Genomic DNA, 72,089 nt, shown 5'->3' with positions numbered 1-72,089 from the left:
AAGAGTGGAAGCTGTTACGGCCGCAAAAGGGGACCAACTCCATATTAATGCCTATGGATTTAGAATGGGATGTTGTAAAAGCTCCTGTGGGTGTGATGTGTAGTTGTCCCAATACTTTTGTCCATATACTGTATAAGTTATATATCTGACAATTTGCATAGCTTTAAACTGACCAATATACATTCACATATAGATGAACGAACACACGCAGGTTTGGAAATTTCAGCTTTAATATTTCCTACATACACACCATGAGTAAGGAACATGCAAAACATCTCTGCCATCACCAGAGAGACCCCTCCCCCGCTCCAGGCTGCAGCCGTTCGCTGTTCTTATTTGGATGTAGTTTGTTTGTTGCTAAGTTGTTGACATGCATCTGTCTTGCATAGTAAAAGTCCTTGATTTTTTGGAGGGGGGTGGGAAAGGAAGCCCTTTGAAGCTTTCATTTATGAAAAGAGACGGAAACTCCTACAACTCTACAACCAAGAAAGTGTATCAACTCCTGCATTTAAAATACATGCTTCAAAATTGTGTGCATGCAGCACACATACAGAACAACAAAAAAAACGAATCGACAAACAAACAAACAAAAACACTGTTTTCCAGGTAGTTTCTAATATCTGTAGGCGTCTACATCGACCCTGTTCTCAAAACTCATCCATAAACTCTTATGAGGGGATGTTAACAGTGATGTAAACCACAAATCTGTTTACAGCTTCCTATAATCCGAACATCTGTGTCCATCTTTTCCAACATACATTTATCTGTCCATAGTATATTGGATTTTATGTATTATCCCCCGTTCTCTAGTCCATTCTCCAAATATAGTAGAATGCTTATATTATCACCATTTACATGATCACACAATGCTTGTTCATATGGAAGACTAGAATGCATAATTCTCTATTATACAGTATATCTATATACAAAACCAAAGGAAACATAGAAATTCTTACGTCATAACCCTTAAGGATCTATACTACAACAGATCCGATCACCATATTGACACATTTGGTAAATAGATAAATAAACACTGAGTTAAAAGAGCAAATGCTCTACGACGCATGCATAGGGTGGACTACGACTCCTTCCGGAGTCCTCGTTACTTAGACACATGGCACATAGTGAGGTCCCCGAAATACTGCATACGACTATATGTGAAATGATTATAACCTCGGTTTAGGAAATGTCAGCAACTCTATTCTCTGGAAGCAAACGTATAAATGAAATTCAGGAAAATGTGCTCATTTGGGTCATTTGAGTTTGCTTAATACCAAGTACATAAGCTGTGTAGCCAGTTTTAGCTACAGCTACCTTTAGTGAAGATTCATTGCAAATGATTCTCACTACTGGAATCTTTTTAGGGGCGATTTTGCTCAATTTACTCCTTAATTTAGTCATCACCAAGTCCACGCACTAGCTAGGTGTTCCACTATCACACAATGCTACCAAGCCCTGTAAAGCGCCACCTCATCTTTCCAAACCCACTTTAACAAAGCGTCATCTAACGTCATTGGACAGCTCAGCATGCTTGGAGGAGAATGCTTATTGCTATTTCTGTTATGTCAGCTAACAAACATTTGCACAGCAAGGCCAATTATGCTCTGTTAGACTCCCACCTCAGACAGCTGTGGCATCACTGGGGACTGAACTCCCTGTCATGGATGATATTTTAATTACATTTTTTATGTGTTATTATGAAACGAAAAATAGTATGTTAACTATCAATTTTTCACTTTGTCTAAAATTATTAGGTTATTGTGTATGTATTGTGTATAGTGTAGTCCTCTTTGTCTATATTTACCTTGATTATACAATGATGTCTTCTGTTAGATAATATGAAATATTGGTATGTTTAATTATATAGCATATAATCCATAATCACTTCATCTGGTGTAAAGTGGGGGGATGTGGTAAGATTAAAAATAGGTTGAAAGTGCAATATTCTGTAGGTTCTTGTGTAGGTCTTATATAGTCGTATGCAAAAGTTTGAACACCCCCCTGGTCAAATCATGTTTTGTTGTTATCACATTCTCTACAGGGAATCACATTTAAATATGGCATTTTTCTGCAAATTTTTGTGCACAATGTCTGTTTATTTACAGAGTTTAACATGTCAGAAATAAATAAAACCTACAAAAAATAAAATGTGACATAATCCAATATGTTAAATTCAGCAAACTGTAATTGTACATAAAAATATACAGAAATGTGTTCTCTGTAGCAGACATCTAACTTTTTTCCACCTAGACAATTTAGTAATTTGACCAGTAATTTAACCAGGGGTGCCCAAACTTTTGCATACGACTGTATGTTTATATGTTTACAATAGCTAGAGCAAGTATTTTGACAATGACACTTGACTCTGTCCTCCATCACTGTGGATTTGTAATGACAAGTTTTTTACACTTTCAGCACATTTTGTACGATTTCATCCTGTTAAAGGGCACCAAAAGTGTAGATACATGCCTGTAGAATGTAGTGACATCCAAAATTATGCAGGGGATCAACAGGTGATTGTTTAGTTGTGTGAAATGCATTGGAATGAATTTCTTGCTGCTTTCCTCGGTAGTTATATAACTAGTGAAGGTAAGAAAGCCAGTGGTTAACACTACCACCGCCATGCTTCAAAGGTGTAGTGGTTTATATAATTTAGTTTGTATCATACAGTTTGCATGTTTTAACAGCAAACAAGCACTTTTATGTATGTTATGTATTTGAGACTAAGGTCCTGAAAGTGTACTCTTCTGTATTTTATAGCATTCACACATCTCAGCTTGGACTTTTTTGATCTGCTTGACATTTGGTTGTTAATTCTCATTATTTCTTTCGTGTCCAGTACTATAGTCTGGTGGAGAAGCATTCCACTGATAATTTCTAACTTAACCTGGTAACCTGCGGACCTACAATTCAGCTATTATGAAAGTGAAAAGCGTAGACCCACATTTGACCCTTGCAGTTTAAGGATGCATGTATACTTGTAGCTGGGTTGTCTTGGTCCGGACCAAAGCAGAAAATGATACATCGGTACATTTTGGTTCTGGTTTTCCTGACATATTCAACATCAAACCAAAAGATGTAAACAAAAGTCTTAAGAGTAAAAGGTCACAACCGATTGGGCTGATTTTACCATGTACAATAATTGTTATAATGTCCACCAAACTTTCTGAATCTGGTATCTGTTCTCTATCTGGGCTTGTTGGTTTTATTTATGTCTTGTTTTATCTGTCTTGTGATATTAGAGCAATAAGCCACAAGACTCCCTGCATTACTGTGGTTTTGCATGACACAAAGCAGGGTTATATCCCTCTGAGTGGCTCTACAAAACGGAGACCTGCCGGCAGGCCCAAAGTTTTATCACACACTTCTGTAACCTAAGAAAAGCTCCATTATTTTGCAAGTCCCTGTCGTTAATGAATAAAAAGCCTTAGTATGTAATAAGCCTGGAATATTAAGGGGTTAATACATAACATAGTAAATATAATTTATGTGTGCAGTCAAATGTGTATATGGAGTATTTTATGATGACGTCATTTTAAAACCGAAACCATCCATACTATATATAACGATTCCAAGCTTATGGAAACTTGTCTTTTCCAAAAACCAGTGGCTTTGGCATTGGATCTATGTTGTCTACATAAAATACAAACTAAAAGCAAGTTCATGCCTTCTGTTACTGCCAACTTCCTAACATAAAACAGCAGGAGAGCCAAATGTCTAGATACGTTTGGTGCTTTCTGTGGGGTAAAATACAAAATATGCGTGAATTTCTAAAAAGATAATTGGATATAAGTTAAAACCAGGGTCGTTTCCGAAAATTTGCAGGCCCTAAGTGACATCCTACTTTGACCCCCCCCCCACTACCACCCAGTTGTATGCAAGAACAGTAAAATAAATCATTTTGATCAGGAAAATATATGAAAAATTCTAGACTTTCTCCATCTTTTTATATAAACAATACTGAATCAATTTGACAACATACAAAATAAAGGGCCCCCTAGAGGCTCTGGGGCTCCAAGTGACTGCTTGTAGCAAGAAACAGACCCCCGTTAAAATCCTTTAAAAAGCTACGTTAACCTCCACAGTCAATATATCATTTTAAATGCAAAGTGATTAAGCCGAAGTGACATTGTCAAAATATTTACGCGTATATTATATGCATGTTCTAAAAACATTTTTTTTTGCCTGAATATGACATTTTCTAAAGACATGCTCGTTCAAAGTCCTAAGTGGCAAAAATATGGCACTTATTAAGGAAAGAAACAAAAACGAATGTTGAGGAAAATAAATATACTTGCACATACCGATACTGTGTCCTGGTATGAATGGCAAAAATTGTGCTTTAATCAACAAGTATAATATTTGAAATGCTTAAAGATGCTTAAAGACTGCACCACCAGAGACAGCATGATGATATTTTAACCATTTTTTAAATGATCCAGCTGATGTATTATGACGTATTCCATTATGTTATTATACTATGCACATCCAAATATGACCACAGATGATTTGCTCTCTACTGCTGTGAAAATCTGCTTCAAATTTGTCACTCATTTTTTCATATTTCTGTTTATTTAACCACAGAAAGCACAAACTAAGCCTGCTTCCTAGTCAGTTTTGCCAACACAATGCTTATTTACCTTTTCACATATTTAAACTTCAACTAAAAGGTGATGATATGTATTATGTATCATTATGTATTCAGTCTTGTAGTAATAGCAAAGGAATAGCTGCGTGCTATTTCTAAGACTGTACAGCTCATTGGCATTTGATATGCTAACATTAGCTTAATTCTCAAATGAGCCCTAGAGCTGAGGGATAACTAAAACATCAGTAGAACATTAGCCTCTAGTATTGCTAATGGTATTAGCCCAATGACACACATCTTAACAGCTTGAGTATTGCAGTCGTTTCTTTTTTTAAGTGAAAAGTAAAGTTTTCTTTTTGAAACAAAATTCTTCTTCTTATTGTTCTGATTAGCTTTGAGCCTAACGTTGATCGTGTGGAACTCAAGTCATGAAAACAATACAAACATCACATACACACTAAAAAGAAATGGTTCTTCAAGGATTCTTTAGTAAAGGTAATGGCTCTGTTTAAAACCAAAAATAGAAAAAATCTATTTTTACAATCTTGGCATGTAACAATAGAAGAACCCTTTTTTGGTGCTATATATGACCATTTTCTAAAAGGTTCTATATAGAACCATATACAACACATTCTCTGAAGAACGATTGCTTTTTTTGGGGATTTTTCCCCAATTTTACCCCCAATTTAGTTGTATCAATTCCACTTGTTAGGACTCCCCCAATACGACCAGCGCTAGGAAGGCAAAGGCTAGCACAGGCTTCTCCCAAGACTTGTCAAGGCCATCTTTTCAAACTGCCATTCATGCTACATCATTGGACACCCGGATGCGCTCAGCGGAAAGCGCCAAGCACCAGTTCTGTTACATCAGCTAAAAGACACCTGTGCTAACTAGTATCACTTTGAGTGATAAAGGGAGGTGAGGGTGGCATTCCCAGTAGCGAGGCCACGAATAGCTGTAGCATCACCAGGGATCAAACTTGCGATCTCCTGACGATGGGGCCAATGCTTAGATGACCACTCAGGAGCCCCCTGAAGAACCATTTCACCATGTAAAAAACCATTTAAGCATGAAATTGTTCTATATAGAACTCAAGGTTCTAAACAGAGCTGTTATCCTTACTAAAGAACTCTTGAAGAACCATCTTTTTAAGTGTGTAGCTATATTAGCTTACTAGAAGATGCAGGGAGTGGCGAAAACAGAAAGAGGTAGGATAATTCTCATGGAGATGACAAGACAACACGTTCTCATGGAGACTATGAACACAGTTATTTAGCACTGTTCTCTCCCTTCCGTCCAATCCAGTGTTTCTGAGATTCTGGTTGAGACTGGTTGGGCCTTGAGGACAATCAAAATGCACAATATCGGAAACAAAACGCAGACTTTCTCCTCCTCTCACATCTGTAGGATGGGCCTTAATGCTGCAGTAAAGGGGAAAACCACTCAGAGACTGGGCCTAAACCTGAATGACAAACTCTGGATTAGTGTAGGAGAAGCCTTGGAACTCATTTTGGTCCAAATTCATAATGAAGAGTTTATCCGTTGGAGTCAGCTCGACCGCCATCTTGGTAAACTCCTTGTCGAAGTTCCCTGTGTCGCGCCGATTTTTCTACAAAACAGAATTTCAGGAAAAAGAGAGATAATTATGTCATGCATAAATGTGTATGTCATCACTCTCTGAACAAAACCTTGTATCTCCAAAAGTTACCATTACAGGAGAAGGAAAAAAGTTTCTTAACTTTTAATAGAAGTTAGTGGAGAAATGATTCATCCCAAGTCATTTTGGTCCGTTTATTATAAAATTTTAACACAATGTAAAGGGCAGCAGTCAATTTCTAGTTATGTCCAAAAAAGGACAAAAATTGAGATATGAGGTTTTGTCCTGACAGCCACAGTACGTGATAATAAGGTGACAAGTAACGTTTTGCATTTTATTAAGTAGGTTTACACTATTAGCATCAAACTATTATTCAGAACCTCAGTTCCAAAAAAGTTGGAAGTCAAATGCAATTAAACCTAGAAAGAGGTAATTTGTAAATCCACTTTAGATATTAGATATTTTATGCTTTAAAATTTGTGCTTTTTATCAACTTCATTGTTTTATAAATATGAAATTGATGCCTGTAACACGTTCCAAAAAGCTGGGACAAGGGCAATGTAAGACCAGGAACATTATGAAATATTCAAAAAATGTGACGCTTTCATGCCTTGGTATAAAAGGAGCCTTCAGGTGACGTTTAAGGATGGGTAAAGGCTCACCATTTAATATTCATTAGCAAAAAATCCAACAGTTTAAGAACAATGTTGCTCAAGGATTTAAGACAGTATAAAATATCAGAAAAGATTTAGGGAATCTCAGTCGTTAAAAGGCAAGGCCAAAAGCCACAACTGAATGCTTGTGACCTATGATCCCTCAGGCAGCACTGCATTGTAAATCGGCACTCTTCGGTGATGGATATCAATGCACTTAATAGACCGTTGTCAATAAACACAGTTTGTCGCTGTATCCACTAATGCAATTTAAGACTGTACTATGCACAGTGGAAGCCATAAGTCAACAATGTCCAAAAACACCGCCGACTTCTCTGGGCTTAAGCTCTGAAAGGGATTGATGCACTGTGTAAATATAATATGGTCTGACTAGTCAACATGTCAGATTGTTTATGGAAATAATGAACACTATGGAGCACCATCCAGATTGTTACCAGTGTCTGTCTTGAAATGGGGATGTAATAGTGTGAATGGCATGGGTAACTTGCATTTGTGAAGGCAGTATTAATGCTGAAAAATATATACAACATATGTCACCTTCTAGATGACATCCATGCTTTTCAGGGATCCATGCTTATTTCCACTTGACAATGCCATGCCACATTCTGTACAGCATGGCTGTGTGGGTGCTATACTGACTTGCCTGTACTCCAGACATCCTGCTGAAAACTTGTGGCATAATATGAAAGCAGCTGAAAACTTGTATAACAATGACTGCTTCCTGTTTTTATTAACATTTCACATACTGCCCTAACCTTTTTTGGAATTGAGGTTTGTATATATGCACTCATTGCTAAATTTGAGAATTGGGTTATTCCACATTAACCTAGGACATCATGTTAAATCATGGATTTTCAAAACTTCTCTTTAATTCATGAAACCATTGCAAAACTATTCAAGTTTTTACAGATGATTTTGCCAAATTGCGTTTTAATTATGGAGTGTACTTGCTTTCAGAATAACTTTACTCAGCTAAAAATGACATGGATATAAATACAGCATAATATTTCATTTTAAATCAACTAGTTTCCTGTTAATAACTAACAATTGTAACTAGCCACAATTAGCTTATTTATTATCTTTCTTTGATTTTTCTAAATTATACTTGTAAAACGTAGATTTAGTATTTTTACATTTCTATCAAATCTATAAATGACTCGTTTACATGTAATTTATTAAGCTACAACACATTTACAATGAATTGACAAGCTTAGACTCATTAGAACATGAAGTATGTTACCAAAATAGGGAGGAAATTATTTTGCACTTTGTAGTTCTACAATTACAGACTGTAGTCCATCTGTTTCTCTGCATACTTTGTTAGCCCCCTTTTACCCTGTTCTTCAGTGGTCAGGACCCCCATGGACCCTCACAGAGCAGGTTCTATTTGGGTGGTGGATCATTCTCAGCACTGCAGTAACACTGATGGGGTGGTGGTGTGTTAGTGTGTGTTGTGCCTGTACGAGTGGATCAGCGGTGCTGCTGGAGTTTTTAAACACCTCAGTGTCACTGCTGGACTGAGAATAGTCCACCAACCAAAAATATCCAGCCAACAGAGTCCTGTGGGCAGCGTCCTGTGACCACTGATGAAGGACTAGAGGATGACCAACACAAACTGTGCAGCAGCAGATGAGCTATCGTCTCTGACTTTACATCTACAAGGTGGACTGACAAGGTAGGAGTGTCTATTAGAGTGGACAGTGAGTGGACACAGTGCTTAAAAACTCCAGCAGCACTGCTGTGTCTGATCCACTCGTACCAGCGCAACACACACTACACACTAAGTATGCAGAGAAACAGATGGACTACAGTCTAATTGTAGAACTACGAAGTGCTCCTATATAGTAAGTAGAGCTGATAAAATGGACAATGAGCATAGAAACAAGGAGGTGGTCATAATGTTATGCCTGATCGGTGTATGTTTTGACAAGTTCAGTTGTAGCATCGTCAGTGATGGCTTTCAGGCTTGTGAATAAAGGGGACATCAATACATGCACTCACTCACAGATTACATGCACACCAACAGATTTCATCACAGCAGCTACACCACAGTCAGAATCAGCTTCAAGGCAAAAACACTGTACCGGGATTGCAAAAGACGTTTCTGACGTACAAAAAGCAGAAGATCAAACAGGAATAATAGTAATGGGCTACGTGGTAGAATAGGATGAAAAGACCAATAGATTGAGGATAAGAGACTATGTGCCTGTATCTGAATGACAAACGACACAACAATGAAGCTGGAAAACGGAATGTTGACAAACTAGAAGTTGACGGTCCAGAAGCAGAAGTCACAAACAACACAAGCTGTAACAAATAACTGGTCTGACCCTTTCCTCCTCATGAGGTCAGCACAAGAGTTCGGACATTACACAAGACAGATCATGTTCTAGGCAGCACAGAACACCAGGAACAGCACGACAGAAATGCTTATAGATCGCTCGTTCATTCCTACCTTCTTCTAGAGGCCCAGAGGGGTTCCCTCACCCTCTCCCCACAGTGGGAATGAGGGCACTTGGGAGGAGTGTCACTTGAGTGCCTGGTCCCTGTGAGCCTACACAACCACTGTATCATGATGTTCCCATAAGCTCAGCACTGAAATGGCATTTCTCATATGGGTTTGCTCTCAGATGTATACAGTTGTGTGTGAAAGTGAAAGGAAGTCAACTCCACTGCATAGAAAAAAATTATATCTGACATATTTCTGCAAAATTTATTGCACAATTTTTTGAATATTGGGAAAAAAAAAACAGTCTGGGCTCTGTAAGACTCCCCTTGGCTCCTTTCTTCCCTCTAGCCCACAGGCTCCGACAAAACCCCAAAGCATAATACATCCACCCCCATGCCCAAGGGTGCCCAAAACTTTCACACACAACTGTACTTCGTTTTCTAATTGGTCCGTTCTCAGAAGGATATTTCACAAAGCAGGATTTCTCAGACAACTTAAGAAGTCCAAAGTGAAGCCTGTTTGACCGGGGATGAGCTGTTCTTTTTAAGCAATCTTTGCATTAGGTTTAAGTTATCAGGTGTTTTGAGAGGTTCATTGAGAAATAACCCCCCAGAAGATGGTCTTGTTTTGTGAGCCTGCCTTAGGGGCATTCTTCTCCGATTAAAGCAGCACTATGGACCATTTGTGGATTTGGAGACCTCTCTGCTGGAAATGTGTAATTGCACGCAACATGTGGAGGAACATTTTGTATCATTAGTTGTGCTTCGGACCCCTTCCCCAAGTGGATGAATCTGATTGTGAACCAGGTAAAAGAGAATTCAAAGAGAGCTCAGTCAAAACTTGGTGAAGGGTGTGTCTTCTAAAGGTGTGAGTGAATTATCTACTCTGGTCATCATATTTCATCAGTGTAAGGTTGATTTTACACTTGAGACCTAAACACTGAGTCAGACCTTATTTTTGAGGCTGTGCGTGTGACGTTAATGCGTAAAGATGTATGACAGGGGTGCACAACTCTGGTCCTGGAGGGCCGGTGTCCAGCAAAGTTTGATGATTTACCTGCTCAAACACACCTGATTACACTCATCTGTTAATCTGTTAATTGGTGTGTTTGAGTAGGGAAACTACCAAACTCTGCTGGACACCGGCCCTCCAGGACCAGAGTTGTGCACCCCTGATGTACGATGTGATTTGAAAAACTCCCTTAAAATCCGTCCCCACACCTGACTTTTTAAATTATTTAAGGCTTTACAGGTCAACTTGAAGGTAAACTCGTAGCAGCACACAAGTTTTAACAAAATAAAATTGCTGCTTCAACAGTGAGTAACAGTGTGTGTATATGTTGGCACGTCTACATGTGCATACATTTGCTACTTTGGGGAAAATATAGGATCTGAGTCCGATTTTGAGTTTGTAGTGAAGCAGTTTTGAGCTCATAGTGTAACTTCATATATTGGTAACAGACATGAATGTCATTGTTTGGTAGAAATGTAGCAACACTGAATAAAAACAAAAATCATTAATCGAAACAGAGTGAAACATTACATTTCCAATTTGAAAGATGTCTATTTTGACAAAAGTGCACCTCTAATAAATTAACCTATTGTGAGAACATTTGGTTAATTTGGTTTGAAGTGACATATTAATATTTTATCACAGTCATTCTGAAAAGAGTTAAACTCAGTATTTAAGATGCAATTTAGAAGCTACTGGGACAAACTTCAAAAATTCATCACTAAATAATTTGGAGCACAGCTTCAAAATTTTGTGATGCATGATGGAAGGTTTTGTTTGATTTTTTCTTTCCATGAAAATCCATGATGTGACTTGTCAGGCCCAACGTGACTTAGAGTGGAATTAATTTAAAATAAAGTTTAAAGTTTTAGATGACTTGAAGTTGGCCTGCAAACGCAACAAGTAAAGTATCATCCACAGGTTTGTTATGTGATATGATATATAATACAGTGATATATAATACATTGATGGGAAACAAGTATTCAGAAACTGAATTATTTAATATACGTCTGGTGCCTATATCCACTTCAAATTTACAAAATCCAGTTTAATGTACTGCTCACTGGAAAGCAGTATAGCCATGCATGCAATACATTGTAAAGTGGATTGAATTCAATTCTATGAATTCAGCATTTTGTTTTAATGCAAATCCTCATGAATTTCTTTTTACTAAAGTGGCCAAGAGATGTGAAAACAATGTAATAGAGGGCTTATTTTTCAATTTGACACAAATTCCTCTCCATAGGACACACTAAATCCTCAAACATTTTATATTGTACTTAACATTGAAGGCCTTCATGTAATTTTTGTCATCTGCTTTCAGCTTCTTTCTTGACAGTGAAAATTTTTGCTGTACTGTAAATTTTTAATATTAGCAGTCTTTGAGTCTAAAGGATTGTGAGCATACAGGAGAACCTTTTCAAAACCAAAAATGTACTTTGTGTAGCCTGGCCCATTTAGAAAGGACTATGAAAGCTCAATAAAAAATATGTATTCATAATATAGTCATCACAGCTGTATGAATATGCGCTAGATGACCAAATATTTTCCCCATTTTTCCCCACTGTGCATTTGTGTGTATGTGAAAAAAGAAGACACTAAAATGTTATTAATATATTTCAAATATATATATTGAAATTTCCTTGTGTAGAAACAGTCTGTCCACAGTTAATCGCATTAAATCTCTTCCAAATACTGGAGGGCACTGAAATCGGTTTAAACAAAGTCATACACCACAGATTTGGCGGGATAATCACGAAAGGATATGTTCTCTTCTTTATAATATCAGTAATAATACCACTTTTGGAATGGATATAAAGTTTCAAAGTCTCTGGTACGGATGTATTTCCAGTTAAATAACTGACTGTTCTCAGATGCAGTGTGGATGCGAGTTCATGCATGATGTTTAATATTCACACCACATTGCATGACAACATGACTCCATCAAATACGACCAAACCCTAAAACGTTCAGCTCTGAGCTTTGATTTGGCACAGTTATGTGTAGCAGTAGCATAGTTTTGCACCCACACCAATAGTGTCCATCTAAAGAAGGAGAGGGAACTGGCTGACCCAGTGAACAACCTGGTCAATAACATTAAATGCTTCATGAATGCCGCATGGTATGTGTGGCAGCGCTACTGTTCAAAAGTTTGGAATCATTTTCCGTGTTATTTTATATAACAACTTATTCAATGTGGATTTACATACTACAAGCCATTCGCCAAAAAATATTCTATTAAATGATTAACATCAAATGTTTTGTCAAGTTATCAGCTTTAAGATTTGATCTCCAGTTGAAATATGATGAATTGTGCATATTCCATTGGGGAAATCATAACATTTTTGCTTTTTAGTGAAGCCCTTGGTGTAGCTTAGCATACCGCAAGCAGATATTATTGATGGGTTTGCTAGAAATTGTTGAAATAATACAACCCCCCCCCCACCAAAATTTAGCAAAAATAATTGACTGAAACAGACTGAAAAATTACACATTCATTCATACAACGTGCTTCCTCCAATAGATGAACCTGCTGTGAGAATGTACTAACATGACATGTATTTCAGTTAATATTTTGGCTATATATATATATATATATATATATATATATATATATATATATATATAAACTTTATTATAATGTTATGTTAACTAATGCTATTGGTGTAGCTTCACATACTGTAAGCAGAAGTTACTCATTCATAGGATTGCTAGAAATGTCAAAATACTACATAAAACCAAAATGTAGCAAAAAGAATTGACAAACAGCCAGAAACAAAAGATTTCACATTCATAGATAAAACATGCACCCACCGATAGATTAACCTGCTGTGAGAATGTACTATCATGAAACTACAAACATTTGTATTTCAGCTCAGTTCAGTCATTACAAACTATTCGGCAAAATGTATTGAATTACTAAATATCGATTTATTATCCAGTATTACAGGAATTTCAAGAAGTTACTAAATGATAAATTTACTTGGAAAAAAGTCTGGTTCCACTGACTTACATTAAAAGTAAAGTAGGTTTTTTTCCTTCTCCCGTAAAGTTACCATTTTGGAGATAGATGGGTAGATATAAGGTAGATATAAGTTATCTGCCATTGAGATTTGATCTCCAATTCTACAATATGATGAATTGTGGATATTGTATAAAATATGGATATTTAAAGGTTGATTCCAAACCTTTGAACAGCGATGCATCTCAAGTAAGTTTGAGAAACAACTGAGACTATTGGTTTGACCTGTGAAGTTTTTTGTGGTTACTTGTGACATTTTGTCCCCAGAAAATTCCAGACAATGTTTACATTACAGTACTGATTAATGGAATAAAAATGATTAAAAATAATGTACATTTCTTATGTAGTCAAGGCATCATAATGTCGTGATGGTGTTGAGAAATTCTCAATTTTAGAACTTTAATGTTGTGAAAGTGTTTGAGTCTGAATAATGAAAAGCCATATAATCTTAAACTCATTTGTTGTCATCTTCATTCCACTGATTTCCACTCAAAACCGGATGGCCAATTTATGTGTGTGCGTGTTTAAAACGTTTATTTTTAATGATTAATCAACATGAATGGTATGAAACAAATGCAAAGGTACACACTAGGTCCACTGATAAAAATCTGATTTAGTACCACTCTGTACTTTCTCTTGTGCTTGGCTCATTCTGCCTCAGTCATTTCAAACTCTCCAATCTGATTGGTCCCCATGTTAAGTGCCGCTATCGGCTACTTGGATTCCTGAGCTGTGAATTCTGGGTTAACGTAAGAGAAACCCTGGAACTCTTCCTGGTCCAAGTTAACAAGCACTTCCTGGTCGGGAGGGGTCAGGACTGGAGGATGACGGGTGAAAAAACGGTCAAAGTTCTCTGCATCCCGACCGCACTGTGGAGAGGACGAGAGAAGAGAGGAGTGGGATGATGGGAGGATGGAGGTTAAAATAATAAGCAGTTAAAAAAATTACAACAAAAGTGTGATAAAACATGACAAAAACAACAGAGCAATCATGAGAAAAACCAACTGAAAGAGGGATTAAAACATTACAATATTCTCGGAAAATTCCTCACATACAGTGAAACCTAATGTTTTCTAGACAGGAATAACAGTCGTGGGTTGGATTATCAAAAAGAGTCAACATGCGTGTAATCTTCTAATGTTTTAATCCCATAAAATCCTCCAGAAATCACATATTCTTCAACTGAAAACATGTGAATCAACAAATGTTGAGGAAAACATTTGTTTCATAAGATGTGGAAGGCATCCAAATTCATAAGCGAGCTGGGCTGAGAGTTTGTGAGTGAGCTGCAGTGTTGGGGAGGCTGTTCCAAAACTGGATTAACTATAACATTCCTCACTGGAAGTGCCTAAGTAGCAATGAGGGAGAAGAAAGATGTACTTTTATTACTTTTAGACAGGGACTATAGAATCTGTAAGCTGAAAATAACCAATAATTAGCACTTTGCTGTGGCCACTGCCGACACCAATAATCAATGATTTTACTAGGGCTGCAATGACAAAACTACAGTATCAATAACGTTGATAATGAAAAATTGTTGGCAATGAATCATGTTATTGATTAGATGGCTTGATGACGTTTACATCCGAAAATATGTTCATATGCCCTTAATAAAAGCATCTTTTGGAGAATATGAATAAGAAGATTCATGGGCTACGTTTTTAATTATTAAGAATAATCCTTGTATTTTTTAAATAGTTAAATGAAACATTATTGCCAGATGAATATCTGCTGGTTTGCATTCCCCAACTATCAATCAATTAAAGTCATAATAGACTAACTTATTATAAAAATAGATACTTGTTGCAGCCCTAAATTTTACTTGATGTGTGAATGTGAAGAATCTTTACAAGTCAAGAACCTTTACAGGTCTAGGAAGAAACCTTAAATTGGTATCGAACCTTAACATTATGCGGAGGTCCTTTTAAAACTGTTAGGGTTTTCAGATTTAGACATCTCATTTATAAAAAGTGGTTCTTCTTTGGCATCATTCAAAGAACGCTTTTTTAAAATAATGGATTTGGGATGCAAGACGATACCAGAGTCATACAGGAGTTGGTGGTGATTACATCTAACTGATAATCTGTTATATGATGAAGGATTTGTTGTATTCCAGAAGAGCAGAACGTTTGGATGACGCTGGGATACTACTACAGCTAGAGGAATGTAGTGTTAAGAGTTTTGCCCAAGGACTCACTGGTAAAGCAGTGGCTTAAATATCTGATCTTGTCTGTTTGAGGGGCTGTGGTGTTATCCACTACACTACCCACCTCAGTAGGAATACGGAAATGCCTGCCACCGGTGACCATATGTGCATCAGTGCACGTGTGAGCAAAAAATAGGGTGGCAAGTTTCAGTTTTAATCTTCACCAGCTGTAATTCCAATATTGATAATAATTGTTCAATTTACTGACAAATAATATTATCATATAACCATAACCACAGATATATCATGTGCCCCTGACTACTTTACCTTCTTTACTTTCAAGGCTAACTACAGAGAAGCTTCCTCATCTATCAAGGTGATAATAGTCAGCCATGTGCCTGTTCATGCTGTGCAGGAGTAGCTGACCCATATAAAAATGGCAAGTTTGTCCTCTTAAATCTAACAGTCTACACTAATAATAGAAATTCAGCTGCTCCCCAACACTGGAGAGATGTTTTGTAGGTCAAACATGATCAAAACAACTTACCTCTGTGTCTTTGATTTCGGGAAATAATATGAGTATGAAGGCATAGTTTAATGGTATCATACATTTAAGAAGGAAGTGCCTTACTTGTACGGAACACTAGGTACATACCTCGAGTACAAGGTAAAGAACATAGAATACACAGATGAACCAAAACATTATGACCACTCACAAATAAATCAAATGACACTGATTATATCCTAACAATGACACATTAAGGTCTGGGATATATTATACACTAAGTGAACAGCCGGTTCTCGTAGTCAGTATGTTTGAACATGGGAGGAACGGGCAGGTGTGAAGATCTGCGCAACTCTGACAAGGGCCAAATTGTAAAGGTCAGACAACTACATGACAGCATCTCCGAAACGGCAAGACTTGTGGGGTGCTCCCAGTCAGCAGTTGCGAGTACCTACTGACGGAGAAGGGACAAACCACGAACTGGCAACAGCTCATTGGGTGCCCACACACTGCATTGCAGCCTGTCGCATATGGGGCTGTGTAGCCAAAGACTGGTCAGAGTGGCCATGCTAACCCATGTGCAGTGCTGAAAGCCGTCACACTGTGGGAAGAAGATAAGTCAATGGAGAGAGTGTGATGCTCTGGGCAATGTTTTGCTGGGAAGCCCTGGGTCTGCGGGTTCACGATGTAAATTTGACAGGTGCCACCTACCTAAACATCATTGTATACCAAGTACACCCCTCGTTGCAAGGCTATTCCCTGATGGTAGTGGCGTGTTTCAGCAGGATAATGCGTTCTACCACACTGCACACATTGTTTGGGAATGGTTTGAAGAACATGGCGAACAGCTGTAGGTGTTGCCCTGGCCACCAAATTCCCCAGATCTCAATCTGATCAAGCATCTGTGGGATGTACTGGAACAAGTCCGATCTGCAGCAGGTTCAACTCGCAACTTACAGGACTTAAAGGATCTGCTGCTAACATCTTGGTGCCAAATACCATCCGACACTTTAAGAGTCCATGCCTCAGTGGGTCGGAGCCGCAGCACACGGAGGACCTACAGCTTTTTAGTTTTGGCTCATTGGTATATATTGAGCGTTAGTGCCTTTGAGATGACATCAAGCCTTACCGAAATAACACTGTGTTGTACCCAGACTAGCATTATTAGACTTATACATCTGACCAAATTACAACTAGAAGTAGTAAATTCACACAGAATTAATCATTTGATATGTTGTCACAATAAAAACATATTAACCACATAGGTGGGTGACCAATGAAAAGAAAAGCCTAAATAAGTAAGTGGAGAAACATACTCTTTACTTTTAAAGACATACAATGTCAACTTGATGCCTTTTCTATGTTGCTAATATAGGATATGAATAGTTCTCGAGGAAAGGACAGTAAGCCTGTCAGTATCTGAACAAACTAACCAAATTGCAGGGATTGTGGTTGTAACTGTTTGGCTTGCAAACTGCCTATGCAAAGCAGAGGATTACTTACGGCCCTCACATAACACTCTGCCTGCCACATTATATCTGCCGCTAGTCTTCTTTGTATAAGTCAAACTGAGTTTGTGCTATGACGGTGTACTATGGGGCATTTATACCCTTATCTTTAATTATGTGACAGCTCTTTTCAGGCCATATTCTCCATTTTTTATTTATCTTATTTTATTCCCTGAAGTTTAAGTATAATGTTTCTTTGGATTTATGAAACATAAACACTCATAATTCTTACATGATTCATTCTACCAAGTCATTCTTACGTTATCCCTTAGAATGAAACAGGATGTTTTTGTTACAGCACCTTTAAAGTTCTCATATCCAACATTTGTGTGGTTGTATGTTTTTTTTTTTTTGTATGTTGTATTTTTACAGGCATTGTTACTGTGTTGCTTTAAGATTGGACATGGAACAAACTGTTAATCCTCAGGGACATCATCGAAAAAGTAAACTTGAACCCTTTTACTTGTGGGTGTGTGGATCCTGCAAGGATACGTTTGCTTCCCGACAGCCAGGAACAACTCAACGTTTATTTTCTCTGCAACTGCCCATCCAATAACTCTTATATGGACTGTCTGCAGTGGCACCTCATCAGTTCACCTTGAATGGGCGGTCATACAGCTGTAAGCAAAGGTTTGAACACACCCGCTCAAATAAGGTTTTGTTGATTTTCTAAGTGAAAACAAGACACATCATCTACACAGAATAAACTTAAATATGGCATTTTTACTGCAAATTTTAGTGCACAGTTTTATTTGCTTCAAACATACTTGTGAAAATGGTTTTCTCCAATATATTAAATTGAACAAATAAACAGTAACTGTGCATTAAAATGTGCAGTAATGTGTTCTCTGTAGAGGATGTGTTAACTTATTTTCAGCAAAACATGTTTGACCAGGGGGTTCCAACATATTGCACAGAGCTGTATGTAAACATGTTAATGGTTGTGACTATCATTTTCCATAAATGGGCTGTATGGAGTGTGGAGCTTTTGTTAATTTTTTTTTTTCTCAAAACGCTTGGAGGAGAATGCTAACTGCAAATCATGTTAGCACCGCACTGAAGGATACTGAGGGAGGCCAGTTACGCCCACCCAGAGAAAACAAGGCCAGTTATGGTCTCGGAAGGCCTCGGATAACTGTGGCATCGCCGGGAATTGAACTCATGATCTCCCGTTGATAGGGCTAACAATTTGACATTGTACCCACAGGGCTTGGTATAATAGAGTTGTGCCCAACTCCTATGGCTGTGCTTACGCTACCAAATTTTAGCCAGATTTGCTCCTTTTTTCACAGTCTGAAGTGATTTTCCAGGTCAGGAGCTCGATCGGAAGTGATGGCGCGAATGATCTGGTAGTGTGAGAGAAGAAATGAGTCAATCTTCAGCCTTCCGATCGGATACCCTCCAATATAATCAAACGTTCGATTGTAATGACTCAACGTTCCTGAGTCGTGTAATGTGAGATCCAAGATTATCTACTCTTCTGTGTTGTTGAGCACCTTGTTCCTGCTTATATCACAGGATTTTCACAGACCTCTTTCTGAAGTGAGTGAGTTTGATTTATGGGAGCATGGCGTGCAGACCTAAAATCGACCCGCAGTTAGTGCTTCCATGACGTGATCTGATAGAAGTATCATATAAGCACCTGTAGAGGTGAACCTGCTCAGCAGATCTCCTTTCAAATTCAGTTGTTTGAATGAAGCAGTATGCGTAGGGTGAGTGCCAAGCTACAAAAACTGGGACATCACGACCCTGTGCCGCAACACTGTGTGGGGCCACCATGGGGTTTCGTACCGCTGCAATCGCGTCATTATTGGCACGTGCATCCTTGTGCCAGTTACAATGTGTCAAGTGTTAATCTAACTTTTCATTTTGGGCAGGAGTGGAAAAATGGTAACATGCAGACCTCTAATTTGAACATGCTCCTCTTGCTTCATTGCTCTTCGGACATTATCAAGGAAGTTACATAAGAGAGTGCAATAGGGCTGTCACGATCATTAAATTCTAGCTGGCGATTAATTGCAATATAATCACGATTAATGATTTAATAGTTTTTACATTGCTTGAAATAATTAAAATACAAGCCTAAAGTAGCAAAATTATCTGATTAGCCACTTTAGTTGCTTAGCTATGTTTACTTAGTAGCAGCGCTGCCCTCTAGACATTTTAGCACCAAGTTTGAAGTTAGAACTTCTGTTGTCGCAATGAAAGTTTCTTTTATTGACAAGTATTTGTCTCAACCCAACACACTCAATTCACGTTTTGTTTGTTGCAGCATAATGTAACTGTGAAATCTAATGTCTGTGGAAAATGACTGCTGTTAGTTTAAAAAATTGTGATCATCTCAAATAATTGCGATTAGGCAATTGTGCTGTGCTGTGCAGGGCTGGAGTGCAATGGAGTAAATGCCTGTATCTGCTAGCTGCTTTTATTCTGATGAAAAATGTTAAAGACCCAGGAAACTTGAGCCTGCGTTTTCTTGATAAGTAGGTTAGTTTTGTTTAGATAGTTTTTAACCACATTTCTGCAGGCCTCCGAGTGGCCATTCCAGTGTGGGAATGGAAATCGACTCATCAGATAGTTTATACATACATGACTTGCCTCCAAATCACTGTGAAAAGGGGTTAAGATCTTGCCACAGAAACGCCGGACAATGGGCCTCATTCACCAGCCATTCTTAATGAATTTCTTCTTAAAATCCACTTCTGCAGTTCTGAGTTTCACCAGTGTTTTCTTATCTGGGATTTGTTCTTAGGTAAGAACAGAATCTACACACACTCAAGAGCACAAATGTGTGAACAGTTCTGCGGTTTAAGAACACGTCATAAATCTGACGTAAACTTTTTCTGTGGACCTTTCTCAAGAACAAATTTAAGAAAAAACTTGGAAGATATTGGTGGATGAGGCCCAATTTTTTTAGGGAGCCATGATCACAGAGTGTTTTTCAAGATGAATTATAAAATCTGCTAAATCGTAAAGTCTTTTTGTGTTTAGTTCTTTTTCTGTGACATAGCAGGCTGGGAAGACGTTGCAAGTCATTTACGCACGCCCATCAGACTACCGATTCTAGAAATATTAGAAATAGTCTTATCACATTTCTTTCTTGGTTTTTTCATTCAAACTTTGCTGGACGTTTTTATATAACAATCAGTTTAGTATCATGTAAACATTGTTAAATGACTAGTGACAACAGTTGATTGCAACACTACTGTTCCCAGATGTTTTTCCGCTAACCCGTCCCGCAGTTTTCGAGATACTGACACTGTTCCAACTCCAATGTTCTGTCTGATCGGGAATGGTGTAGTTGAATACAGCTTTTTGATCATTGTTAAATTGTTATTTTTTTCCCAATAGGAATGAATGAGGAGCCCAAGTTTGGTCACGATTATACAAACCCATTAACAACACCCTATTAACCATATGGGGTGCCGACGACACAGCAACCCTATAGCAACCAAAAGCGATACCGTAGCAACACCCTAGCAACTACTTGGGACACCATAGCAGCCACATAGCAACCACTTGGAACACCTTAGCATCCACCTACAATACCATAGTAACCATTTGGGAGCAACTTAGCAACCATCAATTAACTGCTTAAGCTGCACAATCACTTGCACTTTTCTAGTTTGCACTGTGTTCCCTGGGACTTGCTGTTTAATATGTGTATTTGTATGATGCCACATCATGTAATCTAGCATAAGATGTTCCTGATGTGTGTTTCTTGATTTCAGTCTAAATAACACAGGCCAATATGTAACCAAATGAAGGATTCCAAAGTATTTTCAGTGTATCAGATGGACTATCGCAATATGCAGCACTGGAATCACAAAATGATATTTAGTGCATACAGCTCAGTCTAGGCATACAATTATTTACAGCACGTAATGATATTTTACAAGACTATGTCCGCTGCAGAAGAGCTGGCGTGTGATTCGCCTGGACTTGCCTTGTGCTAAACCTCTCTGTCCACCCTATTTATCATTCCTGAAACATAATACTGCATGACATGTTTCTGCTTCGGGGGGATGGGGAAGCAGTTATTTAGAGGAAGTAGTGCATTTACTTCTTAGTTAAGTTTATGATTACTTCAAGCTCTTGTCAAAGATAGAAAAGAATAGAGGACATATTAAAAAAACACACACAAGCACACATACAAAGTCGCACAAATGCATACAGACACACGCCAGAAGGTAGACTATTACTTACTGCTTTGGGTTTGAATGGTGGTTGAACCTCTTTGTTCTGCAGTTTCTCCCAATCCATGTAACGGAAGAACGCGTGTTCCTTAATATCTCGCTCCCCCTCTGGACCGCAGCCCAAACGCTTCCCTGGGTGCTTGGTCATCAACTAAAAGACACAAAATAGCCGGTCAAATAGGACAAGTGTGGGTGGGTACGCAGTACAATGTAACATGTTACAGTAATATGATCACCTTTTCCTGTTATTAAGTAGTACAATGCATTACAGTTATATGCATATGTTTGGTCAAATTATGTTATTTTGGTGAATATAAGTTTACACATCCTCTACAGAGAACAATTACTGTTTATTTGCTGGATTTTACATATTGGGAAAAAATTTAAACGGAAAAATTATTTATTTTTTCCAATATATTAAACTCATCAAATAAACAGACAAACTCTGAGCTCCTCCTATCCTGTTGGGCAGCATTTATAAAGTTGATTTATCTCATTTAAATAGCCTAACTCTGTCTTATCTGGTAATAACTAGAATTTGTTTTTGTTGTTTGTTTGGATCCATTTAATTCTAATCGTAAAGCAGGAGTAAATGTCTAGGCTATAATGTTTTGATCTAGACTGTCTAAAGGAAATCTGTGGAAATTATAAAGATACTTTATACCATATGAATCCAGTTGAGTCACTTATAATTAACATTACCGGTCCTAATCTGGTAACTAGTCCAGCTGAAATTCAACTTCATTTCTATTTAGAAAAAAAAAAATAATAATTTGACTGGAGATGTTCAAACTTTTGCATACAATGTTATAGTTACTGAGTTAATAGGAATTATGTTACTGGCGGTACTCATGTATCTAAGAGAACAATATTAATAACTCACAGTGCATATAAAGCATACATTTCCTCTATATAGATTATTTGTGAATGTCGTTGTTTGTAATTTGCGTGTGCTATGTGAAAGCTAACTGCATGACTTTTATTGTGAAGCAGAGCAGAACAGTGCAAACAAGATGCACTAATAAACTTGACAAGTCCCAACCTCACCTAAACATGCCAGACTTTTTTATTCAGAAACAGCTCTGTAAGCTTTATTTTTTATTTATGAAGATTTTTGGACCGTTTTAGAGGCTAGTTTCTACAATTTCAAACAGGATCAGCCAAATTCATTTTTAATAAAGCATAAAGGCAGAGATAGTGAAAGACATTTTAAATAATGTTTACTGTGATTGGGTATTTCTAAATAAATTACCAAAAGGACTACTGGGTTTTTAAATCAAACTGTATCTGCTGAAAATTCCATCTACTAAAAAAAATATAATAATATTAAAGTTTGCACTTTTTTCCCCACACAAATTATATGGCAAAAATAAGAGTACACCCAAGTTTTAAAGCCTATATCTCAGAATCAGGCCTTTTTTTGCACACAGATTTTTGCACACTATCTACTGGACACAATGGCATTATAAGTATCAATCAAATCTGAGATGGTCAGTCAGCAGGACTTCTTCGATTTCACATGGATTGACCCAACATTACTGTTTAGTGTGTAAAGGTTAACAAAACATGCATGCATGTGTGCGTGTACACCTACACCCTTGCATATGGCCACTGCCTCTTTAGACATGGATTTAGGGTAGGATACATGGTGCTCCATGATGGACTGGAAAAGCTCATCTTCATCTTCACCATCAAATGGGGGCTATAAGAATAAAAAAAAATAATGAGGCCAATATTCTAATGACAAGTACAAGCAAGCATTTATGGGAAAAATGATAATGAAAATAATTTATGTATGAGTGTATAATCACTGTATAGTACATATATATAAAATTTACATTGTTTTAGCATTCAACATTACCTGTCCTGCTAACATTTCATAAAGTAGAACTCCATAGGCCCACCAGTCAACCGACTTCCCATAGGGCTGATAAGCAATGATCTGAAATAGAAGACAGTCAGAATATCTCTCTTCCTCTGTCTCTCCTAGTGTCCCTATATGTTAAAAAAAATGAAGCATGGAGTTTTTGTTGAAGGGCCCATATCCTTCATTTTTCTTTTATTTGTGTAGTTTTATGCACAAAAACCAGTCATATTTCATTTGCACAAGACTATTTTTCAACCTCTCTTTATGCTTTAGAATTAAACAGGCTGTTTGTGTTACTGTGCCTCTAAATGACCTCTGCTCTGATTGGCTGCCCTGTCTTGTGCTTCATCCAAAAAGCAATTTGAGCTGAAACATTCCTTATAACTTCAGTGTGAATGGGCGGGGCTAAATTGCCATAGGCTGAATAGGTGGATCTACGTAAATGAGCTGGTTCTGGTGACACCCCAGAAACAATGAATTCAAAATGGGCTGTTTTTGTAGTTTAGTTTCCATGTACAGAATGTATGGCATGTTTTGAACCTTAAACAATGTTTAATGTTTAAATATTGCTTCAAACTCAAAACTTAAAAAGGTGGGGGGAATTTGCTTGTCCATGATATGGGACCTTTAAACAACACCATGTTGTTGATTAGCCCTGTTTTACTGTGGTTTACCTAGAATATCAGAACATTTCTACCTTGAAAACCACTTGAAAACAAGCACCCATCCACCCACCTCAGGGGCAATGTAGTCTGGAGTTCCACAGAAGGTTTTTGTGGTGACACCATCAAACATGTTCTCCTTGCACATGCCAAAGTCTGCGATCTTAATATGGCCCTCCGAGTCCAACATCACGTTATCCAACTTTAGATCTCTGCAGGCACAAACAGAAAGACTCATGCATTACCAGCATTATCGTCAGCCTTCAAGACTTGAACACTGCTATGAGAAGTGCACCTAAAGAGGACTGGAAGGAAATTAAAAGGAAATCAGAATTAGATCCCACAATTCTGTTACAGACATACAACGATCAGACATAACATTATGACCACCTCCTTGTTTCTACACTCACTGTCCATTTTATCAGCTCCACTTACTGTATAGGTGCACTTTGTAGTTCTACAGTTACAGACTGTAGTCCATCTGTTTCTCTGCATACTTTGTTAGCCCCCTTTTACCCTGTTCTTCAGTGGTCAGGACCCCCATGGACTCTCACAGAGCAGGTATTACTTGGGTGGTGGATCATTCTCAGCACTGCAGTAACACCGACATGGTGGTGTGTTAGTGTGTGTTGCGCTGGTCTGAGTGGATCAGACACAGCAGTGCTGCTGGAGTTTTTAAACACCTCAGTGTCACTGCTGGACTGAGAATAGTCCACCAACCGAAAATATCCAGCCAACAGCGTCCTGTGACCACTGATGAAGGACTAGAGGATGACCAACACAAACTGTGCAGCAGCAGATGAGCTATCATCTCTGACTTTACATCTACAAGGTGGACTGAAAAGGTAGGAGTGTCTAATAGAGTGGACAGTGAGTGGACACAGTGTTTAAAAACTCCAGCAGCACTGCTGTGTCTGATCCACTTGTACCAGCACAACCCTTTTTGGTGCTACATAGAATCCATTTAAAAAAGATTCTATATAGAACCATCTACAGCACGTTCTCCATTTCACTATGCAAAGAACCCTTTTTCCATAGTGTTAACTTTAGCAGCTAAACAGCAATTGTGCAGTAAAATGTGCAGAAGTGTGTTTTAGGTAGAGGATGTGTACGTGACTAGGGGTGCCAAAACATTTGCACATGACTGTATATTGGAACATTACAGGTTCTATAGACAATATTTGTAGAAAAGGTGCTTAAAAACCTTCATTAGAAGCTCCCAGAATGTTTCTAATGTACAATATCAGTATCTATTCGTACAAAGACAGAAGGTTTCTCACCTGTAAATGATGCCTTTCGAATGGAGGAAAAATAGACCAATAGCAATCTCTGCAGCATAGAACCTGCATCCACAACAAACAGAGACAAACACTGTGATCATGTCAGTACATTTCTTTCAGTTTGTTATGTAGGGAAGTGGTTAGAAATGGACGTCTAATTGGCTGAAGAAAAAATGTTTCAACAACACTCAATACAGACAAGAATGTCCAGATTGTCAAAGGCATTTGTTTGTGAAAATGTTCAGTGGACGCAAAGCAAAATGGTCGTTTATTACAGACAGTGCTTTCTAGTGTCTATTCAGAGATACCCTTCAAATTAGAATCAAATTGTGTATTCTTTTAGTGCCATGGTGATGAGAACTACTCACTATAATGACGTTACTGTGCCAAAGTCAGAGACCTTCCACAACTGGAGGTCAAAAAATGATTAAAAGCTACAGAGAAAATGGGATTCCTAGCAACCACCTGGAAAACCTGATAGATACCAAAACTGTCCCCATCAGATAAACAGCACTTAAAGCAGTGTTCTCCAACCCTGCTCACTTAAAGATGGTTCTTCAAGGGTTCTTAGTGAAGAAAATAGTTCTGTAAAGAACCTTCAACAATCAAATAACCCTTTGCATAATTAAATGGTTCTTTGCATTGTGAAAGCGTTCTTCAGATTGATGGAAAATATGTAACTTATGGTTCTATATAGAACCTTTTTGGAAAAGGGCTCAATATAGCATCAAAAATGGTTCTTTTATTGCTACAATGTCAAGCTTGTAAAATTGGAAGGACCCTTTTGGGTGCTATATAGAACCCTTTTTAAAAAGGTTCTATATAGAACCATCTACAGCACATTATTCATCAGTCTGAAGAACGCTTTTACGATGCAAAGAACCCTTTAATCATGCAAAGCATTCTTTTTTGTGTTCATGGTTCTGTATAGAGCTTTTTTTGAAAAGGGCTGAATATAGCACCCAAAATGATTCTTGTATTGCTACAATGTCAAGCTGGTAACAATAGAAGATCCCTTTTTGGTGTTATATAGAACCCTTTTCAAAATGGTTCTATACAGAACCATTTACAGCACATTTTACATTTTACACATTTTATATCAATCTGAAGAACCCTTTTAACACTTTAATCATGCAAAGCGTTCTTTTTATTGTTCATGGTTCTATATAGAACATTTTTGAAAAGGGTTCTCTATAGCACCAAAAAGGTTCTTCTATTGCTACGATGTCAAGCTTGTAAAATTGGAAGGACCCTTTTGGGTACTATATAGAACTTTTTTTTTTTTAAAGGTTCTATATAGAACCATCTACAGCACATTATGCATCAATCTGAAGAATGCTTTTAACATGCAAAGAACCCTTTAATCATGCAAAGCGTTCTTTTTAGTGTTCATGGTTCTATATAGAGCCTTTTTGAAAAGGGTTTTTCAAAGGGGCACCTTTTGGGTGCTATATAGAACCCTTTTTTTAAAAGGTTCTGTAAAGAACCATCTACAGCACATTCTCCATCAATCTGAAGAGCACTTTCATGATGCAAAGAACCCTTTAATCATGCAAAGTGTTCTTTTTACTAAAGACTGAGAGTGTGGTCCTGGAGGGCTGCCTTCCTGCAGAGTCTAGTTCCACCCTGTATCCAGTAAGCTGCCCCAGCCCTTACTTAACTAACGTAGTAATATAGTGCTATTATGTGGTAGTTTGTGGTTTTTGTATGCAGCTTTGGTCGTGACTTGGACTTGGTGTGTCCAGGTCTTGGTCTCGACTCAGACTCACTTCCAGTGGTCTTGACCAGAAGCTGTAATAAAAGCAAAGGGTGGGCATTTGTATTGTTAGGTTGTTCAGGCCTCTGTTGTAGTTTTCTCTTAAGTCTGCGTTCTGATTTTGCTGATGCTGAAAAACGTAACTTAATGTCTGTTTTAACTGGACATTAAATAAATAAGGGGAGGTCTCTGACTTTTGCACAGTGCTGTATTGCAGATTTACACCATGGCGACACAAGTGTTGAACATTCAAAATCGCCTGCTGCGTGTCTTCAAGACCGGTGTGTGCACTTACACAGCATGAGGCTCCTTAAATTTCCCCACTTGCTGTATCTGGTACATCAGGTCCCCTCCGTTAATGTACTCCATCACAAAATACAGGCGGTCCTGCACCAACACACACACACACACACACACACAGGAAACCTGAGCAAGAAAATCAGTGATACTAGATACGGTAAATGAGGATGTGAATAAACCTGCAGACGGCATATGGTGAATGTGCGTGTATGTGTGATTTGTGACCTGAAAGCAGAAGTACTTCTTGGTATTTAAATAAAAGTGTGTAGGCGGGTGAGTGTGTGTGTGCGCATGCTGTGTACCATAGTCTGAAAGCAGGAGTGCAGCTGGGTGAGGAACGGAGGTTTTCCCGAGAGCGCGAGAACCCTCTTTTCCACCATTGTGCACTCCACGTCGTCATCCTGAATCACCACGTCCTTCTTCAGGATCTTCACTGCATACAGCTCATCTGTTCCCTTACGCTCTGCCAGCATCACCTACAGAGGCGCACAGACATTCCATATAAGGCAATGCAGTATCTCGTCACTGTTCTAGCAAAACCTTGTACCTCCCAAACTGTAACTTTACAGAAGAAGAAAAAACATTTCTTCACTTTAATGTAAGAAGACTTTATTAAGACTTAATATAAGACATTTTGGCCCAGTTCTATTAGCCAAGTCAGGGATGTAGGAAGGTGTTCCAAGGTAGGGGTTGCTGAATTTTGGGAACTTTGAGCTTCATAATGTACACATTTTCAGTGAGAGACTGGTCTGGACTACACTCCCTGAATACACATGCTTTTGTAACACATGCTTGATGTGGCTTCTTGTTGTCATGCTGAAATAATCATGGACGTCCCTGAAAAAGACGGCGTCTAAAAGGCAGCAAATGTTGTTTCAAAATGTGTTCGGTGTTAATAGTGCTTTTGGAATGTGATACAGGCATCAATTTCAGAATGAGACAAAAAAGCTAGTAAGATAAAACATTAAATATCTGTATTTGTGCTGTTTTTATTTAAACACATTTCCCAATCACTGCTTTCTATTTTTAATTTGCATTTCACATACTGTCCCAACTTTTTTTTGGAATTGGTTTTGTAAGTATAAGTAGGAACCAGTGCAGCTCAGCTAAGCTCCAGTGGAACATGGACCCGTGCAGCTGTGTAGATGCTGCCATGGTGATAGTGTAAGGAGGGAAAAACGGCATGAGGACACTAAAATGTAACCCCCCCATTTGAATTTCTGAATTACATCAAACACGGTCTGTCATAACATGCTATAATGTGACAACAGACCAGAATATCCTCAAATAACTGACACGTCACCTGCTCACTCTGCTCTCTCATTCTCTCATCACTGTAGGCAAATGAGCTGACAAGCAGATATGAATGGGTAGTACAGTGTTTTTTGTTTTTTTTTTAAAGCACACGTCCCTTTTAAAATGTTTTCACCTGCAGGGACTTTTTTTTACCCCTTCCAGCTACTGAATTTTTATATTTGAGTCACCTTAAAATCTTTCAAGCAAATAAACCCACTGGGCATTTTTTCCCACAAACTACAGTTGAATGTCATATGTTAATTACGAATTTGCACCTGTGTTCATTTGCATGAAAGTTCTTAGTAGATATGCAGCTATTAGCCACCCCCACTTGCGCAAAGTGTTAGTAGACTGTTGGTAATTAGCGCCCCTCTTAGTGAACCTGGTCCTTTATGTTTAATGTTTTTCTATATTTTAAACACATTAACTAAATAAAATATGTGCACTAAAATTTGCAGGAACTGCCACATCTTCCAGTTCCCTGTAGAGGGTAAGTTAATAACTTATTTCACTCAGAAAATCAAGAAAACATGCAATTTGATCAGAGTGTTCAAACTTTTTACATAGGATTGTAATTCCTGTCCAAGTTAGCAGATGATACTAGTTCCAAATAGCATCGAGAATATTTATTACAATTGTGTATTACCTTGCCAAAGCTTCCTTTTCCAAGCACCATGACAAAGTTGAAATCGGAAAGTTTCACTCTATCCTGGTTGCCGTTGGCATCATATTTGGAGATATCATTGGATGATGAGCTGTCTGTATTCTTACTGCCTGGACCAATCCTGGCCCTCTGAAAAGGGAAAGAGAGAGTTGTCAAAAGGAAGGTAACACTAGGATAGGAAACTGGTCCAAACCCTACTCTTAAATTTCAACCCAAACCTAACCCTAACCCTGGTCTAAACCCTAACCTTAACCCTAATCCTGAACTGAACCCTGGCTCAAGCTCTAACCCCTAACCTCAATCCAAAACCTAAACCTAACCCTCAACCCAAAATCTAAACGTAATCCTATCTCTGGCCCAAACGCTACTCTTAAACTTAACCCGAACCTAACCCTAAACATGGCCTGAACCCTGTTAACCTTAACCCTAACCCAAAGCCTAAACTTAACCCTGGCCAAAACCCTAATCGTAACCTCAACCCTCATCTTTTTTTGCTCATCTGCAAGACATATGCCATAGGCAGATATTTTTACAGTATTCATTCATCAACTTTATATAATGTAAAATTGCAATGAAACACACGCAATGGAAATTAACCTCAAACTTCTGCCGTAGTTCTTCATTGCCTTCCTCGCCATCTGGCTGAACCGGAACGTTAAAATATTCTCCTTCTTCTTGTCCCAACAGCTTATACCTATAACACACACACAGTTTAGGTGCAGTTGATGTGACTCTCATGGGTCTCTGTATGACTGAAATGTGTCTTGTATCATTTTAAACGTCTCCTTAGCAGCTCTTACCAGCCACTGACCCCATTTTTCTGAAGCTCAGAGATACCAAAAGAGAGAGAGCCCATGAAGTCGTTCCTGCTGGTCAGATCCCAATCCCACACCTCCACGGACAGACGCCGGCCCTTATCTGATTCCCGCAGTTTGCTACAAGAAACACACACACGCAAAAACGTGCATTCAAACTAATGTGCATGAGGGGTTGAAATATTTGATACTTTTTTATTGTAGTTTTATTTTTTAACATACAAAGTGAAGGTTTCGTTCCATGTGGGATTGAGGGAGCACTTGATGGTTTTGGTCTTCTGCTTGCTCTCGCTCTTGGGGTCAGGAATCAGTTTGAGCTTCACGTAGGGGTCCGACAAGCCATTAGGGTCCATGGGCACCAAATTCCGAGCCTCCTTGACTGTTACCAGAAAGATAAAAACATAAAAAAAAAAGAACAGAAAAAGAGAGAAGTGTAAGTAATATAAAAACAATGATAAATGGTGAATATTGATATATGATAGCTGCAACGATATTATACACTATCTCTCTCTCTCTCTCTCTCTCTCTCTATATATATATATATATATATATATATATATATATATATATATATATATATATATACATATATATATATATATATATATATATATATATATACACACACACTACAAATCTTGTTTTTTTATTTATTCTGTTTATTTGCAGGATTTAACTGGCGGGAAAAATATACTGGTGGGAAAAAAAATATGTGCAAAAATTATAGCACAGTTTTTTAATATTTTTCCACCCAACATGTTAAACTCATCAAATAAATAGAAATTGTGCATAAAAATAGCCCAAAAAATGCATATTTAAGTGCATTCTCTGTAGAGTACATATGAATTTATTTGTACTTTAAAAAATCAACAGCGTAATATGACTGGGAACATTCTAACTTTTGTAAACAACTGTACATTGTTGCTGTTACAAAATCAGAACCAGGGTTATTATGATTTCTATATTTTCGTGTTTTTATTTTTAATTTGGAATTTCGTCACTCAAATTAGAACATGCTACTAAAATCAATTTAAAACCAATTAAATAATTCAGGTTTTTTTCTTTTACACGTAAGTACTTTGACATGTTAAAATTCTAATTACATGTTTGAACTGACGTTAGTACAAGCAGTTATAGCTCCTAAACTTATTTTTCAATTATGATCAATTTTACAAAGGAATTCAATTTACTCACATGAAAGTGATATATATTCTAGTAAAAATTAATTTCTTACCAGTTAAAACTGAGTTTTTACTATTTGCAATTTGATATTTACTAACAATTTTACGTTTAAAGTGCAAATCAAATTCCTCCTATTGAGAAAAGGCTTAAATGATATAAAATAATTATATCAATCATATGAGAAACTGCATCTTATATGCTAAAATATAATTCCCATAATAAAAATTTGGAATTTAGAAATGTGTAATTTGTTTTTTTTTTTATATGTCATTTTTAGTATCAGCATTTTCTGATGAAGAACCTTTGTTTCTTGATTAAAATTTACAAGCATCATATCAAATTCATTGATGAATTTTTGCCTGAGCTTTTCATAAAAAAATCTGTAGCTCTGGTTTGGAGAATTTTGATTTTCTTTGTTCTGATTTCTTTAACCATGTTCATTTGTCAGCCAACCGGCGCTTCACTTGGCTTATCTTTAACATGTATGACTTAATTTACACATCAGTGTTGATTGGCTCTTGTCTATGACAGGTGAAAATACTGCAGCCATAAAAAAAAAAATCACCAAGAACTTCTTAATATGGCCCTATATATAGTAAATTGGTGGTTTTCTTTCTTATGGTTTTCCATAAAGATTAGCTAAGGATGTTTAGCAATTTCAGTTTTCTTAGCGATGGCTAATTCCATTCCCAACAAACCAAAGGAGGCCATGTTTGTGGTGATGTTTGTGGTCTACGCATCGACCCATAATGGTCAATATTTAATAAGTAGATGGATCATTCGCTTTAAACTGCCTCAAAGCATGTCCATAAATATTTGACAGTCATAAGCATCATGCAGATAATCAATATTCACATCATTTAGTGGATCAATTGGAGCTCTATATATTATTAGTTTTTAAAATCGGAATACTCATTACCGCAATGCGTCCACATATCTGTTTCCTAAAAATGATATCCACATTTTTAATTAATTTGTTTTACTTTTAACTGAAACTATTTACTTTAATGTTTTCCTCATAAACTGTAAGTATGTGAACTGAAATGATAAAATGTTTTGTTAAGTAAAAAGAAAACCTACACTGGCTGTAAAATGTGTTATGGTAATGAGAACAAATTGTAAAATATATTTATATATATTTATTTATATATATTTTTTACTTATTCAACCAGCCATCACTGTCTGTATATATATAAAGAGGGAAAACATTTCAGTCATTTTAATTTTTCCAAGTCGGGTCCCAGTGTTTGCCATGTTTGCGTGAATATACCACATATATTTCCTAAGAATGTGCATGAAGAGACCACCATCCATTGAACAGGCGTGTGATTGATGTGCGCGTGATTGACGTGTGTGTGTGGGAGTGTGAGAGGAAAAGAGTGAAAGATGTGGGGCGATCGTTGGCTAATTGATCTCATGATGCATTTTTCAGAGGAGTCTGTTTCCACCCCAGGCTAAAATAGCTCTGTAAAGCACACTTTCATTTAGAACACATTGTTAGCTTCACAAATTCACACATGCATGCAAGCCAAAGCCTTTAAATCACTCCTATTAACTTCTGAATTGAATTGATTTGATGCACTGCTTCAAAGTGTTTCTACCACTGAAAATTCTCCACGTAAATGAATGTCTGGTCTACCTAAACTACAACATAAGGTACTGTGCAGTACTGTACTCAAAAGTTTCATCTTATATACTGACAGTATATTTAAATACTTCATTTGGGTTTTCCCCCTCACAGTTTCTTCAACGTTTATGCAAAATGCTGCATAAGAAACCCTAATAAGGAAATCTGATTGGCCTTCAGCTACTATTTATACAAGGAAAAATCACACCACAGTTCTACTTCAACTGAAGTGTTTGCTCTTTATATTCTGACATGTTAGTAGCTAGTAAGACTGGCTGCATGTGCCTTTGCTTTCTTGCCTTTTAAGTATTATTGCAGACAAGCTAAATTTATTGGTAATCATATTAGTGGGTTTCTTATAGATTGAAATTTACTATTACTGCTAATATTAAAAATACACAACTAATTCTATGAACAAACAGTTGGTAAAATAAAAATAAAAACAGAAAGCATTTGAACAAAATTGGTATTTGAACAACATTAGAACCAAGACTAGATATTTAAAGTTTTATCTGATCAATTTTGTGGGTTTTTTTTTGTAAATATACACTAATTCTGAAATTGATTCATGCAACATGTTCCAAAAATGTTAGGACAAAGGGCAGTTTAAGACTTATGAAATGTTCAAAAAACATCTTAAACGTCAAGAAAAAGTAGAGGCTTTTGTGAGCAAGGATTGGCCATGGCTCACCACTTTGCCAAAACTGCATCAACTGGTGATGGATATCACCACATGGGCTCAAGAATACTTTGAAAAACTGTTGTCAATAAACACCGTCTGACGCTGCATCCACAGATGCAAGTTAAGACTGTACTATGCGTCTTGGAAGTCATATGCCAACAATGTCCAGAAACGCCGCCGGCTTCTCTGGGCTTGAGCTCATCTGAAAGGGACTGATTCATAGCGGAAATGTGTATTGTGGTCTGATCAGTCAAACTTTCAGAATATTCATGGAAATAATGGGCATTGTCATCCCAAAGAAGAAAACCATCCAGATTGTTACCAGCATAAAGTTCAAAAGCCAGAGTCTGTCATGGTATTAGTGGGTAACCTGCATATCTGTGAAAGCAGCATTAATGCTAAAAGATATATACACATTGTGGGGCAACATATGCTGCCTTTTAGCCACCATTTTTTAGGGATATCCATGCTTATTTCAACATGACAACACGAAGCCACATTCTGCATGTTACAACACCACAGCTACGTAATCTGAGAGTGCGGGTGCTAGACTGGCTAGCCTGCAGTCTAGAACTATCTCCAATTGAGAATGTGTCACACTATTAGGCTAAAACATGACAACTGTACAGTTCCACAGCTGAAGACTTGTATAAGAAAAGAATGGAAAAAAAATTGTAAACAACTGGTAAACATGCTCCTGTCCCAGCTTTTTTTGGAATGTGTTGGAGGCATCAAATTTGGACTATATTTACAAAAAACATTGACGTTCATAGAGTAAAACATCAAATATTGTGTTTTTGTACCATTTACAATTCAATACAGGTTAAACAGAATTTACTAATCACTGCTTTCTGTTTTTAGTAGCATTTCACACACTGTCCTAACTTTTTTAGAATTGGGTCAGTATAATGATCACTGTAATACACAGCAATACTAGCTACGACTAACATGTTATAAAGACAACTCACAAAAAATAAGCAAAATAAACCAGAACGAATTGAGTGGCTACATCTCAGTACAATATTATAATATTTAACACTACATTATTTATTGACTTTGTTCTACTGAAGTTGAAGAATTGCAAGCATTGAGAACTGACTCATATTTGTCTGTAAAGCACTGTTTAACTGAGGTTACTGGAGTGTAAGATGAAAATATAACATTTAAAAATACTATTATATTAGCTGCCCCTCAAATGTGGTATTGGCCACTAAATGGTCATATCAGTCAGGCTCTGCTGGGAAGGGCTTGAGAGAAGCTATGATACAATCGGTGGAGTGGCTGCTGGGGTTATTGGCCTAATACTGGCTCTAGGTTTAAGAGCACTTCCTCTAATTATTGTGGTCATGCACTTAAGCCCAAGCTACTCCAGTTTTGCAGCAATATGGCACAATCCTGTCTAGCCTTACACCCACCTCTGAATGCCAGCAGTGGAATAAGCAAGTAATAGGAATAGGAATTATACCAAAATATGATAACAAAAGACATGTACATCCAATTGAACAGGGCCACTTATGGTGTTTTGCATGCTTGGCATATCTGGATTCAAACTGATTTCCTGATAACAGGATGACTGTCTCTAGCAAAGATAAGTTAAGGTTAAGCAACACTAAACGACTTTCAACCTTTATAACTTTCATGATCGTGAAGTTTATAAATAACTGCAATGTACTTCTCTTTATTTGTTAAATGTACGGAGCTATTAAAGCACAAGCTTGAAGTGGCCAAATTGGCTGATTACTTATCTTGTTTTCTAGCTGTTGGTACTTAGTATCTCCCAAGTGAGAACAGATGGGTTATTCTCACAAAACTAAACCTTAATGTTTTCCTTTTTGGATATACAAACAATGATGCCTGGCTGAATATGATGCCTGTTCTTTTTCCCACAACAATACTTTTGACAATCTGTACAATGTTGTCCTACAGTATTTTTGTTGCACTACTCAAGTGCACACACTAATTTCAGCATTTGCTGCAAACACATCACCTTCCCAGAAGCTATAAACAGATTTTGAGGGTACCTAGGTCAGTGGGCAAAAAAGGTACCATTGAGAATTAACTTGCTCTTTTAGTCTTTCTCATGAAGACAAACACAGAGATTGTTTAGCCTAATCAAATTTACAGTTTCACCCTGACCCTATATGTAGTCATTTAAGACATGTTAAGCAATCTCAATTAGATTTATTTAGCGTATTTTTTTATAGATAGCTGTATGTTAAAGTTATTTATACAATGCAAAAAACCACATAAACAAGTCTATCACAGATCATTTCACAGTTTGAGGTGTGGTGATTTAGGTATGTGGTTTGCACAATACTAATTGGTGGCATTACTTGTTAGCCTTGTAGCTCCAGGGCAAAAGAAGCAAACTTCAGATTCCAACCATTTCTTGGCTGACTGACTATGTATGGCAGAAATTGGCAGGTAAGACAGACATTGGGGAAATTTGGTCAAACAATAATAAAAATGCAAATAATTTGCGTAATTCCACCAATGTTAACCACATCATTCTGGGTGGTTGTAGCATGAAATGAAATTTTAGACCCTAGTAGTGTTGAGGAGAGCCAGGAGTTGCCATGTCTACAACACAAATACTATATAATCATTTTATTTACTACCCAAAATGACCAGTGAACTTACATAAGTTTTTATATGTAATATTCAAAATGTAAAATAGCAAAGTTTTCTCAGAGGTCTGTTCAGCCTTACAAGGCCTTGCATGTACCTCTCCACCATTAATGGCTTTGAAAAAATACAAAACCTGATCTTAAAACTACAATTAGATAATGTCTTATTTATCAGGTAATGTTTTTGTAACCATTTAATGCAATAGCTTTCCTTGAGGGAGCCTTTAGAGCCCACCACTGTGAACAATTCTAACTAAGTAGAACACAGCATTTCACATCAAACCACTCTGAATGACTTTACATCTTAACCATTTAATTGAATCAACATTACAAACTAATTTGTGTGCGTAACGTGGGTCACTCACTGGTTACGGTTAGCGTGATGTCTTTGATATCAGCGGTGATGTGCAGTCTTCCTCTCCTTTCTGTGTGATCTGTCCCACACAGGCTTGGAACGTTGGTCACACATCGCTTATGAATATTCATCATGCAGTCTGTGTAAACACACAAATGCATTCAAACACATAGTTTTACAAATGACATTTCTCTGTGAAATAATGCATGTATGTCTGATAAACATTTACACAGCCAAACACAATGTGATAAAGAAATCTGCAGCAAAAGATCTGAAAAACCTACAGTTTAATCTGAAATATGCACCCAAACATTTACTAAATGTTAGAGCTGCATGATATATTTTTGGTAAATCATTACTGAAGAAGACTGTAATATGCAAATGAGCTTTTTTTTTTTTTATTGTGCTCTAGGAGCATCTTGACCAACCTTGGACGTTTCTAAATTTGTTGGTATTTTGATGAGTTAAGGCGTTTGCTTCAATTTGAATTGTGGCCTAGAATTTTGAATATTTCTTCCTCATTTTAGTTGTCATAAGTTTTCTCTGTTTTAGAATTTAAGATTCTACAACTTTTTGTTGATTATTTCCATTTACATGAAAAAAAAAGATTTTATTTATTAATATTTATTTCTATTTCTTTTTTTCATTTATATTCTTCACAGACCTGATGCAAGCATTCCTTGCCATTACATGACATCCACCACTAGAGAGCACTGTATGCAGGTTCTGCACTGGATGGCATTTGTGGCTTCAGTAATTGTAGTTGTCAGTTCTCTGTGAGTGAATCTATTTTTATGTACTTACTGTCACATTTCATCCCCTGGTGTATAAGTCCGTACAGCAGAGATCCACAGTGGTCGCAGAACGTGGGACTGGAGTATGTGTGTACCTTAAATTTGTGTTTACTGCGGGGGTCCTGTAACACACACACACACACAAACAAACAAGGTTAAAATTTGTGCTCAGTCTGGCTTTTCAGTAAAACACTTTTAACAAACAAATACAGATAAATATAGAAATACAGATACGATTCTAAAGAACGCTTCATATCAGCCGATTACTGAGCAATGGTTGCACTGATCGTAAGGTGTCTGGAAGCTTAAAACTGATTAGAATAATATTCAATTAAGTATGCGCTTCAGGCTAATTTCAAATGTAAAAGAAACAAAAAACTAAATATATATATATATATATATATATATATATATATATATATATATATATATATATATACACACACACACAACAAAGAAAGGATTAATGTTTTGTTTTTACTGTCAATTTTGTTTTTAATATATAAGAAGTTCTATTTATATATTTTATTTCATATGTTCGTTTTATAGTTTTATATGTTTTTGTAGTTTCTTGTTTGACCATTTTACTGTTTTATCTTAATTATTTATTTTGATTTTTGAGAATTCTTTATTATTAAATATTTTTTATGCCATTTTTTATTATTTATTGCTTTACAATGAGGAGAAGAAGCAGAATGAGAAAAACAATAACATTAACAACACAAAAACAGATTCTGTGTACACTTCTTATTGTCAGTATTTTTATTACTGCACTGTATTTATATTATTGTACATTTTTATGTTTTTCTCTGAGCTTTAGTGCCTCTTTTTGCCCATTTTGTTGTTATTATTTAACCTTTATTTTTCATTTTCATAGCATAGCATAATCCACTACCGTCCTACGATCACTGTGTTAAATAAACACTATATCTAAATGAAGTATCCAAACAGCCCTTCTATTTAGTGACCTCACCTACTCCAAAGTGCCCCCCATTGCTAACACTGTATAAACTCACCGTATAATCCAGGGAACCAGAAAATTATTATAAGAAATGGTTCCAAATATCCTTCCTGATGTCTGAGATGCTGTTTTACAATAGTTTTGAGAACGTTTTGGCCCATTCATGGTGGAGTGGTACATGGAGGGCGTTGTAAGGCAAAAAACAGTCCCCAAAGAAAACTTTTTATTTTATTTTATTTTACCATCATCAGTATAAAATATAAAACAGAAGACACGGGTTGGTTCACTGGTGGTTTTGTATAGTAAATAAAATGGCTATATTTGTGTTGTAGACATTGCGACCCCTGGTTCCTATCACCACCACTGTAAAGCAAAGAAACAGTTAGTTTCCCTATAATGTACCATATCAAATAACTTCATATCTCAACCATTAAATTATGAAGAAATGGTGAAAGACGGGTGGAATTCCTTTAGGAAAAAGTTGGGAACTTTTGGACACGCGCCCGCTGATCAAAGTTCAAATATTCAGCAGTCTCAGTCATTAACTTCATTAACTCTGTTAACAAGTGTTCATTGTGCCTCTGACCTCACAGGTTCAAAAGGTAAGAGGCAAAGTTCGACAGCTAATTCCTTCCCCCATCAGGAACATGAGCTATAGTTATAATAAGAGCTACAATTTCAGAGAATAAGTGAGAGTGACAGCGTTTCATCAGTAATCATATGGACATCAAAAGGAGAACTGCACTGAAACCTTCTGTGAAAGTGCAACCAATCAGCATCTCACGCTTCACCGACGACCTGTTGTCACGCAAGAACTGTCAGGCCTGCGCTGCTTATGCAAACGAGATACTGTAATGCTTTCATGAACGTTATGTTTTGAGCCAAGCTCAGCCTTGTGTGCCCAGATCCCTTCGCAACTGTGCATGCGCGCATTTTGACAACAGCTCTGCAGACTGATACGATTGGCTGCCTGGCGCAGATAGAGCCCACTCAGGAAGTGTCTTTTTTGTGTTCAGGCGAGCGCAAGTGCGCTCACATGTTAGGAGGAAGCTATGATATAAATAGACATTAGAGAAAAGAGTGAGAGAAGATGTCTCTCCCCGTGTGTGTGAGAGTGTGTGTGTGTGGGCGGGTGGGTATGTGTGTGTATGTTCATGTGTGTTGCAAGAATAGAGGAGCTACCGTATATTACAGGATACAGTATGTAGTAATCATACTGCAAGTATATAGTACAGTCATTGGTAAAGCCTCAGTCATATTACGTTTACAAAGAACAAACTTAAATATTATATTTGCTAATTTTACTGCACAACATTATATTTATTTACTCAGTTTAACTTACTGGGAAAAAAGAAAACATAAAAGGTGCCATAACTTTTGCACAGGCCACATATTATGTTTTCATTTTTCCCCAATATGTTTAATTCAGGAAATAAACTGTAACTGTACATTAAAATTTGACCATGGGCAAATGTTTGCATAAGACTGCATACATAGTAAGTACTTTTTAATCGTTACTTAATCAGAAAATACATAATTAATAATAAATAAATAAGCATTTACATTTCTCCCTCAGCACAAAACGTTCTTTTATTTATTGATTTTACTTTATCAATCTACTTTTAGCAACTTGTGGTTAGGTCTAAGTATAGACACAGCAATATAATATAGATAGGATTACAGAAGTATGTGTATTAGGGGTGTGCATGGGCAGGGTTGGAATACAAATATTGGGAAAATATATTCAGAATACAGGAAATTAAGAATTCATATTCAGTCCAAGTTACAGTTTGAAAAAGCTGTATTCAGAATACAGTTACCTTTTATATTTTTAGGAGAAACGTATTAGGAGAATAGTATTAAGATAATAATTTTAGATTACTTATGGACCAAAAAAACTACTGTCTTCAGAAGAAACACCATCAGTGCATGTTTTTAAAATATTTTAAAATCAGCTCACAGCATGTAGCAAACACTGATGTTCCTACTAAAGCCTGAGTAGACTGACAAATCAATGTGATCAGTTATTAATCTGTGTTACTGAGCTCTGTTAAAGCCTGAGTAGCCTGATAAATCAATGTGATCAGTTATTAATCTCAGTGTTACTGAGCTCTGCTAAAGCCTGAGTAGACTGATAAATCAATGTGATCAGTTATTAATCTCAGTGTTACTGAGCTCTGCTAAAGCCTGAGTAGACTGATGAATCAATGTGATGATCAGTTATTAATCTCAGTGTTACTGAGCTCTGCTAAAGCCTGAGTAGACTGATAAATCAATGTGATGATCAGTTATTAATCTCAGTGTTACTGAGCTCTGCTAAAGCTGAGTAGACTGATAAATCAATGTGATCAGTTAATAATTTCAATGTTACTGAGTTCTGCTAAAGCCTGAGTGGACTGATAAATCAATGTGATCAGTTAATAATCTCAGTGTTACTGAGCTCTGCTTGAGTGGACTGACAAATGAATGTGATGATCAGTTATAAAGTTGAGAATTTTCGGAAGTTCATTTAAATCATAAGCAAATTCTTCATGACATGTATTAACGCAATACCTACATGAAGCAGCGAGGAACAGTAAACATATTCTAAATGTATTCAGGATACATTACTTTTTATGTATCAACAGGATTAATTTAGAACAGTATATTCAAAATTCAGCAATCAATACTTTTTCAAAGTATTTTGCTCAAACCTGTGCACAGGTACTTTAATACGGTTAACTGTTCTAGGTGTCGAATACTGAAATCACTCTTTGGGTATTCAAACACTGCATCATAGACAGTCAGGTAGAAATTATACAGGCAAACACTTCAGAGAAATGCCTTCAAGTTTTAACAGCACTGTAAAGTGTGGCAGAGTATTGTTCATGTTTAAGATAAGTAAGTATATATACTTTGCTACCATGAAACACAAATGCCTTAACGAATGCGCATCCAAGGTAAATAAAGACTCATTAAGGATTAAGAAGGCAGAGTTAGCATGACTGTATATAAGCTATGTTACTAGCTGCTGTTAGCTAGAATCAGAATTTAGACCGTAACTTGACAAACTAGCATGTTGGCACATTCATCCACTGAAGATACACAAAAGTGTTGTGTAGAACCTGCCATCTATGGTTGCTGGTGAGTTGTGGTGTTAGCTCATTAGCTAGTTAGCTCATCTGAAAGCTATATCTGTTACTCCAAGCTTTATATGACACCAAAACCCACTGAATTAACCTTTTCCTTTGGCTGTGAATAATAAAACTACTAAGTTACTGATTTTCTTAGCTTTCTAGCACAATTTTTGGCTGTGTACAATGAAAAGATATTTCTTTTTGTCAATGTACCTCAACTCACTAGCAGGTTAGCACATTCATCCACTGAGGAGAAAGGTTATGGTAAGTTGTAGTGTCAGCGTTAGCTTAATAGCTGATCTGACCTCATTTACTTAAAGATTTTTATCTGACACGAAAACCTACTAAATTAACCTGCAGTGACAAAATTTTATTTTGGCTATTTCTGAATAACATAACTGCTAAGCTACTGTTTTTCTCAGCCTTCTAGCACTAGTGCACCAGTTTATGGACCTGTACGATAAAAAAAAAAATTGTCTGTCGTCAATGTACCTTGACAAACTAGCATGTTAGCGCATTCGTCCACTGAGGAGAAAAGTAATGCTAAGCTGTCGCGTCAGCAGTAGCTTATCAGCTCATCTGACTTTGGTTACTTCAAGTTTTATCTGACATGAAATCCTACTGAATTAACCTACAATGAGAAAGTCTTCCTTGGGCTATTTTTAAATAAGGTTAAGTTAAGATTTCAAATGTGTACCTCGATCTGCCGCTAAACCTTGCTTCAGGCTAATTTGCTAATTTTATTAGCCCTGTAGCACCAGTGCAGCAGTTTATAGCCATTAGCGCAAAATGGCTATTAGCCCATTAGCTCACCAAGTAGCAACTTCCGTTACTGAAGGCTTTAACCGGTTTTCAAATGCAAATTGCTAAACTGATTTTTTTAGCCGTCTGGCACCAGGGCTAAGGCTAACTGTGGCTGTGTATTATGAGTAAGAACTATGACGGGGTATATTATTTTGATTGTTTGGTTAACCAAATATCCGTTCACACTCAAACATCTAAATTAGTCAGATTACACATCCTTAGTGGATACGTATGGTTTGTTGCTTAGTCGGGGGGGGGACATTTTTTATCTGTAGAGGAAGTGCATTTCACTATGAGGAAGGACAGACAGAGAGAGAGAGAGAGAGAGAGAGCACGAGTGAGAGACAGACAGACACAGACAGAGTGAGAGAGATGTAGACTTACATCTGATGCAGGCCCCTTGTCTGCTCCTGGACACGAGAAAGTGACAAACTCATGGCAGCGTTTGTGCACCACAAAACAGCACACTGAAAGAAGAAAAAGAAGCATAAATGAAAACACATGTGCTTCACATTTCAATGCATTTCAAACTCTGCTGCTAAGCATGGAGGGCTATTCTTAGAAGATAAAGAAAAGAGCTTGACGTTCTGTAAATTTGTATAAGCCTCACGGACAACAAGCCTTGATATTTCCACAAAATTCCTGTCAGAGACCTTGGCTCGTTCACTGTAAACACTGATTAGATATTTATTCTTTTATTTGCTCATGACCTTCAGGTTTCACGCGCTCATGTCTAAAGCAGGGGTGTCAAACTCAACCACTAAAATGGCCATATTAAAAAACCTCTGCAAATCCGTGGGCCAGTCTTTTTATTTATTTCATTTTTACTAAAGTAAATTTCTTTATTCAAAATACACCAAAACTGCAACTGCAAAATATGCATTAAATACTTATTAAAAAATAATTCTAAATAAAAAAAGAATTGTTTTAGGTAGTTTTTTAATCTGCCTGTTTGCTTGAACCAGACACCAGGCATCTTTTCTTTTTGTGTAACCGCTGGCCCAAACATTGTTTTGGGGGAACGGGGTCAGAACGCACACTATGTTGCAGTGCATGCTGGGGACTGTAGTGCATCTCATGGTGAAGCGGGTAAGTAAGAATAGAAAATTAAAATCATTTCTCAGGCTGAATAGGACTGTGGCACGGGCTTGGCTTGGGCTGCAGGCCTTGTGTTTGACAGATGGGGTCTAAAGAGTCTGAGGACCCAGTTTCAACCTGCTAAAATGTTTTTCTTAAATTAGACCAACAGAAAAAATAGTCAAAAACAATAAGGTGCTAGTCTATCAATGTAAGCCTATAAAGCACATATAGTTTATATAGCACCACAAAAAAATCCCAACTTGTACACCAACCTTTTCAATTTTTTATCTACATTATTTGGACACAGCAGCTGTGTGAACATTTCATGATGAATGGACCAACAGAAACACCCCAAAATTATCTCTTTACAATAACTTATTTTTTGCCCTCATCTGCAAAATGACCATTTTGGAGACATATTTTTGAGGCCACGATTTGCAGAGCAAGTTCATTTCGAAGTCTGCAAAAAACCTACTCTCAACCAGGTGCTCATACAAGCAAAACGTTCTGTTTTACTTTCTGTACTTTCCAAATGTAACATGAGACAGTTCGAGGCGGGGCTGCTGAAAAGCTGCTTGAAGAACAACAACAACAGCTTTCATTACAAATGATGGTCAATGACTCGTGTAATCATTGCAGGTTATTATGTTTTACCATTTAAACGTAAAATTCTACACCCTATACTTTTAACCTCAGGACAAAACTAATTTGGTGCTAGAATTATTGTGAAATAAGCAGGAAGTGGGTTGCATTTTGCAAAGCTACAATGTGATTGCATCATTGAGGGTCTTTCTCAAGACTTATTTATTTTTTCTTTTTGTTTCTTATGAAAGGACTGATGTCAAATATAGTTAACTTTAGACTGAAATGTGGTGGAGCAGCAGAATAAAGCACTTTAGATTGTTTTAAATTTGACATGGGAGGCGATTTTCAGCAGAAAAAGTGGGTGATAAAGCAAAAAGATAACACCACAAGACCTGAAGATAGAGGGGAACCCTCAGGGCCTTCTAGGCCTGATAATTTCTGCGAACAACATACGTTTTTACAATAATACAAATTGTTAAGTTTCGGTTGAAAGCTATGTTTCCCTTTGGTTAGGACTTCAGGAGCTGAACTGAAGGCCTTACTCTATAGTTAAACTACCGATTTAAGTGACAGTGGAATTAAAAATTCCCATTTTGATTTCCAATTTTAAATCAAAATGGGACCAATTTCGTAAAAAAAAAAAAACATCACTCCAAGCTTTCTGGATGTCCTTGATAGGTCACTGACTGCAAATTAGCTGTAGTGTAATAAGGTTTCAGTCATTCGCTACAAATGGAAAACTGCTGGTGGCACCTTTCTGCCAGGGTACCTTACTGAGTTGCTGTAAAACCGCTGCGTACAAGGTAAAATGCATGTTTAATCAATGTTGCAAGTTTCAAATTAGACATATGCAACGTCCTTTACAAGCTTCAAATGTTTGTGTTTAATCTAAAACAGCCAAAAAAATGTGTGCACCAGTGTTAGCTTAACATAGAAATCCCAACTAACAGTCACGGTTCACCATTGCATGAAGATGTTTTCACGATACACAATATGCATTAGAATATTTTTAATTTTTTTTCCTGAGGTTTGTGAACAAGTTGGAATGGACAGAATGGACAAGCAGGCTAGGAGTACATTTATTATATGCAAACATAAATTATTTAATAAGAAATAGCAGGAAAAATCTAACATATATACATACATATTATACATATATATGTATAATTGACTGATATCCAATCAGCTATACATTACTACGCAGTTGCTGTACACCGGTTGTTGTTTTTGTTGTTTACAGGGAAGATTTTATTCAAAAAGCTTGTTCAAGGTGAGTGGGCGGGGCTAAACTGCTGTAGATTGGACAGTCGGATATATCGTCGCAGTTGGGACGAAACCTTGCATCCCCCCTTTTGTCGATTTTGTTGTTTTACAGTACCTTTAACTGTCCTGTGTGAAACTTCACGATGAATGGACTGGTAGAAACTGTTTAAAGCTACATGGGAAAAACTATTGTTATGTTAACTTCCTTCACAAGTTACAAATGTTATTTCCTCCTGCTGACAAGTTACCATTTTGGAGATATGAAGTTTTATTTTGACATTGGAATTCAAATGAGCTGCTTTTTTGCAGCTTAGTAACCACACATGGACTGTACGGACTGTGGAGTGAATGATATGTATGGAAATGTGTTTATATTTCATTCAATTTTTAATTTGTTATATTTTATTTTTTCAAAATTTCTGGATTTTTTGGATTTGGTGCCTTTGAGACCTCTTTGACTTTTTAGTATTTACACACTTGTTCAGAAATCCTGACAATACCTACTCAGAAAAAGTGTACTGTGATATTTACATACAGTTGTGTGCAAATGTTTGGGTGCCCCAGGTCAAATTCCATGTTTTGTTGATTTGTGTAAATAAGAGAACACTTCCTCTACAGAGAACACACTTTCTGCACACTTTAACGCACAATTACTGTTTATTTTACATAAAATGTGGCATGTGCGAAAGTAATGGCACATTCTATGATTTAGTTTTGGTTTTTGGTTTCGATTTATGTTTTCCCGATATGTTAAATTCTAGCAAATTGATAGAAACTGGGCACTAAAATATGCAGAAAATAAAATATGCCATTTTAAGCTCCCTGTAGAGGATGTGTTAACTTATTTTAACTTATCATCCACTCCTAACTCTCTAGGCCTGAGAATGAGCAACACTTGGAAAGACAAGAAGACTGCTATACCAGAGGCCCTCAAATCCTAGGGAAAGTCCTGCATTAATAATTCATCTTACTATTAAATATGCAGCATTGGACAAATTATTCATGACTTTGACGGCTTTACAGCGAGTGAGAAAATCTGGGAGTCTGTAAGTGTCTTTTGTGACAAATCTAACACATGCGTGTGCACACATGTTGGTTTCTCCCGAAGAGCCTGCAGGACCTGAGAGGCCAGGGAAAAAAAAAAAAACAGAAAGAAGCAAAGAAGGTAGCAACAAACCAACACACACACACACACACCGCTTCCAGAAGGGTGAGTCACAGAGCTCACAAAACACACATCACCTAAAGCTTTACACACACTAGGCACAGTGTGCTGTCATTACTGTCATTTACATGCACAGAAAGAAGAGATCAGGCTGATAACAATTAGTGTTTGAGTCCCTCTTCCAAGTTACTGTACCATTTCAATTTCGTTCTCTTTCTCTCTCCCTCTCCCTTCCCTCTCTATCTCTCTCGCTCTTTCTTTACTGTCTTCCAGAGACCCATTCCAAGAGATTTCCACAGCAATCTGTCAGCTGTTGCCTAGCAACAAGGCCTAAGGGTTAAACAGGGTAGAACCACCCACTCCTCTAAATGACAAGTATAACATCCAGTCTCTCTCTCTCTCTCTCTCTCTCTCTCACTCGCACGCACACTGGCGTGCACACTCTACGGCAATAAGCCACGCGTCTCCATCTCAAAGCACTTGTCATTAAAGACAAACTGTAATGCGAAGTACAAAATGTGCATGATTTACATGATGTGCGTACTTACAACATAGGTGTAAGTTCTACAGTTATGGACTGTAGTCCATCTGTTTCTCTGCAGATACAACACATACAATCCAGATCATCAGTCCATTGAATTAATTAGATCAGGTATGGCATTTGTGTGTGTTGTGCTGGTACGAGTGGATCAGACACGGCAGTGCTGCTGGAGTCTGTGTCCACTCACTGTCTACTCTATTATACCTCGTCAGTCCACCTTGTAGGTGTAAAGTCAGAGACGATAGCTCATCTGCTGCTCCACAGTTTGTGTTGGTCATCCTCCAGTCCTTCATCAGTGGTCACAGGACACTGCCCACAGGACGCTGTTGGCTGGATATTTTTGGTTGGTGGACTATTCTCAGTCCAGCAGTGACACTGAGGGGTTTAAAAACTCCAGCAGCACTGCTGTGTCTGATCCACTCATACCAGCGCAACACACACTAAGACACCACCACCAAGTCAGTGTCACTGCAGTGCTGAGAATGACCCACCACCCAAATAGTTCCTGAATTGTGGGGGTCCTGACCATTGAAAAACAGTGGACAGTATGTAGATAAACAGATGGACTACAGTCTGTAACTGTGGAACTACAAAGTGCTCCTATATGGTAAGTGGAGCTGATAAAATGGACATTGAGTGTAAATACAGGAAGGTGTACTAAATAAAGTGGCTGGTCACTGCGTAGCTTTTGGAACTGGTTTGGTGAGCCTACCTTGCATGGTTGATTAGCCTGTTTGAAATGGCGAGGTTTCTCACTCAACTACAACAGTAATGGACAGAGTGGTGACTGTATGGTAATGGAGTGTTGACATTGCTTAACCTGTGCCAATAGCTCAAATATGCTAACTCCACCTTAAATGAAGCAGCAGTTACATGGAATGGGAAATTGGTAGTAGATCAAGCAGCTGCTCAGTACTGATTTTGAACAACCAAAACAAATAACTGGCTCCATAGGGATGTTAACAGCTACCGATCTGCGCCACTACTTGGTTGTAGAGATCATATTCTGTGCTTTGCTGGGAGTGAGTGAGCCACCTTAGAAAATCCTCCTGACTCATTTCAGCCAGAAGAGCAACACTTTATAAGGAAGCACAAGATCAGATTGTAAATGATCTAGTCATGCTCCGTTCATGTAATGTTAAGATGTGGACTAATATTCTACAGTTTTGTTCTCCTTATGTAGATAATACACTTCTGTTTATATTCTTTTTTATTTATTTTGTCTTCTAAGAAAATGACCTGTGCCAGTTATTCCTTCAACAAGCACGGTTGTCTTTTTGGGATAACAGTGGAAATTACAAAAAAGTAAATAAAAGTTTTGTGAATAACCAAAATACAAACAAAAATAAATGTTCATGTTAGCATTTCTTTTCAAATTCTGTATCAAAAATGTGTCGTATAATGATGTAAAAACATAAAATTTGCATGTATGTAAGGTGGCTACCAGCTAAGCAAATCTTCATCTTTTCCATTTTTCTTTTTTTTTTCTAGTCAAACTTTACACAATGCTATTGATTCTCATTACCAATATGCATTACTTCAGATAAATTACTTACACTTGCAATATACTTCCTTAAAATATGAACAGTGAACATAATGTCATTGTTTTTCTGTGTTAGCCAAACCTTCAAAGTCTGTGGTCACCAGCCATGTTCCTGGAGATCCACTTCCAACCCTTACTGAATATATCTGATCCAGATCATCTGTCCATTGATTTAACTGAATCATGTGAACTATTCAATCTTGAAAGATCTCTGATCTCCAGGAGCAGGGCTGATGACCCCTGTTCTAAGGTGTCTCATTGTCCACCACACCATTCTTGTGCACTGCTTTTTCAAAATCAAGGCCAGTTTTAGAGGACTGAAATTTTGTTTTTTGTGTTCTGAATTAGTGAAAAGCTGCAGCAAAGACTAGACTGATCAAAACTATAAAATGTACCACAAGCCAGAACTACTGGAGGAATAAAGAAGAAAGAAACGAAAGGTTATAATTTATATTTCTATTTAATAGGTAACTAACACTGATAGTACAGTTGAATTGGTAGACTATTTTTTGAAAGTGAAAGTATAAGAAGCTTAAATTTCTCTGTGATAGCATACATGCTAAAACATTTGCACTGGCTAATAAATAAACAAACATTACTTGCACTGCCCTCTACCCAACATACTCAGTTCACATTTTCTTTGTTGAGGCATAATTTCATTGTAAAACCTAAACTCTGTGGAAAATGATTGCAGTCAAATAACTGTGGTCATCTCAAATAATTGCAACCATTTGAAATAACCGCAATAAACTGTGTAATAACTGTGACGGGCCTACTTCTATCCACAACTCTTACACAACAAAAAGGCACTGTAAGAAAATTTTTACATATATAGTTAAATCCTAATAATTTTATAAATATATTATAATATTTTGAATTTTCTTGGTGAGTAATGAGATTTCTTCAATAGGATTTTTATTAAAATGACAGTAAAGCATAAAAAATGTCTATAAAAGTGTATATACATGTTTAATATGTTTAATATATATATATATATATATATATATATATATATATATATATATATTCCAACCCTTACTGAATACATCTAATGGAAAAACATAGCCATCAATAACTCCATTGTTTGTTTTCTTTTTGCCATAATTTGAAAACTCAAGTCGCCTTTTAAATTTATGATGAACAGACTAACAGAAACAGTCCAATGGAAAAACATAGCACTTATAGAAGTTAGAAAACTGTACAAAATAGCATTTTTGATGTTTAACACAACATAACTGTTGAACATTTGAACATTACACAACTTCATTCAAGCAGTGAGACACCAAAAGCAGGCCACATTTTACCCTTATTTACATATGTATACAGTAAATGATTCCATCGTGACAAACATCTACCTAAGCCTCTCAGTAAAGGGAACACTAATATTCAAATAAATGAAATCCAGTCTTAAAAGCTTTTTTTGGCTTAGCAGTTTGGCTGTTTTCTGCAATTTTTCTTTCATTTACAGTGGTGTAATAATATACACACATTATGTTTTTAGTAGGGGACAAACAAAATGATTGCAAGTTTAGTGGTCTGAGCCAAGCATGTTAAAGGCCGCAAAGATGTCTGGAATGTAGATAATGACTATTGCTTATCATCATCATCAAAGGAGGCCCACTGTGAAAGGTTTAGCTGTTGCAGTTCCTTCATCTAACTTGTGTTGTTTATTTTTTTTTTCCATCACATATAGAAGAGAAATACATGTAAAATGTATTTACCAAAAGTTGAAAATGTATGAAAATGACCAAAAATGTTATTTTTTCTTAATGTCCATTAGTGTTTGGAATACATTTTAGAACAAAACAGTGTATTTGAAATATATTTCACATATAAGGAAATATATGCCCATTTCATTTTGGTAACTGCAGTGGTGAAACTCAATCCAATCTACTGAGAAGTTAAGTTTAATTAAAAATTTCACACAAATGACAGCACACACGCTGTTTGACTTTGATTACAGACCTGAGGTAGCTAATGCAGACAGCGAGGAATACCCTAGACAGAGAAAAGCCCTAAATGACTGCTCTGTTGCTCAAGGCTCATTTGAGTGTGTCTTACTGACTCTCTATCACTCTGTGTGATTGCTTTCCCCTGGAGAGGGCTACTGGTAGGAAAACAGTTGCAGCTAGAAGTGTATAGACATGGGTCTTTGTAGCTACAATGTTATATATAGCAGTTCTTGGTCCACGTCAGAGCTATAGTCAAGGCCGTAACCTTTGAGACCCAGGAGCTGGCCTTGAAAGATCCAGACTGACACCAAAAGAAAAAAAGGCCTGTTTTATTCAGTCCCGTTTCACACTGATGGATAAGAGGAGCTCTGAGAAAGTGAAGTAATGACAATTTATGTTATTCTTACTATTATTTTTCTGTGCTTTATTTGATTTTCACCTTTGTAACCACCGGGGATACTACAGCAATGGCCTAGCAACACCTTAGTAACCATCTGGATATTATAGCGATGGCCTACAAACACCTTAGCAACCACCTGGGATACTGTGACCTAGCAACACCCTAGCAACTACCTGGGACACTATAGCCATGGCCTTGCAACACCTTAGTACCTACCTAGGATACTATAGCAATGGCTTTGCAACACCCTAGCAACTACCTGGGATACTATAGCAATGGCCTTGCAACACCCTAGCAACTACCTGGGATACTATGACCTAGCAACACCTTAGCAACCACCTGGATACCATAGCAATGGCTTACAAACACCTTAGCAACCACCTGGGACACTATGACCTAGCAACACCCTAGCAACTACCTGGGATACTACAGCAATAGCCTAGCAACACATTTTTCTTTTCTCCTTAGTGGATGATATTCCAGCATGTTAGCTTGTCGAGGTGACACGGAGAACAGGGAAATATCTCTCCACTGTTTTTGGCTCTAGCTAATGCTGGCTAGATAAGCTAGCCTCATTACAGCTGCACTACCTCTGCCTTCTTAATCACATCATTAAAAAAGCATCCTTGTCAGTGTGGTTACATTAAGGCACTCATGTTTAGCAAGGTACAAAATAACATTACTTGACTGTAAATATGATGCTTATACCTGCACCCCGTAGTCGACCACAGTCAGTATTCACTAGCTAAGTAAGATAAGGAGCCAAATTTTTGCATTGCACAAGTACACTAGCAACACTTTAGCAACCACCTGGAATAGCATAACACAGGCATAGAAACACCATAGCCACCTGGGGTGAACAGCCTAATATCACTTTAACAATGACCAGAGATACCCCGGCAACAGCCTTGCAACACCTTAGAAACCACCTAACAACCACTAAGCAACGCTGTAACAACAACTGTGTAGTTAGAGCTGAACGATTTGGGGAAAATATCCAATTTTTCTGACCAATATTGCGATTGTGATTTAAACACAGTTATTTTATATTGCATTTGTTGAACCTCTGGCCTTCTTTGGCCAAGAACATCAGAATATCCACTTTTTCTAATGCAAGGGGGTCCAATCTTATCCACAAAGAGTAGGTGCAGGTTTTCGTTCCAAACAAGAAGGGCACACCTGATTCCACTTGTTTAATCAGTTAGACTCAGTCTTTAAACAACTGATCATGTGTGCTCCTGCTTTCCTGCAGCCACATTAGCCTTTTGCGGGTAACATTTGACACTCTGTTCTAATGAATGATCCATTGTAATATGAGCGATGCTTATGTTATACTGTTGTACAACACTTTACTGATATTTGCTGCTACTGCTGTAGTTTCCAAAACCAGTTCTATCCACTAGAGCACTGGGCTATTCTGGGGCTGGAGATTCAAGTGTCCTTCCTCTGACACTGGCACCGTACACTCAAACATCCCAAGCTGCTCCAGGCATTTGGCAATATGGCAGTTATACATGAAAATGAGCAGCAAAAAGCATTCCCAAAGAGAACTACTTAACGCTAGAATTGTGAACTACAAGCTGTTGTATAGAAAACCACACATGTTGAGTCGTCACAGTGTCAACGTATGAAGTCTTTGAGCTTGGACATTGGCTGTACATACGACTTGAATGTAGTAGCTTTAGTGTAATCCTGTTTCAAAGTATTATCTTCAGAGAACAACAGGATATGAGAAATTTGATGCTGCCAAGTCTTTTGGCAGTCAAATCCATTTCTCCTAGCTCTTTGATAAGGGGCCACGATTATAATCACAGGATACTAAAATAATATTTGGCTTATATAGTATCTTTGCATGGAAAATTTGCCCTCAAAGATGACTATTTTAAGAATCGACAGTCAAGAAGATGTAGCTGCTTACAAGATCATTGGCTAATAGAAACAGTACTACATTCTCTTAAATGCTTTGCTTAACAATATTTCAATCCAGCCATCAGGACTGTCAGCGTTCACAGCACTGTAGTCCACAGTGAAGAAGTATTCTGAAAGCTAAATTTGGCAGTTTCATTATAAAACTACAGTTCTGTTCTGAACAGCACAGTTCTATTCATAGTTCTGAATACTAGAAGTCGACCAGTTCCTCCCAAAGTATGGGTTTGTCATAACTGTTGCACGGGTACGCCACAAATAAGCTCAAATAATGTGAAATACAAACAACTTGAATGTTCTCCCGTTTAGCTGAGTGGCTGAGTCAGGGATGTTTTAGTCTAGTTTCAAATGAAAATGAAACTGCAGCAGACCATCAATCACCTCCTGCTGTCTAGGCTCTTTCATTTGAAGTAGTTCATTTTGTTTTTGAGGTAGTGGTCATAAACGGATGTCTTTTGGAGTTAGCCTTGGTCAAACATGGACACCATGTGCAATTCCTGAGAAGCCACAGTCTTGAAGCCTTGTGCGCAAAACAATACATATATATATATATATATATATATATATATAGACTCATCAAGCACATTATTAAGAACACCACACCACACCTCAATTCTGAGATTCTGGTCCTTGTTAATACAACTGCATCATGCAATTCCTGATTTTTCAGCAGCACTTTTGTACTTCAAACCTCCCGTTCTACCACATTCCAAAGTGTTATAACAGGCTGTGGAATTCGAGTGATGATTGGTATTAATGGGGCCCAAAGTGTGTTTTACACCACCTCCACCAGCCTGGACTGTTAACACATGGCAGGTTGGGTCCACAGATTGTTGTTGTTTGTGCCAAATTCTGACCCCACCATCTGCCTCAGCAGAAATTGAGATTCATCAGACCAGGCTACGTTTTTTCAGTTTTCAATTCCAGCCTCAGCTTTCTTTTTTTCGCTGACAGTGAAACCTGACAGGACCTGCTGTAGCCCATCCACCTCAAGTTTTAACATTCTGAGATGCTTTTCTGCTCCCCACAATTGCACAGAGTGTTTATCTGAGTTACTGTAGCCTTTCTGTCAGCTTGAACCAGTCTGGCCATTCTCCACTGACCTCTTCATCAACATGCTCACTGGATGTTTTTTTCTTTATTGCACTGTTCTAAGTGAACTGACTATGAAGAGACTGTTGTGTGTGAAAATCCCAGGAGATCAGCAGGCCATGGTATCAACAATCATGCCATGGTCAAGATCACTGAGATCACATTTTTTTCCCCATTCTGATGGTTGATGTGAACATCATCTGAAGCTGCTGGCCTGTATGATTTTATGCGCTGCACTGCTGCCACATGATTGGCTGATTAGATAACTGGATGAATGAGAGGGGTGAATGTGTTCCTAATAAAGTGCTTGGTGAGCATATGCCAAAACCAACAGAAATTGGTTTCTGGCCATACTGTCCATTGCTAGTTCTAAAAGCTATCGTTCAATTGCTGCTAAGCATGTGGAGGTCATGGCTAAATTCAAAATTGTCAAAGAATGTGATCCTCATGACAAATACTATCAAGTACTTAACGAGATATCATCTAAGCCTAAATGTGGACAGGACTTGAGGTCTTGACCTAAGAATCTGACTGCAACTGCATTTTTATGGAGCTGACTAGGCTCAAATTTAGGTCAAGACCTCAAGATCATAGCTCTAGCATTTGTCCACAAGCCTGGATAGTGTTACTGGAATTCCGCTTTTCTGCCAGTGAAGCTACAGGTGGTCACACAGTCAGGAATTTGGCAAGCGTTCAATTATTTGAAAAAACGGCCAGCAAAATAAGATCCATTGGAGGGTCTTTCTTTTGCAAAAACATCCAGAGTACATCAGACAATAAAATAAAGTCTTATGCTAAGGTTTTGGCACCCCCAGTAAATAGATTTTTCTTTACAGAGAACAAAATAGCAAAATTGTACAGCACAATTACTATTTCTGTGCAGAATTTAATGTATTGGGAAAAAAATAAAAAAGTTTGGGAACACATTGTAAGTTTTTTTAATATGCTAAACTCCACAAACTAACAGAAATTGTGCATTAAAAAAGCAGATATATGCCATATTTAAGTGTGTTCCCTGGAGAGGGATGTTATTTTCACTTAAAAAATAAAAAAAAACAATGTTATTATTTTAACAAAAGGTGCCCACAATGCGTGTGCATATCAATAGATGCTAAAAGAGAATTCTTACAGGATATTAGAATTATACTGTACTGGATAACACTGAATACTAAATCAGCTGCCCTGGTTTTTATGCATTTTGTTGCCTTCAATTTGAATTCTGAACAGATTTTGAAAAGCTACATATATCATAGCTGTCACAGCTTAAAGAGACAAGGTTTTGAGCCCTCTAAGCACTTCGGTTTTTATTATCAATTGCTTAAATAATGTTAACACTAATGCAAATACCACCCCCCCAACTACCATAGATCTCCATTCAATGCTGACACTCTTTTTCAGAGAAGACATTCCAGGCGGCTAACAGAGCGTCTAGTTGTTAATCTGCCTTTGCACGCTTCAATCACACGGACGTATTCATCCACCAATGATTTTTTGTATTACCTCATTATCAGCACCATATTCAGGGTGCTGTGCTGATTGCTGCTATTATTTGCACAAATCTATGTCTCTCAAAGAAAATAAGAGGAAATGAACAGTGACTTGGGCTTTCAATGAAGCATTTCCACCAGCGACAACAACACACCTGATATTGCTAACTATTAAGCAAGCTAACCAGCTACAGTAGCCAAAACAACACCGAATGCGGGCATGTGCTCCGATACAGTTTACTTCTGAAACAATCAGAAACTGGAGTGGTCTGTCCACCTCTAGCACCTAGAACTCTGAACCACAAAAAAGAGAACGAACCAAATCACCATGGGAATTCACCGACTTTTGTGAGGAAAAGTAGGTCTTTGTTTTTTATTATACAACAGTTAGTTCCGGCCACGCAAGCTGATTGGTTGAGAAGCGTTCTAAATGTGCTGTTATTTTGCCATAACATGACAGGTTTTTCACAAACACTGTATCACTCCGCTGAGATGCTGCTGCTAAGCAACGACTCTGACAGCTGTAGGAGACGCTCAAGCCATTTGAATGTTTTTAGTTCTTACTTTTCCACAAACAGAAAAAGGATACTTTTAAGATCACATTTGACCGACAGCCGATTTGGTCAGACTCTGAAGATGAGACTACACTAAATTCCCTGTCGCAACAAGCTGCTTGTTAAGGAACTATAATTTGACATATTAACATATTAAATGCCGCGTTCACTGCCCAATTTATTTATTTCTTACTTTATTTATTTAATTGTTGTATAAAAGCAATAGAACACTCAAGGTCATGTGTTATCGCGAATAACATCACGGCTCTGATGATCTACGCTGACCAAATCACAGCCGTGATGTTATTTTGCGATAACACACTCCCTCTCATGTTCTATTGCTTAAACATCTTATGTCTTGCATGTATTGATACGTAGATTATGTTCCTGAATCAGTTCAAAGTCAGAGTTGAAAACACAATTTGGACTTTTAACTGGCTTGGATTTTCAACTAATATCCTTTTTCTTTGAGTCACCCTATACCTAAAGTATATTTATTAAAACAAATGGTTAAACATTCCACCACCAAAACAACCATAACACTAATGAAATTCTAGCACATGCTTCAGTAGTGACTGTTTTATTGGTGACAATGTTAGCTAATTTTGAGCCAGTACATGTCTAGCAAACAGCTTTGAACAGTTGTACACACATAAAATCATAAAAAACAGGGAAGCAGTCTCACGTCCTGCTCTAACATAAAAAGTGTGGCTAAGATAAGGCTCCGTCTGTGAACTAAAACTGTTTGTGTTTTGGTAGTGACTTGAAAAAGAAGGCCAGCATTTTTTCAAATGTTTTTTTATTTAAAAACTCTAAACTCACGATAAATCTCCACTTTAAAATTAATCAAAAGATGTTTTTTTCACCATCAACATAGAGAAATATATAGTTAAATATAGTTAAAATTCACAACGTTTTAACAAGTTAAAATTTAGGGGTTAGGGCAGTGGTCGGCAACCCAAATGTTAACAAGAGCCATTTTGTCAAGTTTCAACAAAAATCAAACCACCTTGGGAGCCACAACATTTCGTGTCCATTTTATTGAAGTAACGATTCACCATCTTGGCTGTAAATATGTCTCAGTATGTGTTGATGTCCAGGTATAAGCTAAAATATTATATAAACAAAAATGCAGACCTACTTTGCTCTGCTTTAAGCTTTAGCTCAGCGATAGCTGCTTTTCTCGCATCTCCAGCAGGAAACCTTTCCTCAAAAGTAGAACAGTTTCTTGCAAAATGTCTCTCAATGTTCGACTTCTTACGAAGCTAGAGTCAGACTACAGCTTCGCGACTTTTTAATGTTCGACAGTTTCTCGTTGCAGATTAAACGTATCAGGAAACCAGCTGGAGTGATTATAAATGCAAACAAGTCCATTCATCTCCAAACAATCTTTCTTTTTGCCGTTTCGTTAGCTGCTAGCTAGGCGAGACTGTTATCTGCGTTGCTATGTGACCTGCAGTCTGCACGGCAAACTTCAGGGTTAAAAGGTGAATTAGAAGTTATAAATATAACTCCTGTTTAAGACCATTTGTTGTTAAAAAGATTTTTTAGTGTAAAGGAGGATTATTTTATTTTTACCTAAAAATCTAATTCAGCTGTGGAGCCGCAACGGGGCAGTAAAAGAGCCGCACATTGCCGACCCCTGGGTTAGGGGTTTGGGCCAGCCACCTCCCAATAGAGAGTACCCTATAAATGATGATTTTGTACATATGTAGCTTATTAAAATGTCAATTAATGCCTTGGTTGTAAACAGACCACAATAACATAATTCTTGTCAACATCTAAGGTCTGAAAATGAATAGTTTTTTTAAACGTGAGACCGCAGTTTGAAAAAATTGGGTAGAAAGGTCCGTATGAACTGTATAGTGCATGCAGAAATGTCCAAAACAAGGATTTATTAAACTCCTGCTGTAATATTCTATGCTCCTTGTCGCTGTTTATGTTAAGTAATGCATTTTGTGCTACTGGCACATTGTGTAAATGTGTTATGACAGGCCTTTAGCAACAAGCAATGACTAAGGTTAAGATGATCATTTATGCACAAGAGCGAGAGCAACGTGTGTTGCGTCATGTTGCACTGTAAGATCAGTGCAGGGATCAGTGTCAGTGACCCAGCCACATTATGTGTGTGTGTGCATCTGCTGTGTGCCTCTGCTTGACTGAAAGCACTGCACCAGCACTCCTATTTCCCCAAATCCCTCTTTCCCTTCATTTGTGTACTTCCTCGTTCTTTCTTTCGCTTTCTGCGTGTTACAACATGTACATTAGTGCAACTCATAGAGGTGGACTTTGTGGTACAATTGAGGGCGTTTTTTTTGCCAGTAAATTATCATTTATCAAACAAAAAGAAACAACAAAATCTCAATCAACAATTTTAACCACCCACCAGAAAACTACAGTCATATATTTAACTAACAATATTCATTATTTCATAGATGACAAAGGCAAGAAAATGTATGTGAACGCTTTGGTGAAAAAAATGTGATCTGTGATCTTCAAGGCCAATTTGTTTGCCAAAGTCTGAATCAGAATTTGGGTTTTTGTGATATTGTATCTTTTTCATTTGGTTTGGTTGGTTAAAATGCACCAAATTACACAAAGGGTTACAAGTGGTTTGCTACTCCCACACTTACCATGAGCCAAAAAGTCCAACTTTGCATGAAAACAGAAACGATTAACCAGAGCAATAATAATAAACTCTACTTGATACCTGCTTCTTTATGATTGTTTGTCTATTTGAAAGTAACCAAGTAGGTTGCTTATGCAATATGTGCTGCGATTTGGCAGTCAGACACATTGCGTCACTACTATTTTATTGCTCGTTTGTCGTTATTAACGGCAGCTCGTGCTGCAAGAACGATATGAGCGACTATCAAGAGTCAGACATATAAAAAGGCAGTTTATGCAGAAAGTACAGAGCTAATGTGCTGCTGGAATAAGCATAAAAGTATGCTGAATTTGTGGACCACCACAAAAATGGGCTCCCACCAGCAGCAAACTGAACCAGGGTTCATTTGGAAGCAAACTAAGACCCACGATTTTTACAGGACCATGGTACATTTGTGCAGTTTGGTGCAGACTCAAGTACAAGTGGAGTGTTCACATCTGTCAAAACAGACCCAACTAAATAAAAAGTTCAATAGGTCCTCATCAAACAAGGTAGGTATGAAAGTCACAAGTATAGACAAGCACAATGTGCTAAAGCTAATAACACACAAACAATTACAATCTTTCATGTCTTTACTGTGCACACCAATTGAACATTTATAGTGCTGGTGGAAAAAGCAATTGAACCTTAGGATTTAATGACTGCTTGAACCTCCTTTGGCAGTAACAACCTCAAGCAAGCACTTCTGGTAGCTGGGGACAAGACCTGCACAATGTTCATGAGGAATACTGGACTATTTTTCCTTATGGAGCTGCTTCAGCTCAGCCAAATTCTTGTCTGGTGTGAACGGCTTTCTTGAGGTCATTCCACATTATCCCTATTAGGTTAAGGTCTGAGTTTTTTCTGAAGACTTACTGTAGTTGATTCTTCAGAACTGCAGCTGATGGATTGCCATCTGACATGGTAGGATCCTATAAATGAGGGTATTCATTTTCCCCTCGAATATTGGCAGTCAGTCCAGATCATGATGCTCCCACCACCATGCTTCACAGTTGGGATGATGTTTTCATATTGGAATGCAGTGCCCTTTTTACACCATATGTTGTTATTACTGCGTGAACAATTCAACCTTAGTTTCATCAGTCCACAAAGCATATTCCCAGTAGCGTTTTGGAGTGTCAAGGTGCATCAAACCAGTTTGAAGCAAATCAACAATTATTAATTGTAGGCCTTCTGAGATCTCTTTTTTTGTGAACAGCAAACTCAAAATGTTTGAGGGGTTTTAATAAGTCAGAGTAGCTCTAAGCCACACCTCGAATCTCATTTTATTTCATTGACTGGACTCCAGGTTTACCAACTCCTGACTCCAATTAGGGTTTGTTGAAGTCATTAGCCTAGAGGTTTACATACTTTTTTCAACCTACACTGTGAATGTTTGAATGATATATCCAATATGAAGAACAATTGATTATTTTGTGCATTATTAGTTTAAAAAGATTATGTTTGCTCTTTATTATAACTTCAGTGAAAACCAGACCCTATTTTAAGATGACTTTATAAATAAATGCAAGGAATTTTAAAGGGTTCAGATACTTTTTCTTGCTGTAAACTACATTTTATTTGTAACTTATTCAACATATTTCTGTCTTGACTATAGCATGATATCCTGTTGGAGTACCTGGAACACTACTCCTTCTTAGACAAAACAAAAACAAAGAAATATTAAGAAATTGGCACAAACAACACTATTGTGCAGTACCCATACTGGTAACACTTTCTTTTACAGTTCCCTAAGTTCTAGGTATTAACCAATTATATAACAGGTACAAACCCGAAACTACTAGATAATTACTTGAGTAGGTTCCAAGACAGTCTAAATAAATGACACTGATATACCCAACAGGTTTTAGATCTTAACTGAATAAGTACAAAAAGTACAATCTATCAGTGGTAAGTACAAACATACACTAGTAAAATCTCCCAGACATACAAACATACACTGAATTTCAATATAATATCACGCGTTTTTTAATCATAAAAGCAAAGTGGAAGCACCTCAGAGTACTGGGTAAGTTATATGGCATAAAAGGACACCACAAAATTCAAAGATAGTTTTCTAAAGTAAAAATCATTGCTTTCGTTTACAGACCAGATTCAGTTTAATTTCTCCATAATAAACAAGTATATACTATAAAAGTCTATTGTTTTTTTTAAAAATGAACATTTAAAATATCAATATTTAAAAATGATCACACTATTTCAAAAATTATGACGTCCAATTTCTTTTCCATGTCTGAACAGATAAACACATTCCACCCATTAATATTTTAGAGGGCTCACTGATTGGTGGTGTGGGAGCTCACTGACAGGTGATGCTAACAGAAAAAGGGGGGAAATCAGAGCCAAGAAAAACCTGATGATCACGTTTGATTTGATTTCAGCTTTCACTCCAACACCAGTCACTCGACTTTGCGCTGTCCAGTAAACTGTGCGCTATCCTGTAAATGGGTGTTATTTTAGCATCAGTTAGCTACAACCATGCTGTGGTGTGGTACATTTGGCCTGCTTACTGAGCTCTCTTTTAAACCCCACAGAAAATGTTTGATTTCAGCTTACTTTCACTCTACTTTTGCTCTCTCAAATATTTTTATCATCTAAATTTGTGTCAACAGAGCACCAGTTTTCACAATCAAGCCTGTGCTGTGGTGGGTGGCACTGTTATGGTCTGTAGCTGCTCGCTAAGCAAACGTTAAGGCTTTTAATTTCACCTTTCTGTCCCTTCAGCAGTTGCTTGAATTCACTCTCTCAGATTTTAATCGACATTTTTAATCACCTAAACTTGAGTCAGTGCTTTATTCAGCTAGAATTACCTCAGAATCTGTGGTGGGCAGAGCTGTAAGCTAGCATGATAGCAAAGGTAACGCTAACCAGCTCCTCTCTCTTAGTTAGCAGCACTGTTTAGCATTTATGACATTTATGAATGTTGACATTAAAATCGTCCACCGTGTTCACTTATATGGTAACCATGTAAAGTGAACTTCTTTTTGAAATAATGCTAGAAAAGTGTTATAAGTGGCTTCTACCACCAGCAGCTCTGCCCAAAAAGATACTGCCCAAGGCTATTATACAGTACTGTGGAATTTATACAACATATTTACCCAGTTAATACCTCAAACCTGTTAGTCACTTCTGTGTAAGTCATAATTAGACTGCCTCAGAACTCACCATGACGTTCCCCAAAATAATAAGCAAAAAATTTGCCATCTGTACCTCACCATTAGCTGGTTTGAGGGACTGTAAAAGAAAGCATTACCATAATACATTTGCCTCAGTTGCTAAACCAAAACAAAATTATGTACTTGGCTAACGGCCCAGTCGTGCAACTGAATCCTCCCTGTGCTGTTCCTAAGAGTAGCTCTGGTGTGTAGACATTTGCCAGTAAAATGAATGGTGAAAACTCTCATGGTTCTAAAGGCACGTTAACTGAGCTGGGTCATGGTAAGTTAGCCCTGACCTCTCTCTCTCTCTCTCTCTCTCTCTCTCTCTTCTTCTCTCTCTCTCTCTCTCACACACAGGCCTAAACACAGGGCTGCCCCAATCACAGGGGGAGATGTTTAAAGTAGTACTTAAGCACTTATATACACATGAGAATATGCATGTGCGTGTTTGCCCAGGAATTAGTAAATTATCAACCTTGTGTTGTATGTGAACACAGTGCTCCTTTAGTAACCTTGCTGATGTACACTAGTAACACTTGTCTTAAAAGCAGAACTCATGAAAGGGTAATGTTTCAATATGTCTGTAGAATAACATTGTTCAGATGTAAACAAGGCCATTCAGAGTGATTTGAGTGGCTTCCTGTAAAATAAGCGGGGTCAAAATTGTTCAACTACTGGGGAAAAATCTGAAAAGCTACTGCACAAAGTGGTCACAAATGCACTGCCTGACACCTGTTTTACGATACCTTCAAGATAAGCATTTTTGAAATGCAATACTAGCTGAGATGCAGGACCAAATAGTACCACTATTTTTCCAACATTACATCATTACATTTAAAGCCAGAGTCGGAAATTTTGTAGAAACCAAGAACTGTAAGGTAGTGTTTTAAAAAATCCCACCCTCTACTTTCAGCCTCCCTTCCAAAGCCACACCCCCAAAACAGATGAACATGCACAGACTAATAAACAGTCTTAGAAAATTACATAGTGTAGCTATGTAAGTAGCTAGCTGTGTTGGCTACATTCAGGAGAATGACAAATTTCCTAATAAACAAAATAAACCAGATAATTATCAGTCCAACAGAAAATTAGCAACCTTGGTGTTGCTTTCCAGGCATTTCAACCATTGGAAAGCCACACCAGTGTTCCCTCTGGTTTGGCCTCTTGCTTTATCCAACCTCTTTTCAGTCCAAGACTTTTCTACTTTTGTCTTTCTTTTCTTTCTGTCTTTAGCAGTGCAAGCTGTTGTAGGTACTTGTGTAACTTTCTCTGCCATTCTTGGGAACTGAGCTTGCTACTTTTCACCTGTGTGTGTTTGTAGAGCCGCAAATGAGTACATGGCAGGTAGGCCATCCAATCATTTCATTCGGTCTAGATGAGGTTTTTACGGTCCTGTGGCCTCCACAGATAACCATTTTTTTATTTTTATTGTCAGATCATTTGATTTATTGATTGCTATTGGGATGAATAGTTTTTCAAGAAATATAACAAAAATGTTTCTAAAATAAAACACCTACTCCATCTTTAAAGAGTCAGAAGACAAATGTAGGTTTATTTTTGATAGTAAATAAAGCGGCTATATACGTATTGCAGACATCACAGCGCCTGGTCCCGATCACCTCTAAAGAATCCATACAATTAACCATTTTACCTCAAAATAAATGACTCTGAATAACTTTGTTTATAACTGAGCAATTTAATTATGCAGAAAGACTGTGGAATTTGTCTGTAATATACATACATATGCCACAGATAACACTTGAGGCCTACAGTTGTGTTTTTGGTGGATTCATTGGGTTCATTTTCATTATGTTTATGTTTTAACCGAGCTGTACTAATACTCCAAAATAGCAGTGACACAGACACCATGCACTTCTCCTTTACTGATGCAAAACCAAACTAGGAAATTAAGCAAGACAGAATTTCAGTTTAAGTGTTGCATAATTACGCCTTTTGATGACAATGAATGGCGGTTACAAGGCAGCAGTCTCCTGCACTTAATGTCTGGTCTCTTATTTTAAAGCCATTTACACTTTTAAAAGATGTTTGCATTTCCCTCATTGGGGCTGGAGGGTCAGCTTTCAGATCTATTACAACAGCATATGCTTTTCAAATAACATTTTTAAAAACATTAGCAGTTTTATCTTACAGGTTCTATTTCACATTTCCATGTTCACATGACTGTCAAGGGTTCCAGTTAAGAAGGGTCCCCACAAAGCACCTATACAAGCTCTCGATGACTTGAACTGAGGTGGTACAGATTCTGGTATGCCAGATACCAGTAATGGGCCCATTCCTGCAGAAAACACTGGATTGGGTATCAGATGGGAAAAAATAATGAATCCGAACCAGTTTTCAAAAAGATGAAAAAATTCATTTTTTTCATTTTTTCAATAAAAATTCAGAAATAAAATACACAAGAAGAATTGTCTTCTTGATGGAGATGTACATTTAGGTGAATTCTTTTGTCCAATAACTGACCTTCATCTTTGACAAGCCTAAAATCAAGGACACCTCAAAATATCAATCATTAAACAGATGAAATCTCTGAAATCTGATTGAGCCACATTTGATGCTATTGTATATTTAATATATCATTGCAAAAAATGTTTTGCAAATCTGTTTTCTTCATCATTTGAAAAGCTGAGCTTTAGATTGCATGCAAATTTCACAATGAACGAACCAACAGAAATGCTCCAAAATTGCTTGCAATAAAATCTCTTTACATTAACTTACATTAAAAGTGAACAATGTTTTGACGTTCTCCTGTAAAGTTACCATTTTGGAGATTAATTGATTAATTCACGTATTAATGCACCAATATTAGCAAGTGCTCCTTGCATGGATCATGAAACATAACACTGATAGGTAGGGCCATGTATAATAGTGAATATGAAGTAAAAAGCCTGAAACTAAGTCTATGTAACAACCAAATTTAGATTAAACTGAGGAGCTGAAAAAAACATGATCATGGTCAGATCACCAAAAACTAAAATGATTGGAATATACAATGATAGTCTAAAAGTCCAAAGTTCAGTCAAGTTAAAACAAACAGAAATGTCATGACCGGGGCTAATGTCATAATAGTTGTCTGTCTTACTGCTTTCAATTGCTTGCTTTCAGTATCGCAGTTGTGGTACTGTTCTCTCATAAATAGTCCCAAACACCACTCATTATTAGGTGGGTGCATTAATTTTAGAAGTGGAACCAATTGCCTATTGAGTTCCCATGAGTATAACTCATCAACATGACTGCTGTTTAAATGAGGACCTGTTGTTTTTTTGGGAACAAAATCAAATTAACTTATTTTCTAACTGCTAGCAAGACTTTTCGATGGATCGTTTACATCCTTGGTGTACGTAAGAATGAAAGCTGATGTGAGGTCAATCAGAGCTGTTTAAACAACTGTAGATGATGTAAAACCAGGTCTGAAGACGGGGATTACATAATGAGGACAGCCCGCTATATTAATGCATAGACATGCATGGCACTTTTAACACACATGGGTTTTTAATGACACAAGTGCTTGAGAACTGGGCGATTCAATTCATGCTTTTATGGTTTTTGACACGTGCACACACACACACACACACACACACACATACAGGATGTTTTTCATGGGGACGTGTGGGTGTGTGTGTGTGTGTGTGTGTGTGTGTGCGCTCAGCAGCAAAATGTCCCCGTCAACGACCATTTCTTCAACACGAACATACAACCAGAAAACCCGCAGCCCCCCCACCCTTGACCTCCCCCTTTCGCAAGCGCTTGGAGGAGAGAGTGCCGCTTCACATACTGCGGAACCATACCCCACAACCAAAATCAGGGCAAGCAAAACAGTTTAGCGCCGTAATGCCACCTTGCACGCCAGCATGTATGCACAGGCACACTCACTCACCCACCCATACAAACAAGGCAGTAATTCAGCCATCACTTGTAAGGCTGGGAGTCCTACCTTGGCACTGGAAGCCTTGTTTGCCGAATCCCCTGCAAGAAGAAGCAAGACGTAGCGTGAGATTCGAGCGATAAGAAGGCACAGAAGAACACTAAACAGGGCTAGGCACATTCCTCCACACTGGTCTTTCCGCCAACACACACACACACACTCAGTCTGTCTTCCACAAGCCATATTGTTCGTCAAGTCTGTCCACAATATCGCAGCAGTAAATCACACGTACACGCCACAGGTCTCCACATTCTGTGCAGCGAGCAGGTTAATGCAGCTGCTCTGTCCGAGGATGAAAACGTCGCACAAACGTGAGGGCCTGTTATTCAGGTGCTAAGATTCCTTCAGCCACCTCAAGACTGCAGTGCATCACGACAGGAGTGCCTGGATGCGCCACGATTTCTCCATTATTTTCCAAGTGTGTGTGTCTAGCCTGAACGCCGCAGATGAGACTCCGGACGTCCCCATGAGTCTTCTGGCTTTTGGCCTGATTTAACTATTAAGAGCATCAAGTGAGTCACCTGTGCATCTAATAACTGCATACCAGATACTAATCCACCAACACACACACATACCCCCAAACCGGTATTGCTACCTTAGTGAGGTCCTCTGTCTTACTGCAGCTCAGCGGTACTCCCACTGCCTACAGTCAAAGCTAAACCCTTCCTTGACCTCAGCAACCATTTGTAGACTTGTCTTTGAAAAAAACGTAAAAAAAATGGCATTTTCAGCGAAAGGTCCCCACAACGTCAGATGTCCCGAGGTTTGGTCCCTGCTACGCTGTGTACACCAACACTTGACACACACGCCGGAGGGAGTGTCTATATTAAGGGGGGCTCACCAGATGAAGTCGGTGCAGTGGCTGCAGAAGGTGGGCTGCTTGAAGAAGCGCGCGATGAACTTGTGCTCCTTCACCTCGTGCACGTTCTTCTGCCTCAGCGCGCCCTGCCTGGCGAAGCCTCGCGCGCCGCTCGCGCTCTCCGCGTCGCCGGGCGCCGCTGGGTCGGCCATGTTCGGACGCTGAGGCGTTTCAGATCGGCTCGCTGCAGCTGCAGGGCGGACAAACGCGAGGAAAACACTCACTCACTCTCTCTCTCTCTCTCTCCGTCTACCGCCCCGCTGCTGCTCTACGGCTCTGCGTGCAGCTTCCCGGTCGGTGGGAGAGGCTCCGCCCCCCTCTACTCCTCCTCCTCGTGTCCCCACGCCCCCCCTCCTCCGCCTCTACGGCTGTTCTAGAAACGGAGCCGTCAGACTCGGCGGATGTGGCTGAGGGGGCTGTAGGGGGGCGTCTGTCCAGGTGTGAACAAGTTAGTCCAGTTGTGAGTTTAGCTCGCTCTCTCTCTCTCTCTCTCTGTCTCTCTCTCTCTTGTTTTTCTCTCGCTCTCTCTTTCTCCCTCAGTCTTTTACTCTCTTTTTCTCTTTCTCTCTTGTTTGTTCTCCCTTTCTTCCTACTCTTTCTCCTCTCCCTCATTCTCTCACCAAGTTCCTTTTGCTCTTTCCTTAATTCTTTCTTTCTTTCGTTCGTTTTCTCTGTCTCTATTTGGCCGTTCTCTCTGTTGCTCTCTCTCTCTCTCTCTCTCTCTCCGTCTCTCTCTCTCTTTCTCTCTTTTCTCTCTCCCCTTTGTTCCTCTCTTTCTCCCCTCTCTCTGTCTCTCTCACTATTTCCTTTCTCCTCTCCCTCTTTCTCACTGTTTGTCTGTTTCTTTCTTTTTTCTTTCTTTCTTTCTTTTTTCTTTCTTTCGCTTCCTTCTCTCTTTCATTCTTTTTCTCTATCTCTCTCTCTCTCAAAAAAGTCTATCTCTCTTCTGTCTCTCTTGCTGTCTATGAGACTCTTTCTCTGTCACTTTTTCCTCTTTCTCATTCTTTCTCCTCTCCCTCTTTCTCTTACTGTTTGTCTCATTCTTTCTTTCTTTCTTTCTTTCTTTCCCCTGTTTCTCTCTGTCTTTTTCTTACTTTGTCTGTCTCTTTTGATTTCTCCTTTTTTTTAAATGAAACTCTCTCTCTCTTTCCCCTCTCTCGCTCCTCTCTCTCTCTCTCTCCTGTGTTTCTCCCTCTTTCTCCTCTCTGTTTCTCTCTCTCTTTCCTCTCTCTCTGTTTCTCTTTTTCTTTCCTCTCTCTCTCTCTTTGCTCTCTCTCTTTCTCTCTTGTTCCTCTCTCTTTCTCTCAGTGTCACTATTTCCTTTCTCCTTTCTCTCTTTCTCACTGTTTGTCTGTTTCTTTCTTTTTTCTTTCTTTCTTTTTTCTTTCTTTCGCTTCCTTCTCTCTTTCATTCTTTTTCTCTATCTCTCTCTCTCTCAAAAAAAGTCTCTCTCTCTCTCCCCTCTCCTTTTCTGTCTCTCTTGCTGTCTATGAGACTCTTTCTCTGTCACTTTTCCTCTTTCTCATTCTTTCTCCTCTCCCTCTTTCTCTTACTGTTTGTCTCATTCTTTCTTTCTTTCTTTCTTTCTTTCTTTCTTTCTTTCTTTCTTTCTTTCCCCTGTTTCTCTCTCTGTCTTTTTCTTACTTTGTCTGTCTCTTTTGATTTCTCCTCTTCTTTTTAATGAAACTCTCTCTCTCTTTCCCTTCTCTCGCTCCTCTCTCTCTCTCTCTCCTGTGTTTCTCCCTGTTTCTCCTCTCTGTTTCTCTCTCTCTCTGTTTCTCTTTTTCTTTCCTCTCTCTCTCTCTTTGCTCGCTCTCTTTCTCTCTTGTTCCTCTCTCTTTCTCTCAGTGTCACTATTTTCTTTCTCCTTTCTCTCTTTCTCACTGTTTGTCCCTCTTTCTTTTTTCTTTCTTTCTTTCCCTCTCCCTTCTTTTTCATTCTCTCTCTCTCTTGCTCTATCTCTCTCTCCCTTCTGTTTTCTGTCTCTCTTACTTGTTGTGTATGAGACTCTCCCTCTTTTTCTCTGTCACTTTTTCCTCTCTCTCATTCTCCCTCTTTTCTCTCTGTTTGTCTTTCTTTCATTCCCTTTCCCTTCTCTTTTTCTCACTCTTGTCTTTGTTGCCTGCTCTTTTTCTTTTTAGCGAGACTCTCTTTCTGTCACTGTTTCCCCTCCTTTGTTTCTCTCTCTCTCTCTCTCTCTCTCTCTCTCTCAGAAAAAGGTGCTAAAAATTGCTATGGTGAACCAAAAAAAGTTTTTCCCCCTTTTTTCCCTCTCTGGTTCCTCAAATCAGAAGAATTCATGTTTTCAAAGCAGCTCTTTCAGCCCACAGAACACGTTTTGCACTGTATTTTCCCTTCAGGGCCCAAATTACCTGGTTTTAAGAGAAGACAGATGAGCTGCACAGCAACTGGAAAATAAGTTCTGTTTTGATGATCAGTGTTTAAATCCACCAACCTGGCAGCTCTGTGTCCGGTCAGACAGAAAATTAGTAATGAAATTTAAGGACCGCCTGATGTGTTTTTTTTCTAGCAAATCAAACTGGAGAGAAGAGATGAACTTGGATTTCCATCCATCTTTCATGATCAGCCGGACTTGGTCCACTCAGGTCCAGAATAGACTTTATTACAGCAAAAAAAGAACATTCCCAAAAAGTACCACCGATTTATGTCTGAGGAAATGCGACCTGCATCTTTCTTTTTCTCTGAAATGCATTTGAACAGTGAACAAAATCACACTGATTGCGTTTACATACACTCAATAATCTGATCATAATCGGATTTCTGCAGTTATCTGATTATTCAAATGGTCATGTAAACACCATACTCTGATCTAGAAATCTGATTAAGAAATCCAATAGAGAGCTGGATTTTAGCTCAGTAATCAGATTTCTCAGTGCATATGAACTCTTACTCTGATTTCTTTCAGATTTCTCAGTCTGCGCATGTGCGAAACAGACGGTGGTACCGGAAATTAGCAAGCAGTGTTGCCGCGAGACGCAGCAAAAACACTTTGGAGCGACACTGAAACCAAACATAAAATAATTTAAATGTTCTTCATCTTCTAGATGATGTATGTTCATATTTTCAGGCAAAATGGTGTGATGTTTAAAAAAAAGCTGCAGCATGAAGTTCGAGTTTTACATTATGTTTATGCCACATCTTCTTCTGTGAGTTTATTGGCTGGTTGCAAAGCAGAAATCTGATTACTATCTGATTCATGTAAACCCAGTTTTCACATTATCTGATTACCTAAGTGCATATAAACGCATTGATTGGATTACTGACAAAATCTGATTTTCTGCAGTTATCAGAATATTAAGTGCATGTAAACGCACTCACTGATTGAATTGTGTGAAATGACTTGAATGAGTGGTGCCAGAATGAAGCTGCTGCACCATTTAAGGTAGAATGGGAAAATTCATACAAGAAGTTGTCGAATAAGAAGCTGACTTCAGCTTTGTGTGATTTACACTATCAAAATATCCTACCTATGGCTTTGTGTAGAGCTCTACCTGAACATGGTAGGACACCATGTTGCACCATTTGTCAGAACACCGGTACGTTTCTGTTTGCTAACATTTTTTCAGTAGATCACAGCCTAGCTAACTAACTAGACAACTAAATTGGCTGTTAGCTACTCAGCTTAGTGACATTAACAGCACCACCATGCTCCTGATATTGGCAAAAAAGGAAAGGATTACGTTAGACAGGCAACCTGGAAAAAACTGTTTTATGCTTCATAATTATAGTGGGATCCAAAAGTCTGAGGCTATATAGACGGGCTATCAAAATATCCTAATTACATTTTTTTGTAGATCTCTACCTGTAAATATGCGCTATGGTAGGACATTTCCACAAGGTGGCACAATTGGTTGATACACTTGTACGTTTCTGTTTGCTACCATTAGCTAGTTAGCTAATGAGCAAGTTAGCACTGTGTAATTCATATCAATGATAGCTAAACTAAATAATATTGCTTTTGTTCAGTAGATCATAGTCTAGCTAACTAACTGGCCAACTAAATTGGCTGGTTACTTAGCTACTTAGCTTAGCAACACTAGTGGTACCACCATGTTCCTCATATTGTCAAAAAGGAAAGGATAATGTTAGACAGGCTCAACAAACAACAAAACCAGGTAAGTTGGGCAAATTTCATAAGACATGTCAGCAAGCTATAAAGGTTTTTGTGATTTGGATAGCTCCTATTAGCTAAAGATTTAGTGAATAGCAGACTTAGCGGGGTGTTTCTCATAAAGATGAGAGAGATGAGAAGCAAAATAGTCCCCAAAGAAAACTACTTTATTTCAGATTTACTACTATTTTATCATTTTTAGCATTATGTATAAAACCTCAGAAGACACTATAGGTTCACTGGTGCTTCTGGATAGTAAATAAAATGGCTATGTTTGTGTTGTAGGCATGGTGACCCCTGGTTCCTATCACCAGGGGTCACCATTAAGTATTAGGTTGAATTTCCCCATTTAAAATGTGTTAAGACTAGGGATGGTCATTTCAGTCAGATTTGAAAAAAGGAACATCCTGGAAAAAATGCCACTCAGCATTTACTGCTACAGTAATATATTAAACCCAGATCAAAAATTTAGGAAATGGCTGAAAATTTACATGAAGAAAGTTTTAGCCAAAACAAGGTGAGTTTATTTAGAAGTAGTTAGTGGATACCAAATGTGAAAGCTAATTTGCATATCAAAAGTCTAATTTACAATTTGAATTTTCATGATTTTTTGAATATTTGAAAATTCCAAGTTGAATAGTGTGGCATATAATCACATTTGCAGACTTTCAAATTGCAATTTTGTCATAAAAACAATAAATCGTTCAGTCCTAGCTACAACTAGCTACAACAATTCCTAGGTAACAAATTTGCAGAAAGATGCAAAAAGAAATAGGCATTTTTGATGTGTGAAGAATGATGAAAAGAGCTGTAGGTGATTCTGTAATGACTGAATGACTGTAAAAAACAAGTATTTTGTCACTGTCCAAAACAAACAAATTTTTCTGCGATTTTTATTTTTCTACACCATTTGAGCTCAGTAGCTACCCTTTACATTTTACATTTACATTTTATGATGAATGGGCCAATAGAAAAGCTCCAAAAATGTTTGGACTAAAACCTTTTTTACATTGACTTACATTGAAAGTACAAAAAGAATGTTTTTGCCATCTCCTGTAAAGTTGCAATTTTTCAAGATTTTCTTTGGACACCATCAATTTACTGGAAATAAAGATATAATAAAATTGACCTCCTGAATGTTTTGTATTTGAAAGATGGTGATCAAATCTCAGATACCTTAAATACTGTAAATAAACACTTACAGTATATTATTTGTCATTTCATAACTTTGTGGTGTTCCAAAAAACTGAAATATGG

At 37.7% G+C, this 72,089-nt stretch overlaps 1 protein-coding gene across 1 annotated transcript; it reads right to left on the bottom strand.

The window, feature by feature from the left end:
- Window positions 1-13,710: 13,710 nt before the first annotated feature.
- prkcba (protein kinase C, beta a) lies at window positions 13,711-66,979 on the bottom strand. The gene is made up of 17 exons (XM_036562623.1): window positions 66,683-66,979; window positions 65,851-65,882; window positions 42,869-42,951; window positions 37,614-37,725; window positions 36,820-36,948; window positions 30,559-30,715; window positions 30,322-30,456; window positions 30,119-30,215; window positions 29,504-29,650; window positions 27,864-28,037; window positions 27,557-27,648; window positions 25,506-25,568; window positions 24,299-24,437; window positions 23,558-23,638; window positions 23,291-23,398; window positions 21,707-21,847; window positions 13,711-14,210 (listed from the first exon to the last, which is right to left on the bottom strand). The coding sequence occupies exons 1-17, from the start codon at window positions 66,850-66,852 to the stop codon at window positions 14,055-14,057; spliced, it is 2,016 nt and encodes a 671-aa protein (XP_036418516.1). The 5' UTR covers window positions 66,853-66,979; the 3' UTR covers window positions 13,711-14,054.
- Window positions 66,980-72,089: the final 5,110 nt, after the last annotated feature.

This window comes from Colossoma macropomum, unplaced genomic scaffold (assembly GCF_904425465.1).
Source record: "Colossoma macropomum unplaced genomic scaffold, Colossoma_macropomum, whole genome shotgun sequence".
Taxonomy (NCBI): Eukaryota; Metazoa; Chordata; class Actinopteri; order Characiformes; family Serrasalmidae; genus Colossoma; species Colossoma macropomum.
This window is presented reverse-complemented; position numbering and strand designations above follow the sequence as displayed.

What these genes read in the sequence shown, in the direction of transcription:
- prkcba (XM_036562623.1), bottom strand. Translation starts at nt 66,852, where the DNA reads ATGGCCGACCCAGCGGCGCCCGGCGACGCGGAGAGCGCGAGCGGCGCG. An exon ending in ACAAGGCTTCCAGTGCCAAG is followed by an intron (nt 42,952 to 65,850) that starts GTAGGACTCCCA and finishes TTCTTCTTTCAG; the next exon opens with TGTGCTGTTTTGTGGTGCAC. An exon ending in CCAGGGGATGAAATGTGACA is followed by an intron (nt 36,949 to 37,613) that starts GTAAGTACATAA and finishes GTGTTTACACAG; the next exon opens with ACTGCATGATGAATATTCAT.